Source organism: Anguilla anguilla, chromosome 14 (assembly GCF_013347855.1).
Source record: "Anguilla anguilla isolate fAngAng1 chromosome 14, fAngAng1.pri, whole genome shotgun sequence".
Lineage (NCBI taxonomy): Eukaryota > Metazoa > Chordata > Actinopteri > Anguilliformes > Anguillidae > Anguilla > Anguilla anguilla.
The window spans coordinates 8,820,825-8,887,307 of record NC_049214.1 but is presented as its reverse complement, the minus strand read 5'-3'; the positions used below and the strand labels follow the sequence as shown (position 1 = coordinate 8,887,307).

Genomic DNA, 66,483 nt, shown 5'->3' with positions numbered 1-66,483 from the left:
TGTGCTGATAGGGAGTCACCAGGTGTGATAAAGAAACAACTGGATTAGCATTATGTGAAACTTAGGCTCTCCATAATAGAATGTAATTGTGTTTTGTATTGTTGAAAGGCTATGTTGTTATGGGGAACAAGTTGGTGTCTTTGGTGGTGGGGTGCTGACTAAAGATCTTGATACGCATGGGTCAGCACCCAGCCAGATACAAAGGTTAACCCGGTGTGATATGCTTACAGAGATAGTGCAAGAAGGGTCAGTGATCTGAACTGTTTTTTCATGATTGTGTCTTTATTTGATGACTTGGTGTTTTGCTTTGATCTTTGAGTGTATAAGGGGAAACATGCAATGGTTCGAAGAGACTCAACAACATGGTCTCCTACGCATATGCGTATAAGCATTCAAATCCACACACACTTTTGCACCATTGTATATTGTCATTATTAACATACTGTACAATAAATTGCATTCACTCTTACCTGACATTTCTCTTTCACTCTTACCACTGCACACCTAGCAGTTTTAAGGTCCTAGCATACACATAGAACATCTGAACATCTGATAAGTTCTGGTTTCTTGCAGCTGGTGACCTTGTTGCTGTTTGGTACATCTGTGGGGTTTCGTACAGTAAAAGGACTGTATGCTAAAACATTTATGCCTAAAGGCATAGCTCATGTACTCCTTTATGCCTAAAGGCACAGACGCATATTCTTTAACAGGCTGGACAAAAAAGACATCCACACTGCCAATGATTGATGGTTGGTGATGTCACAAAGTGTGATGCACAGTCCTGTAGTTCTGGTTGTAGTTATCAGAATGTTCATTACCAAAGAATATTGGGACCAGCTCTACATGTGTGGGTGTGAGGTAAAAGGGATGTTGTTTCATAGCCACAGGAAATTATGAAAGCATCACATTTTCAAAGGAGTTTCAAAGGAGCTTGAACCATCCATGGCACTGAACTGTATTTTGTGCTGAGTCTATTATGCTAGGATAGGTATTGCCTGTGTATGTGTGTGTACATGAATGTGCGTGCGTGCGTGCGTGCGTGCGTGCGTGCGTGTGTGGGTGTGTGTGCATGTGTGTGTGTGTGTGCATGTGTGGCTGCATGCTATTATATGCTAATAGGTTTGTGTCTGGATACTGACTTGAGCAATTAATACACCTTCGGTGTTGTCCCACCAAGAATTTGAGCTTGTAGCCCCCTGGTTACATGCTTAATATCTAAGAACTACTTGGCATCGCTAAATTTCAGGCCATATCCCACTTCTTAATTTCCTTTTAATGCTGCTGCTTCTTTTAGTTACGACCATATAATATTCAGGTTTTCCTGAAGCCATTTTAAATTTCTACTGTATACCTGTTCTGAAAGCAGATATTTCTGTCTGGGTCAATGGGACGAGATTAATTGTGTGCTTTCAATCGGAGACAGAGGTGTTGAGTACCCTTTGCCTGTATGCACACAACATGAAAGGGATCTATAAATGCTCAATTATGGTGTGTTCCTGCTTGTGCTGCTGATCGCTCCATCAATTTGACAGAGCAAAGGGAAGTGCTCTCACTTCCTAAATACCTTTGTGAAGCTGCTGCTTCTTTTCATTCCACAGCCCACACATTTTGTTTACACAGAAACTGAGCTGGAGGAGGACACTTCATGTGTAGTCTATATGTAGACTGTGGGTGCCTCATTGAACAGAGGGAGTAGCTGGTTCATGGGCAGCCCATCTATTGAAGTCCCACCCCCCAGATGACACTGGACAATTATGGGCCACCCTGTTACATTTACTGGTACATTCTGGTGTCAATCAATACCAAACCCTTGCTATATCAATATGTGCAATATACCTCACACCACAAGAGAGCAGTATTGTTCAGGTTTAACTCAAGCTCTCAGTTATCTTTAACTATAACATATTCCTGTCGTCATTATGCATACGTTATATGTAATGATGACAAAAGCATAGCCATCAAAAGCCATCACCCATTTAATATATTTTCAACTAACCGGTATGCATATAAACTTTTTATGAGAATATTTAGAAGCCTAAAATATATGTTTATATTTATACCAGATCATTAATAGTGACAGAGACACCACATAATATTTGCTTTGAACCACCAAAACCATTTGCACAGACAGAAAAGCTTGCATAAATTAGACTATTAGAATCAACCTGGATAAACTAATTTTCTATTTGTACAATAGGGTTTATTGAAAATTATTTTGCCAAACACATTCATATAATGCAGATCTTATTGAGTTACTTAATAATGAATAACATCTCACCTCATTGCAGGACCTTAGTACAACTGAACAGAACAGAACATGCGACAATAGAAATGAAGGATGCACAATATAAAATTGAAATTGAATATGAACTTGTATAACAAACTCACAATAGGAAACAAGAAAGCCTCCAAGAAAGCATAAATAAAAGTAATTTTAAAAAAAATAAGCATCCATTTTTTGAGTAATCTATGACTATTATAATTTAATTCTATTTGTTACAGTAAAAAACAAAGAAACCAGTTTGGGGTTCATTTTATTGACACAAAGGAGAGGGTGATATCCCTCTACCAAAATGCACTGCAGGTCTCAGAGACCCCTTGGAGAAATCACCTTCGCCAAATGTAAATCCCCAAACACATCACAGCCGATCGATGTGTATCCCAAAACTGTGATTTATGAGCGATTAGCGGGGACCTGCTGCGAAAAAGAGGGCTGGTGCTGGAAATAATGATTATCCCCAATTCCCTTGTGTACGCGTCTAGCAGCCCCTTTATGTGTTGATGTCCAGGGATGACAGAGGTTCAGAAGAATACATCTGTTTAAAATAGGGTTGATTCATATGGTGAGGTGATTTTTCTTTTGTTTTATACTGCAAGAAAAATATTTTTACACAGTGTTTTTCTTTTTATTTTGACCCAAACCTCACCACCCTTTCCTGCACTGTTTAGAGGTTTTTTTTTTTCCTGCCCTTCATAATGATAACTAATTGATATTTCTGAGTTCCGTGAGAGAATGACACATTTGGGAGTGCTTTCATGGTTTTTATGCACCATGTGTTTTATGTTGTGATTTATAACCACAAAGCAAAACAAAATGCCCGCCAGGGAAAATACATTTGAATAGTGTAATGCATTCCTGCTTCCAGCTGTCATTTTACAAAATACAGCTTTAAAAATGATAATGAAAGATATTCATTAAGCACAAGCAGTCTTGACTAAATTCCACTCCAATTGTTTGTTTTCTTGTGTTACACCCCTCGTCCCTATTACATGACATACACACACCACATTTCTCATTTCTCATGTTTGCGAGAAAGCTGAGTGGTGAAGGGTGAGTAATTAACCTTCTGGAATGCTGTCACAATGGGATGAGGCCATGGGGAAGGCTGCTTGAGAGGTGCCATAGTTCTATTTGCATCTTTCCTGATCCAGCAGAACTGGCAATGCAAAAATAATTATGAAGATAGTGCATAGTGCTATCTGCTATTCCTAAAACCATACACACATGAATGCTGTATGGGCACCTCTTAATGCTTCATTAATTGTATTTTTTCACATTAGTGTGAGTGTAGAAAGGTGGACACAGTCCAGCTCTCCTCCCCTTATCACTGCATTCTGACTCATCACTTTTCATGGCTGCTCAGCTGGAAGGCCCATGTGACTGCAGTGGGCCAGTGTCTGACCATGGAGTCATCCCTTGGTTAGGTCATGCACCAAGAGTAGGAGAGGTCGGTTAGAGACAAAGAAAAAAACACTGGAATAAAAAAAGACAAATGGAGTTGTGCCAAAAGGACCATTACTTATAGAGCGAAAGGTCTTTCGTTTGCAAGCGATATTGATTTTCCCATGCCTTACAAGAAAAGTAGTGTAGAAACAAAGAGGTATTTGCTTCGCAGAATGAGTACACAACAACTGACAGGAACCTCTTCCAAAGGCCTATGGTTCATGACTGAACTAATGATTGAATATTGCACCATCATATACACTGCTCAAATAACGGTTCAAACAAAAATATAAATAATCCCCAATAATAGCTTGTCCAGGCAAAAGTAAGGTTGAGAAAGCTATGATCTCACAAAGAGATTGCATCATGCCAGGTGTCTGTCTCTTATGGCACAGATGGTATAACAATGCCCGAAAAAGGCAAGTAGCAACAACTGGGCAATTAATGAATCAACCGGAGCTGTGTGGGTATGTACATGAGGTTTCCACTGTCCATGGTCCTGAAGGCCTGCCGGTCTAGGAGTTACAGGAAATTCTTAAATAGAAGTATCCATTCATTCATTGAATTATTGAAATCATTGTTAAAATGTATTTTAATGAAAATGAGATTACCATGGACAATGGGAAGAGTTATGTTTGGCTAGAATTCATAGTGTGTTGGGCAAAGTAGATCATCTTTAAGCTAAATCAATAGCACACCCATTGTTTCCCATCTACGCTGCTGTGGCTTCCCTTTGTGAAAGGAGCGTGTGCATGCCCTGTCTAGTAGTGTGCTAATGTGACTGAAGCCCCACTGCCTCAGAATATCCCGAAGGGTGGGACTACCATGTATAAGGCCACTGAACCAATGGAAGAGCTAATGACAAAGGTTGATGTTTTTTTTTTATATGTGAAGCAAAAGGGATAGGAATTTTAAAAAAACTGAACATGCTTAACAAGTTAACATATTACAATGTAAAAGTGTAAATATTTTGCTTTTAATGAATTTGCACCATCTTTACTTGTTGTTGATCAAATTGCAATTCAATTTAGAAATGTCACTCATAAACACCGCGCATATACAAAAGCAGCACCGTCATGAAGTACTCACTCCTAGCATTGAATTATTTATGTTTTCCCTCATTTCCAGAAACAGCCTGTGCAAGAATGGCAACCCAGTTTTTCCTGTCACAGCCTGTCAGCTAGTGATGAATGTTTGATGTGCAGCATCAACGCAAGTCCCAAGTCGGCTTAAGAAAACAGAAGATGCAAGTTGAATAGTCTCTTAGTGATCTGACTTCCACAACTTTGCATGTTCAGTAATGTGGGGGGAATTTCCATTTTGCATTTGACAAGGACAGGTGAGTTTTGTTACTTTGAATTGCACATCTGAGAAAAACTGTAAGCACAGTAACGTTACAATGAGGAATGAGAGCTTACAAAATGATAACAAGAGGGCAACCTATGGGAGACAAAATAGGGCTAAAAAAAAACAGAAAGCACAATCTCAGTTTTAAAACATTCCTTCCAACACTGATAACTTGTCTACCGTTCTCTCCTGGTCCGTTTTCTCTTTTCTCTTCTGAGATCCACTTTTTGTGTTTATAAGGCATTTTATTACACTTAGTTGTAACTAGGACTCGCTAGCTAGCTGACCATACAATTTAACTAGCTAACAGTTATGACAAACAGACACTTGGCATTGGATAACAGCATACACATATTTCTTAATCTTTGCCTATCATAAATTATTTAATTGAAGTTTAAACAATATTATTTTCTGTAGAATGGGCATATAAGTCAAGTCTGACACAATCACACAGACTATTGTACAACAAAAGCGTATTAACCATGATCGAGATGAGTTTTATTTATTGAATGATATATAAAGCAGATGGTGCCGACAGATCTTATGTGTTCTCTGATGATTGGTGACTGGCTCATACATACAGGCTCATCTCTGTGGGCAGAGGAAAAATTTGGGGAGGGGCAATCCCATCACCCCCAGATCCGGCCCTGCTGTATTATGCTGCTGCAGTTAAATTGATTTGGTCAGTTAATAGAAATAGTAACCATGGTGATTCAGAAGACGCTTTGTGTGCTGCTCCAGAATGAGATTATTACAAATTACATAATGAAATTGCTTTTGAATAATACAGCTATGGGTTAAATTGAGACAAAAAATAATTGCTAGAATCTCAGGCTCTTCTGTCTGCTGTTTGAAGACAAAGACTTGCAATTATGTCAAATAATACAAGGAAAGTGTGTGCTATGTGTTTGCTAAACTACTCATCAAGGTCTGGATTTAAGACCATGTTAAGTTAATTAGTTGAATCAGGTGTCATAGTGCTGGACTAAAACAAAAAAACTGCACCCACAATGGCCCTTTGGATAAGACTGGACACCTTTGGTGAGCAGTATTGTTGATACTGGCACCCCTGGTATTCCAGTTTTTTTGCATGAAGTCATATAGGGTGCTGTTGTTATATGTAGCTGTTTATAGTGTGTTAATGAAATGATCAATGTATTCTGTTATCCTGTAAAATTCGCAGGTGCAGTCTGATGCTATGGGCCTCCCTGCAAGAACGGCATATGGAGTGCTCCAGGACTCTGGTGGTTTATGTATTTTAGTAGGTAATAGATCTTTGGTCTCAGAGTCTCCTTTCCTCCGATGATGTGCTGATCTTGCAGCAGTGTTTGTGTGATTCCTTGTCGTTCCTGGGCTGTGTCCAGAAACATTGGTGCATTGTGTTTTTTTAGCGGGCAACATTGTTTAGCTGTCTGTTTGTCTCCTCCATGTATCATGATCTGTCCATTATTACAACAGCGATTCTCTTGTCTGCTGATTTTATTATTACGTGTTTGTTTGCTGGCTCTCACAGTGATTTGCTTTGTTCGGCTGTCAAATTGTTTTTGACCCAGTGATGTTGTGGGTTTAGTGTTTAAATTGTTCTTCTGTCCCCTTGGTTAATATCTTACAACTGTATACAGATCCAATCCTGTCTGGGTTCCCAGTTTAACTGTAACATGAATGGTGTGTCCTCCTGTAATTATGTTTCATCACAAAAAAATGCTAGTTTCAGTATTAGTAGTAGTATAGTAGTATAGTAGTATTCTACTAAGTAGTATTCTGTAATTTCCCCTTTTAGTTTGTCCTTTTGTATGCTTTGGATGCCTCATGTTGGGATGAATGATGTGCCTTTGTCCAGAAGGTCTATTTGCTCCTGGGTGGGCTCAAAGTGATTTGCAAGAATAATGCTGTTTTTATTCCTCTCCCTGTTTGACATGCTTGGGTTTGTGGAAACTTGTAGTTTAAATGCTATATCCACTGGGTCAGGATTCTATTCACTGTCCTCCATGTCCAGTGAATGATGTCCCTTGCTGTTTGGAAATGTTCATGCAGATGGTTTGGGTGTTTTCAAATGTTTTCAAATGTTTTCAGATGGTTTGGGTTAGGGTTAGGGTTAGGGTTAGGGTTAGGAAAACGGTAAGTCTGAGGGTTGAGTCAAGTTTATGATTATGTTCAGCAGCATGAAAATGGGTTCGTTTGTTCTTTTGGATGAGCCAAAACGAACTAATTAAAGAGGGACAATAATCCCTGAAGAAGAATTTACACAGATATTTAAGTTCTAAATCTGATTAAATATGATTTCCAAATATGATTGGTCATTCAAATGTTGTTAGAAAGGACAAAAATGTGAACTACATTATTGAAAATAAATCCAAAGGTTCCGATACATATTTATATCTGTTGTCAGTAATAGTATTCCTGGTGTATGTGTGTGTGTGTGTGTGTGTCTGTGTGTGGGTGGGGGTCTATGAATCTGCTTCTAATTATTCAGTCAGTGGGGATAATATAAGAATTATTGAAGTTTGGCCATCATAATGCCTTACGTAAACAAAATATTATGTACATATTTTTAATAGACATAATTTTGTTATGTATGCAGCATTTTGTTTTTGGTGAATTGCATAATTTACAATCAAATCTGCTCTTGAGGTTCTGCTTTGTCTTTATTGGCTTTATCATAACATCAGAGGCATTTACACAAATTTATTATTACTGTTATACTTATTCTTTGTGGGATGTAGTCCTCCAGACACCTTTCCTTTTTAAAATAGACACAATATGCTTTCCAGGCTCTTGGTGATTTCTGAGCTCTCCGGTGCACTCTTTCTTCTTAATGATGTTCCAAACTGTTGATTTTGGTTAGCCTAAGGTCTCCTATGGTCGTTTATGTCTCTGACTGTTCTCTCTTATTTCTCAGCCTTTATAAGGGCTTTCTTGACTTGCATTGGTGCAACTCCGGTCCTCATGTTGACAAACCTCCCATAACAAAATCAAAAGGCCAGAATCAAAACTAGATACTAAAAGCTTTCTTATGCCTTCAGTAATGAAGCAAATGGAAACCTGACTAATCAGAAACACCTATGATACCATTTGTCCCAAACATTATGATGATATAGGGCATATAAAAAGTGCTGTAATTTCTGAGAATGTGTATAATAACCACATGTAAATTGTCTGGTTAGCAATCTAATATTGTGGAGTACAGAGCCAAATCCAGAAAATAAATGTGTCTTTGTCCCAAACATTATGGAGCTCACTATATCTTTTACATTTCTGTAAGAAGCAAGTCAGTTATAAAAACCTTTTGTGACAATAATGCTCTGAGGCATATTTAGTTTTTGTTACTGTTATTATGAAAGGTTTTCTGTGAAAGGTAATTTAAGCCTAATACATTTAAGAAGTTATTCTAAAAAGAAAACAAAGGTTTCCCTTAAGGATCCTGCTTTGTATCTATGACAAAGAACTGGTGTGGTGTGCCACTGAACATAGTTAATTGGGGAGTGATCCTCTGACTTGTGTTCTTTGCCAAAGCCCTCCTAATTCAGACAAATAATTCACACTGACAAAGACTGTTGCTTATGTAGGGATACAAAATTTTATTATTTAATTTCACAAAATGGGGTCCTGCCATTATGTCAGTCCCGGATGGCACCACTAGCATGAATACATGATGAGACATGAAGCCAGTTAATCATGTTATGGATCCTATTAAATCAATTACAGAAGTCTAAAAAGAAGATGGCTAGTGAAATCTGACCCCAGAGGAATCCAATCTGGAGGGTTTTCCAGAGGATAGCTGAATGGGTTAAGTGCCTCTGTGGAATGACCACCACTCCCGCCACCCCCCAGCCCCATACATACACACACACACGCATTAACATGCAAACATACACACACACACACACACACACACATTAACATACATGCATGCACACACACACAAACACACACACACACACAACAATGGCGGCTGTCTATTGTTGCTAAAGATGACATCACTTCCTCAGTGGGATTTGTGGAGAGTTGATGCTACTGCTGCCAATGGAAAAGCCCAATCCTTGACCCAAATGTCCTGCTGCAGCTGGGGCATGTGAGGGCTGAGTCGGGTGATGGCTGCTGTGGTGCAGGCTGGTGCCGGCGCTGTCACTATCTCTATCTCTTTGGGACGTGAGATTGAATCCAAAATGGTCGACCTTGGAGTTGAAGGTTTTACTCTATACTTGACGGTCCATGGCAGTTGCTTCAGAGTCCCGTAACTTGATTCCACATTTCTTAAGAGTCTTCTTCAGATGTTCCTTTTACCTCTGCTTTTGACCTCCAGATTAGCAGTAATCTAGCTAACCTGGGGGCTAGCTAGATTACTGCTAGCCCCTAGGATTTGACCATATAGAATCAGCCTTGGGAGATGGTGTTTGGGCATCCTTATAACGTTTCCAACCCAGCAGAGTTGCTGGCTTAGCAGGGTTTCTTCCACACTAGTTGTGTGCATGTGTTGGAGTATGACTGTGTGTGGTATTCGGTCCTTCCAGGTGTTCACAGAGTTCACACATCTTTTTTACGAGGCTTTAAAAAAAAAAAAAAAAAAAACACGGTAACATTATTCGCATTATCGACTCTCATATGTTTCAATTCTGAAATCTCTTGCATGGATTTGAATAAAAGAAAATGGTATTGTATGGCATAAAGTTGCTTATGAGATTCTGCTCAGGGAAATAACGTTTACCTCTCCATTCAACAAATTGTGGCTTTGCAGTGTCTGTTCTCTGTTGTTTGGGGTTAGGTCAGGGGTGGGCAATGAGGGCAGTATGTCTTACTGAATTTCATGCCAAACGTCTGCTTTAATTTATATAATTAGTCCAATCATATGTGTGATCTGGCCCAATTGTATCTTTGATCTGTGCACAAAAGGAATAACCTTGAACTGCTTGTACGAGTGAAGCTCTAGGCTGGCTGCTCTTATGTATAGGCTGATTCAGCAGAATCGGGTTTGGACTTCGGGGACCACTGAAAGCTCTCTTTCCTCTGTTAGAACATCCAATGCTACATGAGGTAGAATTGTAGGCCTACCTAATTATCAGTAATTCTACAATTCCTTTCTAAACTCAATAGCTTGCTTTAAACAAAACACTTGTGAACATAATATAGGTCTATAGAACACTATTTCAGGCATTTAAGTGGTGATTACTTGTTAAGAAAAAGGTAAAATTATTTCTAATATTATTCCTAATATATACATCCTAAAATGTGTGATAGACTGCACTACATACAGAAAACCGCATGCTATTTCATTATTCAAAAATCAAAACAAAAACTATTCACCACCTCCAAAACAGAATTTGCAGAATAGTGTTCAATTTCCAGCATTAGTACTATACATACAGGTTATATTTGGTTATAGGTTATATTTGAACTCCGTCATAATGTTACATTTTCCAGAGGTCAGAGAAATTAAGAAATTGCAAAGCTTCGAATTGTTTACATCTTTTAAACTGCTCTGCCTTATGCTTCTGGTAGGTGTGATTCGCTGCGGATGACATCAGCTGTGAGCACGAACACCGGCTTCTAATGGGTCCTCTCCTCCCTGTGTCCTAGTCATGACACAATGTCTGCGGGTATAAAAGCGAGAGCCACTCCTTCGAAGCCTACTGTACGCCTGGTGGCAACCGCTAGTTTCGTACAGTAGGAGGACAGGGGTCTGAGGATGGCGACGCTTGTGGAGTCGGCCGAAACCGAGCCTGCATTCAGTCGCAATGCAATGGCATCTCCTACATCTTCTAGCCTTTCACACCGATTTCTCGACAACAAATTTTATCTGCTCGTGGTTATTGGAGAAATTGTTACCGAAGATCACCTGAAGTGCGCCATTGCAGATATAGAAAAAGGTGAGTAACAGCATAAACGCCTTCTGTTTCAGACATATTTATTTCCCCGACAGTGTACGTAAAAAAGTCGATGAAAATCCTGCATATGTCTAACCCCTCATCATGTCCCCCAGAAAATATAATTTGATTGTGAAAGCGTTTGGGTGCTTGGTTGTAACCTTGAGCGTATGTCGCATCAGTCACAAATTATATTTTGCTGTTTTTATTTTGTCGTCATATTCAAGGTATATGGTTGCTAGAGTCAACTTTATATGGAACATTTGAGTGTGATTTTATTGTTGTGTCAGTGTGAGGATGGAAGACTGCTACATAGATAGCCACTCCCTTTTGATAAACTGCTAAATCTCCGCTCCGGGTAGGCTATCGCACGTCGAACAGCTGGCTTTGATCTTTACTATTTAATCTTTTCCCCGGTAAATATTAGCACTTGCTGAGCTTTAAATTCAGGGACGATGAACGTATCTGCACAATAAAACGTATTTATGATACAGGGTTATTGTTCCTATTTCTCCTAACAGAAGTTATCGCAAGCTACAATTCATGAATCAGCATCTTACAGCTTTTCCAATGCGTCAATAGAACACCAGTTGTTTTCACTGACACTTCAGAACAGCTCTAGGAATATTCGGCAGCTATGCGTTTAGTTTTGCTGCATTCGTCCTTTGTTCCTTAGTTATGGGTTTATGTTTATTATATGGAAAGTTGTTACTCTCATCATTAACATTACACAAACATATCAACATTAATGCATGGCCCAGTAGCCTACCAGAACAAACGAACGTCCAAGGGACTTTTTTCTCTTATTGTCCAAAATGAACTTTTATGTTTTAGTTTTATTTTTTTTTATTTTTTAGTATTTTTATGCGAAGTATCTGTCAAGCCTTATGACTAATATAGTTGAAATTATTCTTAAATTGCTAATATTCTCGAATTTCCGTGTTTCTGTTATTTCTGTATCATACCTAAGTTGCTTACGCTAGGCTATAAAATAAAAAAAAATAAAATAAAAACACTTAGGGTAGTTTAATATAGTTGACTTTTGGTACGTGATTGACAAGGCGCGTCTTAAATCGTTCCTTCTATCCATCCCCACAACTGAGGCTCTTCAGATCTGATCTCATACCGGCTTGTGGGCGTGGCTCAGTCCGCACTGCGGTCCCTACGGAAACTCGCAGTGGACCAGTCATTCTCAAGCAAAGGGCGTTTCTGCATGTTATAGGTCAGATTGCCCCTCACCGTCGTTGGCTGGGATAGGAAAACATTATATATAAATAATCGTCACATTTTTCTAAATTCTATTTTATATATACTTGGGATATAGAAAACATGCTTCGCACTGACCTGCTACAGTAACAGTTGAAATGCACCAATGGAAATGATGAAAGCTTTGCCACTGGCAATGCATTTGTATACATGAACTAATAGAAATGAAATGCATAATTCAGTTTTATATCGGACCATAAGACAATAATGCGATATGTAACACTTTTGAATTGATTTGACAGTGTATAGTCCATTTTTTTGGAAGCGCGAATATTTTAACACTTTATGCACAGAAGCTCAGTCATTTAAGCTTTCTATTACCTGCTGTTGATAATTACAGTGGGCAAGTGACTTGTTGTTAAGCAATTATGACACATTGCAAAAACACATTCTGTGAAGTATCATTTAAGAAAGGCTCAGTAGCGGTGCTTTTCTTTGTTCCACCCCTCTTCTGGTCCAGCCAATGATATTAAAGAAGAATATTATCTCCTTAGGGCTCTGTGTTTTGATGACCTTTGTGGCTGGCGCTAGAGATGGACGTGTAGTTCGTATGCCTTTTTTGAAGGGACTCTGTGCCTCCTTGTCCTTACAGGGAGGGCAAGCTATAGCTGCACACATCATTTAATTCCGCTCTGTTTTATTCTATATATAGGTCTATTGATTTCTCATATAGATCTGTGCTGTGCTTTGCAGTTCTGATTTGATTTTCATATAAAGCAATGGGGATTTTAAACAGAATGACAACTGCAAACAGAATGGCTGCTGCCATGACTCAGCTAATGCAGTGCAATAAGTGCTGTATCACTGAGGAACAAGTTCCGTCATTGCTTTAATTTCCATGAGGTGGAAACGAGGCCTAAATCTCTTCTAGGAAAACAGATTACTGAAATCATATGTCCAACCCTGACAAATCCAGATGACATTGAGCAGTTGGAAAAAAGGGACCTTGCAGTGAGGACTGTGATGAAAAATCTAAAAGAAATAAATAGCGTGTGCCAATTAGTGTCATTTTAGCACAACAATGGAAGGAGTGCCTGGGATTAGATCAGCAGTTTTGCAGTGATGATGTTCTTTTTTCATTTGTCCACGGTGCAGGGATCCGGTCGTGGGACACAAACCTCATTGAATGCAACTTGGACCAAGAACTCAAGCTTTTCGTTTCTCGGCACTCAGCAAGATTTTCACCGGATGTACGAGGTATGTTGAAGATATTTTAGTCACTCATTGTTTCATTATTGTCAGATACATGTTGCAGATTTTATTAACAAGCTGCTATTTTGCTTTAGGACTATTTAAATTCTGAGACAGCACAATCAATCCTAAGCAACAAAATAAATGACATCATGTAAAATATTTCAGCAGTGCCAAGAGCAGGGGTGGGCAACTGTGGTCCTTGATGGCGGATGTGTATGCAGGTTTTTGTTTCCATCAATTACCCAGGCTATGCGAGCTAATTGGCTATATAAACCAACACTGGTTCACTCGTAAATTAGATCACAATATAGGGGCAGTCTGCAGCTTTTATGGACATGCTTATCAAGAAATGTAGCCAAAATGTCAAATGGCATAAATGTTAGGGCTAATTACGTAATTAAATCCAGAATTTGGCATGAAAACCAGTAACAGATATGGCCCTCATTGCCTACATAACGCTCTGGCTCACATAACGCTCAGCACAGAACCAAGATGTCAGTCACAGGCCTTGTAACAAGTGCCATGTCAGGGCAAACATTTTTCATATGTAAATTGTGGGCATTTAAAAAATTAATTTATTTTATTAAATCAGGAACACAGAAGGACATGTAATGGCTTCGTGAAATATTGAGAGAATAAAAGAATAAGTACCAATCCCAGAAGGATAGGGTATTTTTAGTGTGTTGTAAGACCAGGTTAATTGTAACCTAATTCTGTATCATGAAGGAACTGCAGCAGATAACAAATAGGGTTGAGAATCATTTTAAAGTAATTATCTCCTCAGAAGAGATTTGATGCTTGCATTAGCAGTATAAGGTATGTAATGTACAGTACAGGCAAAAAGTGTAAGGCCACCTGTACTTAAAAAAAAAAAAACTTTTGATAGAGCAGAATTCAGTTAATTTATAAGCATTTATTGAATAACAAACCAAAGTGCAATCATTTTTTCTATTTCGGCCTCCAATAACACAAAAAGTCTTACTTAGATGTTGGTATGCATTTATTGTATGTTGCTTTGGATAAAAGCATTTGCCAGATATATATCTGAACTGTCCCATACCCTGGGTGATGCAATCGGCAGTTGCACGCTGCCCTGTGGAGCTGCTGGCCATATTTGGTTCTCACTCAGTCCAGATTCGATCTGAGACTGTGGGGATTATGGGGGCACTTCTGACTAGATCAACCCAGTCACCAGCTTGTACTTTAATGTATTACTGCATCAACTAAGTGACTTTAATATGGTCAGGACAAATCGGGAAATGGTAGTGAAGTGGTGCTTTTTTCTACATATTCAGGCTGCAATTGAAGGTGATATATTACTGCTTTGGCTCCATCACTTGACATAATTAATGTTTTCTGTCACTGAATGCCCCTGAATAACCCTTTCCTGTGTTGCGAACAAAAGAGGACTCTAACTACACGACACCAATGTAAACCTGCAAAAAAAAAAAAAGTATTAGTGGCTCACATAGCGATGGCTATTCCAGTCATTCAGTGATAGAATTACGGCCAAGTGGAATCACTGGCACAATAGATTATCTTAGGATATGTGCTGAGCATTTTATTAGTCCTACCGCAATTCTGCACAGTGTTATATATTCTGACGCCATTTGAATGTACATAATGCTTTTGTGGTTAGATATGTATGTATCTATGGGCCACACCTCGTTCAAGACAATGCAAATAATTTGTTGTTTCTAGGAAAGCTGGACAACATTACACAAAACACTGGCATAAATGATAATGGTGAATTTTACTAATGCTAGAGCTGGACCCAGAATTTCAAAACTTGGGTGTGGCGTAGCTGAATTCCCACTAATCAATGTTCTTGATTTATCAGTAAATATACAGCATAAGATATGTATTTTTGAATATTATACCATAATATATATTACATTAATACATAGTATATCGTAATAAGAATAGTGAATAATATCAAGAAAATGGGCATAATGAAAACATTAAAGCGTATCAGTCAATGGGCCTTAATTCTTGAAACTGCCATTAGAGTAATCATTTTTGAAGGACTGAGTCATCTGTTTTGCATCACATTATCTGTCAGTAACAAAGAGCCTATCTGTGTAAGTGTTTCCTGGAAAATGCTAAGCTGACTGTGCAGTTTGAGGAGGAGTGAAATGGGCCACTAGAACAGAAAATACCTAGCTGAAATACATTTTTGTCTGAGCTCTTGCCCCTTAGCGAATGAGATGAGGACACATTGAGCACAAAAGAGATTAAAATCAATGGTCACTGTGATTCTGCCTTAAGCGCATTTAGATCAACGAATGCCTATTCACTGATTTTTATGCCGACTAATGGCTGGCACCAACTGACTCATGTATTGAGTTTTGCGAATGTTACAGATTTTGAAATGCAAGTCATCAGCTGTGTGCAAAATGCACAGGATGTGTTCAGGTTTGTAGTGTGTAGATTTGATCACCAAAACGCATTTGCAAAATCACTGCAAATTTACTGCAATTTTTGGAGATGCACTCATTCTAGATAAATGGCTGCCCAGCTGGAGATCAAGTTATTGCTTGGCGGAGCCAGACATAAATGAAAGTTAATCTTCACTGAGCGATTACCCTCCTGGCTGCACATGACAATGGAGGGGGGCAGTGCCACCGTGTACATCTGAAACCTCTGCTGTAAACCTCTGACATCCTCTGCAGGATTATTTCTTACATTGGATGCTCGGCTGATTCTGCCCTTGAGTTCTTCTCGTTTGGACGTGGTTGCCTTGTGACGGCTCAGAGCAGAGACCTGGGCAATTAGCAGAGGCATCCCTGTTTGCGTCTCTGTCTTTCTGTCAGAGGATGCAGGGATGCAGGGGAAAATACAGTATCTGCTCTGAAGACACACACAGCACTGTACTGTCTGCTGTGTGAACACCATTGTCATAACATGTAATGTGGCTTTGCTTTGTCAGTGCCTCTTTATAGCAGTTTTCAGAAATGAAACATGAACAGTCTAATTTAAAACTCGGTAGCCAGTGAAGATTGAGTAGAACAAAAAAACAAGAGCCACAGTATTGTTTCATTGGGGCTTTTAGTAGATCTTCATATGCATGATGAGTCATCCTTATGTTGGCAGAAGCATACGTTCCTTCATATCCCATCTGATATCTGTGACTTGTGAGTTGACCTTTATATGTGAATATGTACATCAAAATATTATGTGAATATGTACATCAAAATATAGTGACATGGATTTTTTAAATTTTATTTGGGTTTTTATTTGTCATTGCAGGAGTGAGAGTCCATGTGTTTTTTGCAATGGTTCCTGGTAACCTAATGTTCATTAGCAGCAATGGGATTAAGGCACATAGCTGGTCTTATCCTCAGAGCACTCCACAGTGGTTCTGCAACCATAGATTTGAGCCTCCCAGGGGAAGGCTGTTCCAGCACTGCCAGTAATACAGTCCTTAGCGGGGACGTCAGGCATGCCTAATACACACTGGCAGTACCACAAATCTATCGGTCTCTTTCCATCTGCTCTGTCATCTCTGTGTTTTTACATAAGGAAATTTTTAGTTTAGGGTGCACCTATACCGATGCTTGCCAGTAGTACATTTTTATTTATTAAATGTTGACAAGAGTACCAACAGCTTGACTAAAATCCCATCGATACATTCTTAAATATAGCTTCTGAAATTTATGAAATTATGATTAAATCATGTTAATATTATTTATCTTATAACATGCAACAAGGCACACTGTGTATTGTGGTAATGTTAACTGAGACATACACCAGCATGATGTCCTATAACAAGCCTGAACTGATGATTTTTATTGGGCTATTTTTTATTTTTTATTGTTTTTGTAATAGTGCATCATATGCCAGAGATGACATGACATAGGAATCATTTTCTGAATCTGAATGCAGTTTTAAAAAAACAAAAAAAAAACACTGGAACAGTAGGTATTTTTTCATGTTTTCATTCAAATATAAATGAACAAATTTAGGTCAGACATATTGAGGAATTCAATTGCTGGAACTGTAATGTTTATTCATTTTTTATTATGTACCCCTGTTATGTAGCATATTTCCCAAAATCCTTATCAATTCATGACAGTTTTATTAAAATGGCTCTGATGTCTTCAGATCCAAAATCACATTGTGGAATTGTGTCATCGTTTTGGGGTGTTTACACCATTTATTTTCTAGCAGCGTCATTCTTTCATTCACTACGGCCATAGTTTTTTTTTTCGCCATTTCTTTAGTTATTACGGTCTTTTAGTTGTCTTAATTTCCTTGATTGTTATACGCGTGCAAATATCTTACGATTTGCACCTGGTGGCGTCTATTTAAACCCCTAGCAAAGCGAATAGCTTTGCTTTAGTGTCATGTGCGTTACACGAAAGCCGGTAACTCAGTCTGTTTGGTAAGTGGTATAGTGTGTCGTTCAGTACTAGATCAGTTCCTCTTCTGCGGCCTTTTTTTTTTTTTTTAAATAAATATACCCGGAGAGTTACTGAACTTAGAGGTTATTGGATTGTAGGCTACATAGTTAGCACTACTAACTACTATCATTTCTCTTTTCTACAACTCTCTAGTGGTTCTTTTGGCAGTCTGCTGTGCGAGGGCTGTTTACTTAGTTCTCATGTTCACCAATTTTTTCATACTTGTTTTGGTTGTTATTTCTCAATATTCCTTAAGCCTTTGTTTCTTCACCCTGTACTTGGGTTACTAAAGCTTTTTCTTTGGGATAGTCTCCCCTAGGAGTATTTTTTTTTTCGTTTATTTTCCCCCTATCCGTTTGTCTCACGAGACTTCGTGGTTATTCTGTCCAGGTGGATAGCTTAAAGAATCCCTGCTCTGTCGCATTTGGTCTCCTAAATTCCCCACTCCCTCACAGAATTGCATTAAGTTCACGGGGATTCAGAAACAGTAATTTGGTATTAGTCATGCCAAGGAGAAGATATCTCCAGCACACTCCCACCTGACATTTACTCAAGGGAACAGATGAAAAGAATTGAGGTAGAGCAAGTAGGAGCAGCTGGTATGAACACTGATGTGATTCAAAGATTGCACATGGAGAAGAGTCCCATTGTTTAGTCTGCTTTTTCACTACATGTGGAAATATTTACTATTAAAATTATATTGAGGGAAAAGTGTATATAGTCATAATAATGCCCAAAAGTATAGACTGTTATCTGATGCAATTATTTGTTTTACCAAAGTCTTGTTTTTGCTTCAAAACAATATATTTTACATTATTTGCAGTATGGTGTTTGGCTGTCTGGGCACATTTGTAATGTAAATTGATACCTTCTGTGAGCCATAGAGCTAGGTCAGCACAAAGTGACAGAGTGCTTGAGGTGGATCAGTTTCATTTGCACTTCCAATATAACCGAAGGAAGGAATCATATAATCATCAGTCATTGGAATTGGGAGGCATCAATCTTCAGTTGACAATGTTGTAGTCATGTGAGTATGAGGAGAGTCTTCAAAAGACAGGAAATTGATTCATATTGGAATGATTATATAAAATAATCCATTAAAAGTAATTAATGCCAATGATTGTATTTGATTTGTCCTAGCTGTGTGTGTTTCATGGTTGCATGTACATGTCCCTGTTCATTACAATGAGGGTAGGGATAACAAACAGGCACAGCAATGTTCTCTAATGTCAACTCTGGTAGAGTACTTAATTTTAATGGAGTACATTTGGTTTCTGTTGTACTTGTATAAACTCTTTAAATGCTTCCGTTTGAATGAGTTATTATAGGTCGTAATCTGAAATATGATCTAAATCCTTGATCTAAAATAGGCTTTGTACCTTAATGAAAATGAAAAGTTAAGTGTAAATTCTGACAAGACGTTTGGCATTGAATTGAGAGCCATGAATGTTGGGTACAGCATGGCTTAACAGTAGCTACATCTCAGTTAGCTTCATTATTTGTTCATTTTTACATGCTAAAATCCACTCTGAAGGCTAGCAGAACCTCACCTGAATGTGGTCATGCATCATTTGCAAGAGCTAGTGATAAACGGCCCTGGGTTCAGTCATCCTGCCTGACTAACTATATGCAGTTATGTGCTTTACTTAGACTGAAGCAGTGAGCTGATGGGCATCCATAAATCATAATGTTTACTCCTTTTCAAAAACTCCCTGGAGTTAAATCCATTATCACACCAAGGAATGCTTTTCCTATTTGTGATGTATGGCTTGAAAAGGTAAGTAAATGTCTGTTGGAATTAACTTGAGATGTAGTGAAACAACTGCATGATAATGCGTTGGTGCGCAAAGTCAATGTCATATATATATTTTTTACACAAAGTTACACAATTTCCTATGATCTATTTAACTACATTCAGAAAAGATCCACATGTTTTTAGTTAAATGGCCAAAAGACTCAACTTGTAGGACAATTCCTTCAACTGTAGGAGACCTGTGTGCTGCTATGACCAAGACAGCAGTCAGCAGAGTGTTTCCTGCCTCATGTTGCAATAGCAGTTTCTTTTCTTGATTCAGCACCTGTGACCTGCTGCACAGGAAGCCCAGCCCACTGGCTTTCATATTTTTTTGCATTTTTTAGATTTAAGTTGAAAGCGACCCTGTCCTAAGCTGTGTTTATTGTATTGTCATGGTGGAGCTTTCAGCTTTTTTTCCAGTTCTATTCATATGGTGTAATCACATTGATAATTGAAGGGAAAAATCTATACCACCTAATGAACAAAATGCTTTGTCAGCCATTTTTATCAGGAGACACTAATTAGTGTTGCCTCGTTCTCAGATGAGGCCATTTATTGATAGCCACCCAAAGGAAAGCCCAGTTAACAGCGAATGGATTCTTTTTGATGACACTAGTCATTTTAACAAGCACATTCAAAGATTAGACTGAGCCTGTTTTGCTGTATCGGTTCCCTCTAATCCTATTGAATTCAATGCAGTTCAGAAATCTTGTAGCGCTGCAATCAGGGCCCTACAGGTGTTAATTCTTTTTCAAAAGGCAACAAATACACAAGAAAATATTTAATCATTCACAGTTGATACATAGCTGGTGAAATTAATGTAATGTAAAATGCATCATTTGCCCCTGTTATAATGTCCATTTCTCTTGCCAAAAGACACACGTGTGTTAAAATATTCACTGAAGTGAATACAGTAGGTGAAAGTTGTTTACATATACACTGCTTAAAAATGTAACTGTGAACCTTGAACATATTTGCAATCCAATAAATTATTCATCATTAACAGCAACAAACCATTCATTTTATGATACAAGAACCATCCACTAAATGCATGAAGTGCATACATGCAGTATTTGGACTACGTTACAAGGCTGTCACCACATTTATCTGGAGGTACAGTGATTGCATTAATGCGGAGGTTACTGTAAGCCTGCTAATAGTCAATGTTGTCTGCTGCAGTAATGTAGCAGCAATTTGACAGTGACACCCTGTGATGGTGAAACTTTGTGTAACAGCAGCTGTGTGATTTTTATCAGCTGATGTCCAGCTGAATATGTAATGCACTCCAAGCCACAGCTGTGCACTGTTGGCTCTTATAGACCCAAAGGAATGAAGGTGATTTAAGGTGTCCTAGGAGTCCCTGACCTTGTCGCTCAATAGCTGTTCAGTGTCATTGCCTTTTATGTGCAAAGCGACCATCTTGATAAGAGTCATCAATGCACCACTTTGAGAGGGCAGCTTGATTCGCAGCATACATTGATTAAAGGAACAGTGGGTGCTGAATGGGCAGTGTTTCAACTGTGCTTTTTACACAACGAATCCAAATAATTCATGGGGGATTGAGAGAGTTGTGATATCCTTCCAATGTCTTTGGTGTAGGCGTGAATGTACGCAGAGAATTGTAAAGATATCGGTGTGTGCTAAGATCCTATGTAGATAAGGGGACATACACTGAAATATGTCAAATAGGGACACAGTATCTGTTGGTTTCTGCAGATGAGAGAGGGGTTGTCCTGGTATAAACTGGAAGAGGTGTATTGGTTTATTGTGACAGCACAGACATGATTGTATATTCCATCTGACAAATGAGAGGTCATCCATCACCACATGGCAGGGCTTTTCAATGAACTCAGGAAGTGCAGACCTCCACTGTGCCGTTGAGCAATCAATCACAGAGGGTGCCCCACAGTAAGTGAGGCCATTAGTGATGGCAATATAATATGTATAGATTTTTCTTTACAGACAGAGCGGGTGGAAGACAGAATAGAATATTCAAATACCAATTTAAGAGAGCTTACTGCATTTAACTCTTATATTAAAGAAGGAACACTGACATGCTAAAAGTAAAGAGGTACTATCCTATTCATTTTATGAACACACACACACATACACTAAATATGCACAGACACACAATGGATGGTGCATTTATGATTTACAATGACTTTACTGATGATGTTCTTAATTTTGTCAAGATTAATAATGAAACAGAAAAATTGTCCTTTGTATGTTAAGAGAATTATTTCACAAAGTCACAGGGCATTATTTTGGGTATTTATTTTTACAAGGAAAATATACAATGTTCTTTGAGAACCTGGACTCTCAATGTGTATTCAAAGGATCCCATTCATAATCATTCAGGGTACTGGTGAGTTCTTTCCTGTTTTGTATGAAAATAAACATTTTATTTCACTAACAGATTAAAAGTAAAACTAGCCTGAATGAAGCATTACCCATAGACAAGAAGACCAGTATTTTCCTCTATAAACAGCTGAGTTGCCTTCACTGTGAAATCCCAACATGGACATTGGCTGCCACAAACAAGAGGAGCTCACCCTGATATAAAATGAAATGAATTCTGGAACAGTGTGGCATGCTAGTAAACATAAAGATACCTCATTCAACATTTTTTTGGAAATGCATAAGTGAGCATGATCAGGCAAGAAAACATAGAAGAAAATCACAACAGATATGTGATCAAATAGTAGCTCCACAACCCATATATTATCAATTGTAGAGAACTGCATTGGTGCAGCAGTAACATGGTAGGGGACGGATTGTGCTGTGGAGCTCAGACTAACCTGTAGGGATTTAGACACAGGATATTTGTTTTAGTTGAGTTGAGAGGCATAACTGAGCTGTGCTATCTCTGCATGGTTACAAGAATTAACTACAGGTAAAAGCATATCTGTATTTCTTAATTTTTCTGAAAACATTTGATTGTACACAAAGCATTCTTATTTTTCACTGATAAAGAAGCGATTTTCAATGAATTTGAAAATAAACCGTAAATAGGCCAGGTGACTGTAATTAGCTTTACGAGGATTCCATTCAAAAACACTTGTGTCTGGTCATTCAAGTGATTAAGTGGCCATTCTTTGTTTTGTCATGTAATAAACAAGTAGATTGTACGTATTGGATATATTCATTCTCCAGTGAATGTCACCCACTGGTATGGCATTGTTGGTGGATTGTAATTGAATCGATACTATTGTTTATGGTAGATGCTCAGATCATGCTGACTGTCCATGTCCTCTTGTTTACAGGACTCCCCTTATCCCTTTATAGGAACTACAAAGGCGTGTTTCTATCTTGATCTCCTAAAACAACCCTATGGATATGCAGGTCAGACCAAAATGAATGTAGCAGCATAGTCCTGTCCTCTAAATGCACTTCATAGTGCACTCACAGGGATATGCAACCCCCTGTGGGCCTCAACCCAGACACAAGCTGACTGACACAAGCTGAAATCAGTAACCATCATGTCTGTGCTTGGAAAAGGGCCAGGTGATGGACAGCTTATTGACAGCTAAGCAAAAAATGAAGAGATATTCTGAACACCAGCAAGAACTTCAGTCATGCTTAAAAGTAGTTGTCCATTTCATACATTTGTAACCAGTATGGTATAGCTCTTCTGTTCTTGTGAGTTCCTCATATCTCAATTACCTGATTATCCAATTATCTGACTGGTGAGTACTTTATGTTTTTGTAAAAAAAAAAATATTATTTAGTAATTTATTTATTTATTTTTGGGAGGAGACCATTTTCCCAGTGGAATGTAAAATAAATTACAGCCGCTGTGTTTATTTTCAGGACAAAAAACCATAAAAGCCACAGAATTAAAGACAAATAGTGCCACATTTTATGAATAAAGTGAAAGTTTGCCTTGTCATGTGTTCAGGAGAATGGCAGGTGCTAAGCGCTGCCCTCATGGTGTGCGCCACGGGTGGTCGCACCGAATACTGCAGCGCCGTACCAGGGCAACCAAAAAGCAGTTGACCCAGACGCATGGAAGCGGGCAGATGGGGCCCGAGGCCTCTCGCCATGGTGTGAGGGAGTAAGACGTGTGCCATTTGGATCCCGCCTGCCACACAATGCGCAGTGCGGGTGCTGAGCTCATTTTCAGAGGCTTTGAAAGCTGGACCCCAACAATGTGCAGTGACTCACGGCTGGTCAGGTGACACTGAAAGGGCTTCTCCAGACTAGCCACAGTGAGCAGTGTCATCAGTTCATCTGGGGGAACAAAAGCAGAGGCGATGGGCGATGCAGGGCACTCAGATGATGCCTACAGAGGCAAGCTTAGCTTCCTTTCCCCTTTGGAGGGAAGAAGGGGATTTTCTGCCATCTCATTAAGAGTACAGTGTGTCAGGTGGTCTTTGGTGCTTACTGATGTAGAGTGAGATTGAGAGTCAGAGACCTCTTGGTAAGATAAAAATGAGTGTAATCAAACTATTAAATTTTCATTAGATAGAAAGACATAAATTGTCAAAAACTGTGAATAATTCAAATTAATCCTCAAAGGTTATCATAAGGGTTGTATTTTGGGAGAAACATCGGTGTAAATGCTAACAAGCAGGAAGTGAGCTTTTCCTCAGAGAAAAGATCACAATTCCTTTTTATATGGTAAAGAAACAACTGGGTCATCACATAAAGGGAGGGCAGAGATGGCTCAGATAAACTGGTCATAGGCCTTCAGCTGTGTACTACAGTGAATACATATACAGTACAACTAAACAGTGTAAATAATGTGTTATATAGCATATATATAAAATATAATAAGCTTAATCATTAATCATCTAGTCACTGATTTCACTAATAATGAATCTAATGTAATATTAAACTAGTGATTAATCAACATTATTTCTATAATTTCCACTTCACCATCTTGTTGACTGGGTCATTTTTGTGATGGATATCTTGCTCTTCCACATTGTTTTGAAATTTAAAAAAAATCAGTTGTTTAAACTGGGATCATTGTCAGAATTCCTAATTCTCCCATTGATCTCCCCAGAGAAGGATGCTTCTCATAATTAATGGCCACACTGTGGTCAGTTGTTTCTTACCACATTGTTTCTACCTTAGTTAGGTACCAGCAAATTTGTAGAAGTGAAGAACAAAAATGTTGGATTATAGTGATAAAAGGTATTCACTGTGTAATGCTAAACTGTTTACAGTATTATCAAATAATGTTTTCAGTATGCCAACGTTGTATCATAAAACACAGTCAGGCTTGAAATAACAGTACAGAAGGAACACTGGTTATGCGTTGTGGTTTCCTCTCCTGGTGTATTATGTGCAAAGACAATACAATATGATATTGCAGCTGTTTTAGTGTTAATACTAGATGAGCCCATTAATCATTTTGACAGTCTAATATTGAGATAGCCCCAAATGGGAAAGGAAATTAAGTTAACATACTGTTTTGAAAACACTTTATGAATCCAGTCATGGTATGTTAACAGGCAGCTCACCAATAATTGGATACAGCAGTCCTGAAATGTGTTCTTTAGATTCACAATGGCAATATTCAGCCATCTTAGGGAATGAAATACATTTGCAGTAATATTATTATATTATTATATATTTAAGTTTGCATATGCACATTTCTGTTGAAACTGATGCAAACACACAATGTGGGGCTTTATTAAGACAACAGTACACACTAATATGTGTAGTCCTGAAATAGATATGTGAATAATACTGAGCTTTGGCAATGTGCATTGTTGGAAGAGAGATTATTTTTAACATTAACATTTAGGACATTGATCATATTGACATATTATGTCCATTTGAGGTCAGGATTAGCAAGAGGTACTATGATTTACTGGCAAGACCATGTTCATTGAAAACCTTTTTTTGCCATCATACATACACTGCAACCAATAAATAGTCTGTACTATAATTTGATTTGCAGGTTTGCCTACTGTGACATGCATTTTTGTGTTTAGGCTTTGGTAAAGATGGCAACATTACAGTGCTATGTAACACAGGTGTGCACTGTGCACAAGCTGGAGAGATTATTGTAGGACTGTTATCAGGGCATGGGCCTTTATTGCAAAAATCATTTGCTCAGTTCCTTTTTAGTTATGGATGATGAAAATCAGAATGGATGCTCACTGTTCTTCATTACAGTATTAAACAGTTACTGAATGTATTGTCGTATTCTACTATCTTCGTATTGTAAGAAAACGTATCATTTTGATAGTGATTAGTATTATTCAGCATGCCAATAACAAATCCATGCTTCCATCCCCACAATGCACTGTTGGGGACTCTTCAGAATGCAGAAAAAAAAATTAACTAAAAATTAACGTTGGACTGAAGTTAATAAGCATTGTTGCAAATCATTGTTTACTTAAATTAGAGGTATAATTTGCAACAACAGATTCAAGCACATAAAATGGCCCTGACTGCTCCATATTGTAAAATCAAATCAGGCTGAACACAAATAAAATCATGACTTCGTAAAATACCAAATGTCAGATTTCTGTAATTGTATGAAGCATTTTCACCTCAGTCTAAAATAGACTAAATTAGAATTTGCCTAATGAGGCATTGCCATTTGGGTAGATGCACAGAGGAGTGAAATGACACCTTTTTAGCTGGGTTAGTCTTACAAAATGGAGAAACAGCAAGTGGATAATAATACTACAATTATCCTCTCAGTCAGTCCACTCTGCAGCAGAATAATACAATAGTGACTAATACCACGCAATACCAACAAATGACCCTATGCATGTTATAATAAAGAGAGACAAAATGTCTTTTTATAGAATGTCTATCTTGAATGCAGTGGAATTTAAATGTCATGGAAATTATAGAGACATAATAGGTATCAATTCAGTCCAAGAACCGAGGTTAGAATTCTGAGGAATGGTTAACCATTTATCATTTTCACTTCCAGTGTTTCCCCTCATTAGTTTTTTTGAATGTGCATTACAGAAGCAGTAAGCTGTAAAGCTGTGAATTGCGCAGGCTGTAGGAACTAGCCAAGCAGTGAGCATTGAGTATGAAATGATTTCTCATTTGGGAGTAACCAGCATTTTGCTGTGTCCACTAATGCATTTGGAGCTGAGTATTTATGGTAAATGCACAATTCCCTACGGTGCCTTTGCTGTATGTAAGCAGCCTTAAATGCATTTATGAAATTATATTCCAAATTAGGATCAAAAATATATCCTGCACTTATTATAGAAATATTAATTCAACAATCAAAATGATGTATTTCTAAGTACACAACTACTGCATACATTTACTTGCATAAATTTACTCTACACTGCAAATACTTAAGGTACCAATTATATAGATAAGCATAATGTAACTACAGGCAGGCAACATTCATGGAATTAAAGGAAGCAGAAGCTGTTTCCAAAGAGGCAAAAAAAATGCTGAATTTGAAATATTGCTGTCTAAGCAATAATTTGATGAATCAGATAAAACAGGAAGTATACACAATTTATTTCTTGACCAAATTAACCGTTTGTCAAATTTAGACCAGATATATGAAATTATTTGATTGACTGTCCAAATGAACACCACAGTTAAGTAAATAATATCTGAGGAAGAAATGAGACAACACGCAAATAGAATACCAGCACGTAAATATCTTAGGTAATATTAAAGTGAAAACCGCCTTGTTCAGGGTAATCTTTCCATGTGGAATATTTAATAACACAGCATTTAATTGGTTAAATAAAAAAAGGTGGTTAATATGGCAACGGTAATGTCAGTTTCTGCTCATGCTCTTCTACTCCGAGCCTCATTGTCCTGACTGATGGCTGACTGGTGGCAGGCTGGTAATTGGATGTGTGCATGAAGAATAATGTGCTTGGAGCGTTCTCCAGGCCTCAGACTGCTGACACGTCTGTTTGCATAGGTCAGCCAAGTGAGACACTGCTGGCAAAAAAAAAAGGTCTTTCACTTCATTCAGTTACAGTGCTGCTTCTCACACAAAATGCCACGGTAAAGCTTTGGAGAGAAATTATGGAGAGAAAGGGGTAAACTGTGCTTGGGAGGAAAATCCTAAGATGTTGTCTGTTGAAATGAGTATTTTGATTTATTTTAAGCCTTTATTAAATTCTTTGAGCATTTGAGCATTGTTACAACCATGGCCAGTGAGGTCTTGGAAGGTGTGCTTAAGTGAAAGGAATGTTGAGAGATTTTCTGTATAGTATTTGTTGTTATTCATTACATATTTGATGCAATCTATATAATCACATATAGAATTACAATACACATATGTTACATTTGTCCCTTTGACACAGAGCGATTGATTTACTTGTATTTATGTTATTGCTTGTTATTGGTTTTAAATAAATTCAATGTAGTACATTGTGGTTTGCTCAGTGGCAAGTGTCAAGTCCAGGTAGTCATGTAATGTTACCTATGCCAAAGTTATATGTTACCTACTGTATGCCATTACAGGATATTATAAACCTTGTGTATTATAAAGCACATGGTGAGTAAGTATTCAAATGAATATGTGACATATACTTAATATTTATTTAATCTTTAAGAAAAAAAAAGTTCTAACTCTTCACAAATGTAAAATATAAACATCTTTCCTAATATTTTACAAGCAAGAATTATATAATGCCGTTCTTTTTTCTCTCTCTTTATTTAAGGTCAGAAAATTCTGCACCACAAAAGCAATGTCCTGGAGACAGTGGTACTTATCAATCCCTCAGATGAGGCTGTCAGTACTGAGGTAAGTGTTTCTCTGAGAGCCCAGCCTTTCTGACTGCTGTACTGATAATTAAAATTCATTTCTCATCAGCAATGACACCCACCCACCCAACAAGAATAGTCACAGTATGCACATTTACTAGCCAATGGTCATATTCTGTTTTTTTTTAATTCATTGAATTAATTTCTAAGGAATGCTGTTACAAAAATACACTGCAGACTGCTAGTTCGTAAATCACTGCAGTATTGTTTTCTGTATGTAATAAAATGTAAATAAAAACAAGCAAATACACATACTCAGTCCAAATAATTTAATTGGGTTTTAAAGAGCCAATTGGGTACCGAAGATAGTCAAAACAACTTTTAAAAAGCAAAATTATTATTTTTGGTAAACAATATTCACTTGTGCCAAATAGGAGTGCATTTGTCAAAGTACTCTTGGGTTCCTTGTCCCAAAATTTGTAAATTTGTGAAAAGGGCTATATTAAAGTGTAACTAATGTATTTTCCCCTGAAAACATGATGGAATGCTAATTAATTCATGAGCAGCCACCACTTGTGCTCTGTATTCAAAATAATATCACACACCCATGTAGGTTTGCATGTTTCAGGCTGCCAAGGCTCAAGGTTATAGTTTGTTTAGATTTATTCTACACGTGGGAGTATTACATGCAACATATTAGTGCAAGCAGTACTAAGGTTATAATCATATGTTATACCTGAAGAATCCTGTGAAACATTTAAATGCAGAGCTATTCCACTTGTCTTGATTTTCCAATGATTCATTATAAACATAAAACTGGAAATATTTCCCTATTCTAACAAGCGGTATGGGCTTATTTATTTATTTATTTATTTATTTATTTCTTTCTTTCTTTCTTTCTTTATTAAGTATGAAGCAGAAATTTAGGATTATATTTTTTTATTATGCATTTTTACTGATTGATACTTTCAAATTGTACAAGGTGTTTCATCGTCTGAGAAAACAATTTGAGAATGATCTACTCTGTTACCTCTTCCTTTATTTACAGGTTCGGCTGATGATCTCAGACACTGCAAGGCACAAACTACTCGTACTATCAGGACAATGTTTCGAAAACACAGGGGAGCTCATTCTTCAGTCTGGGTCCTTCTCATTCCCAAAATTCATTGACATCTTCACTGATCAAGAGGTGGGTGGCTGAAAAAAATGTATTGTCAGAACACTCTGAAATTCTATGGTGCATATTACAATGGCATCCATAGAATTACATGGACTGGTGCATTCCTAAGATATAATTTCTTCAACAGATTGGGGAACTGCTCAGCACTACACATCCAGCGAACAAAGCAAACCTCACTTTATTCTGCCCCGAGGAAGGTGACTGGAAAAACTCAAATCTGGACAAACACAACCTACAGGACTTCATCCATATGAACTTGAGCTCTGCCTTAATACTGCCAGAAATGGAAGGCCTCTCAGAGTTTACTGAATATCTGTCAGAGTCTGTGGAAATCCCATCGCCTTTTGACATGTTAGAGCCTCCAACCTCTGGTGGATTTCTAAAGCTTTCGAAGCCATGCTGCTACATCTTCCCGGGTGGTCGAGGAGACTCTGCCTTATTTGCGGTCAATGGATTCAACATGCTAATCAATGGGGGTTCTGACCGTAAGTCCTGCTTTTGGAAACTGGTCAGGCATCTTGACAGAGTAGACTCCGTTCTGCTGACACACATTGGAGATGACAACTTGCCTGGGATCAACAGCTTGCTACAACGGAAAATAGCCGAACAAGAGGAGGAGCTGTCCCAGGGTTCCACAGCCAACAGTGACTGGATGAAAAATCTCATCTCCCCAGATCTTGGAGTTGTGTTTCTTAATATTCCTGAAAACCTTGAAAACCCAGAGCCCAACTACAGAGTGAGAAGGAACATTGAGGAGGCTGCCTTCACCCTGCAATACTTGAACAAGTTGTCTATAAAACCTGTAACTCTTCAGAGGCCTGTTGGAAATGCCATAGACCCTATTATTTTATTTCAGAAAATGGGTGTTGGGAAATTGGAGATGTATGTTCTGAACCCAGCAAAAAACAGCAAAGAGTTGCAGTACTTTATGAAACAGTGGACTGGTAGTGAGAAAGACAAGGCTTCAGTGTTGCTTCCAAATGGAAAAGAGTCAGAGATGCCGGTGTCTTATTTAACCTCCATTTCATCATTGATGGTGTGGCATCCAGCTAACCCCTCTGAAAAGATTGTTCGTGTCCTGTTTCCTGGCAATGCGACACAATATAATATTCTTGAAGGCTTGGAGAAGCTAAAAAATTTAGATTTCTTGAAACAGCCTATTGTGACCCAGAAAGAGTTATCTTCAGATTTGGCACCAACACTGAAGCAAGCAAAACTAAAGCACAAAACCGATAGCAAGGAAAGTCTAAAATCAACCTCAAAGCCATCATCTAGTCGAGGAGTCAGAAAGGAATCCAAGGAAGAAGCACCAGAGAAAGCAAAAACAGACTCAGAGGTAGCCCAAGAAAAGACTCAAAAACTTGAGAAAAAAGAGAAACCTCCCATGAAGAAGGAAAAGGCAAAGACTACTGAGACAGACGCTAAGGCAAAGCCAGAGGAAATACAAAAAACCGAAACCTCTGAGAAAAAGAAAGAGATCAAAACAAAAGCAGCTAAGGAAAAGGTAGTTAAAAAAGAAGTCAAGAAAACCACTGAAAAGAAAAATGAAGAAAAAGAAGCAAAGAAGGAAGTGGCAAAGAAAGAAGAGAAGCTGATCATGAAGAAAGATGAAAAGATTAAAAAAGAAGAAAAGGTAAAGAAGGAAGAGCCCAAGAAAGATGCAAAAAAAGAAACTAAAAAGGATGTAGGAAAAGATTCTCCAGCAAAAGAAGGTAAGAAAGAACTAAAGAAAGATGACAAAGATGTAAAGAAGCCCTCTAAGGAATTAAAGAAAACTACTACCCAGGCAGATTCCAAAAAGCCTGTGCTAAAACCGAAAGTGCTGAAGAAGGAAGACTCATCAAAGAAAGATATTAGTAGTCCAGGAAAATCCAAAGATAAGGGAAAGATAAAAAGCTCTAAAAAAGAATCGAAGCCCAGTGAAGCCACACTTAGTGCTGGTGCTGCTGGTGCCGCTGTTGCTGTTAGTGCAGCTGCAGCAGCTTGCATTGCAGAGGCAATTGAAGCTGAAAGATCATTAATGTCATCTCCTGAAGATCTCACAAAAGACTTTGAAGAACTTAAAGCAGATGGGATTGTAGAAGATGATGGGACTATGCCTCAGACTAAGCAGGAAGATACAGCGCCTACTCATATGATACAGCATGAGGAAGTGGTCCTATGTAAAGAGCCCTCTAAGGTCGAGGAACAAGTGGCATCTCTGGATGAAGGAATAACAACTACTGAAGCTGAAGGGGACAGTGGAGTAACCCCAGATGAACTGGAGCCTAAAGGAAAAACCAGTGCTGATGCTAATGAGAAATTTGAAGATGAAGGCACTGGATTGGAGGAATCATCAGAAACTGGAGACTATGAAGAAAAAGGAGAGACTGAAGATGTGGATGAACAGCAAGATCAGGATGAAAGGAAAGAAACACAGGATGACTTGTTAGGCAGCAAAGAAGAGGACCTGCAAGAAGGCAAACAATCAAAAGATAGTCTGGGTTCCAAAGAAAGAGATGACTTGGAAACTTCTGGGAAAGATAAAGATGAAGTAACAGACGATGAAATTGAAGAAGGCACAACAGCTTTGAAAGAAAGTGACTTCCTGCCAAAGATGTCTGAACCTCATTTTCTTTCAGCTGAACATGCCTTGATTCAAAATGAAGCCCTTCCAGATGCCTCTGAGAGTGAAGCAGCATCAGATGAAGAGAATCGAGATGAGCCACTTGAGGAATATACTGCCACATCCGGCCACACCCAATCTACTCTTGAGATTTCAAGTGTTCCAACACCAATGGATGAAATGTCAACACCAAGAGATATTATGAGTGATGAAACCACCAATGACGAAACTGAGTCACCCTCTCAGGACTATGCTAGGCTTGGAGGGGCTGTGCCATCAAGTATTTTTGACAGATCAAAGCTTTCTCCACTTCAAGACACCCCAGAATCTGATCATTCGAAAAGCGATGCCACGGAAGGCATGGATTATCATGTGTCAGCCTCTACACTGTCTCCACCATCATCATTAGAAGAGGACAAATCCTGCAGACAGCTTCCTTCTGAAGATGCCATGTCAAAAGAGAAAGAGGGAGGATACAGATTAACGCTGGACACACCAGAAAAATTCAGCCTTGATACAACAAGTCTTAGTCCAAGTCCACCTTCACCACTTGTTAGGACACCTACCAGTGATCACAGTGTAAATTTGGACTTAACACCAACTGCTATAGCTGCACCAATTGAATTAGGAACAACTCTTTCTGGAACACAGGAAGTGGAGACTACAAACAGTCCAGATGATAAGACATTGGAGGGTGCCTCTTCTACTCAGTCCGCTCCTGGAAGTCCTGGCCATACACCATATTATCAGTCACCTGTTGATGAAAAGGCAAGTACACTACCACCTGAGACTTCTGTCAAAGTCCATGGACCAATCATTGTGGAAGTTACCAGTGACAAAGAGGAATCTCCCTCTAGAGTCAGTCCAATGGATGAGCCTGTCCCAGATTATGCATCACCCATTGAGAAGGTTCTTTCTCCTCTTCGTAGTCCACCACCACTGGGAGAGTCATCTCCAACAGAGGGTTTTCCAAATGCAGATGGAAAGCAACACTTCGAGCTGCCTCAGTCCCCTTCAGAGGTGAGCGATGACAAGAAGACATCAGAACAGTCTCAAAGTCCCTTAGCTGACAGCACCTCAACCTCACCCACAACTCCACAGCCTGAGCAGGAGTCCTCAGATTTAAGACAAGGAATGGATAAAGATGACAGTTGTGTCCAAAGTCCCTTAGCTGACAGCACCTCAGCCTCACCCACAACTCCACAGCCTGAGCAGGAGTCCTCAGATTTAAGACAAGGAATGGATAAAGATGACAGTTGTGTCCAGAGCGGCACACAAGAAAAAGGAGAGGAATCAGGGAAAGTAACAAGTGATCTGTCACCTGTATTAGTAGACTCCAGCTCCACTGGAGCATTTAAAGAGGATAGTAAAATGTCCATATCAGAAGGAACCTCTGAAAAATCAGGCACTCCAGTGGATGAAGTTGTAGCAGAGGATACATTTTCTCATATTGCATCTGCTTCAACTGCTTCACTTGCTACTAGTTCATTCCCTGAGCCAACAACAGATGATGTCTCCCCATCATTACACGCTGAGGTAGGCTCCCCACACTCAACAGAGGTAGATGACTCCCTTTCTGTGTCTGTGGGTCAGACTAAAATAACATTCCAGGAAACAGAAGTCTCACCATCTAAAGAAGAGAGCCCCAGGCCAATGTCAATTTCTCCAGATTTCTCACCCAAAATAGCAAAATCAAGAATGAGCTCCATGCAGGAGCCTAGGTCTCCTGAACAGTCCACAATGTCAATGGAGTTAGATCAAGAGTCCCCTGCTCACTCTTTAGCGCTTGACTTCAGCAAACAGTCTCCAGAACATCCAGTAGCTAGGGAAAGCCAACATATTACTGAGAATGGTCCAACAGAGGTTGATTACAGTCCTTCTGAAAGACTTGATAAGAAATCTGTGTCTTCAGTGGAGACCATTCTTTTCATAGAGAATGACTCTTCTCAGGCTGCTTTGGCTTCTCCTTCAGATGGCTCCCAGTCCACCCCATCTGTTAATACACCATCCCAGATTTCCACGCCATTTAAAGAGGAGGACCAATTCAATGTCACAGACCCCAGTAAAACGTCTCCATGTTCCATTAAAAGCTCAGCTTCCCCAGAAAGTTTAATGTTGAAAGCTGAGGAAACTATACAGCAACTGGATAAGTCCCCTGCCACTCCCAAAATTTCATCCGTCACTCATTCTCCTCTCTCTTCTGACTCATCAGGGGTAGGTCCTGATAATGTGTCAATTAAATGCATGGAGTCCACTCAAAATCTGGAAAAGACTCCAAGTCCAAAAGCAAGCCCCTTTAGCGGCTCACCACCATCAACAGATATGTTATTTAGCAGTGAAAGTTCTGTTGACCACAATGGGCAATCATTGAAAGACAATGAAGCTAAAGAAATACATGACAAGTCACCATCCCTTCCAGAAGCAGGATCTCCTCCTTTTTCAATGTCTTCCTATTCTTGCTTTTCACAGAAAACAGAATTTGTGTCTCAGGTATCAGGGACTAATCCATTTCTGTGTGAGGAGTCCACTGGTCAGTCTAAATCCCCGGTGAGTCCTAAGATTCCATCTCCTTCATATTTACCACTTTCATCCAAATTGTCTGACTTTCAGGACAAGTTTAGTGCACCTTCACAATCATCATCGGCATCTTTCTCACAAGCGTTTGAATCCAGTTTTTCTCAAAGTGAAGAACTAAAGAGGGACGAACAAGAAGACCAGAAGTGCGCAGGTGGCTCCAGAGACCCAGATTATTCTAAAAAGAGTCCCTCTCCACAATCTAGAACGGATGTTGATTTATGCTTGGTTACCTCTTGTGAATACCGGCACCCTAAAACAGAGCTGTCACCTTCCTTCATAAACCCAAGCCCTCTTGAATTCTACATCAATCAGGAGAATACTCTGGAAGAAGAAAAACCATTAGCTAAGTCTGGGGGAGGGCCTCCACCACCTGGTGGGAAACACCATGCTAGGCAGTGTGATGAAACCCCACCCACTTCAATCAGTGACTCTGCTCCTTCTCAGACAGATTCAGATGTACCCCCTGGGACAGAGGAATGCCCCTCCATCACTGCTGATGCAAACATTGACTCTGAAGATGACTCTGAAACTCTTCCAACGGACAGGACCTTGACATACAGGCATGCAGACCCTTCTCCAGTCACCCTCCGTGATTCTGCACCCTCTCCACCCCATCCTGACGTATGCATGGTTGATCCAGAAGCCATGATAGCTGATCAAAACTTGTCAAAACCTTCAAAGAAAGAGGGCAGTGAAAAAACTAAGAAGAAAAAACTAGGAATGAAGTCTAAGACTTCCTCGCCAGCAAAAAAGAGTGGCATTACAAAAACAAGTGCTGGTAAGGACTCGTCAGACAAATTTTCAAAGGTTTCATCTCCAAAGAAGAAAGAACCCTCAGCATCTAAGTTGAATGTGAATGTTGGCGGAGAGGGAAAAGATGCCAAAAATGCATCAAATACCTCTGCCTCAAAGGGTGCAAAAACTGCTACATCAGGTAATCCCAACACTTTATGGAGTGATTTATATAAAGCAAGATTATTATTTAGCAGAGGTTTTATGTACATGTCTGTAGGCCTGATAGAGGTAAAACACATTTGTTTTTATGGCCTGTATTTGTTCCTCTTTTTACACAGTTTGGCTGTAATTTTATCTGAGTTACTGCTCTTATTTTCTATGTTCCTTAGTAGAAAAGTAAAATAGCTAGTGCCAGAGCTCCCCATCTCTACATGACTGTAAACCTACCATAAGCGTTATGGTAAACTGCTAATCATTTTTTGATACTGGGGCTATATGAGTCCTGTGATTGCTGTCCTTGCTTTTACATTCTGCATAAATCATGATTTTTTTCATGAAACTTTTTTTTGACTGTTTTTCTGGATTGAAGGCTCTGGCAGTGGTAAGACCACTGGAGGGATGTCCATCCCTGACTGCCCCCCAATGTACCTGGACATGGTATACATACCAAACCACTGCAGCGCTAAGAATGTTGATGCTGAGTTCTTCAAGCGGGTGAGGTCGTCTTACTACGTTGTGAGTGGTAATGACCTGGCTGCACAGGAGCCCAGCAAGGCTGTCCTGGACTCTCTTCTGGAGGGAAAATCTCAGTGGGGCAATAACATGCAGGTATGACACCGAGCTATGTGATCTAGTGATCTTACAGCAAACAGAACTATTCTTGAAGTCAAGGGGTATGTCTGTGATATGCATTTGCAAAAAAGTAAGCATAAAGCTGACAGGGGTGAGAAATATCAACCCATTCTGAGATTGTGAGCTAAACAATATAGCAAATCATGCATCTAATAGACCTGGCTACATAACAAGGTTACCCTGAAGGTTGTGAGGGGGCATTCAACGAGGGGGCATTCAATTGACTTGTTTGGTGAAATGGTAGGTGTTTACTCTTTATCTCTGAATTGTGACTCTTTCCACTGACAGGTCACTCTGATCCCAACCCACGACTCAGAGGTAATGAGGGACTGGTACCAGGAGACCCACGAGAAGCAGCAGGATCTCAACATCATGGTGCTGGCCAGTAGTAGCACAGTGGTCATGCAAGATGAGTCCTTCCCTGCGTGTAAGATTGAGTTGTAATTCATAATCTCCATAACCACATTGCACAGACGCAGTGCTTTAACTTGCAAAATCCTCAGTGTAAAACATGGAAATACAAAAAAAAAAACTGTGAATCAAGGGTAAAAATATTTAAAATGAAATCTATAAACATGCTGATACAATGTACTCAGCTAAGGCAAACATACTTTATAACTAAGGCACATTCCCCAAACCACCAGTAATTATTTGAAGTTACATTGTTTAAAAAAAAAATATATATAATGAAAATTTGAAACCCTTTCTATAGACTGTTAGTATAATACTACAAACCCCAATCATGAAGCATGTCCATAGGCCTAGAATGGTGTGTGCAAACGTTTTTGTTTTCCAGAAAAGGGAATGTCAGAATAGATGAAATAGTGATCATTACACAATGCTAATTAGCACTGATAACAGTGGTAGAAACAGAGAAATATAATTGCTAGAAGGGTTCTATGCCACCCCCGCCCCCTCTTTCAAACCTCTCTATAATAAAGTGCTTAAGTATAATCTATAATACTGTAATCCTGCATCTACAGAAGAGGCTGCTGGAATACCAAAGTACCAGCAACTATTCCTACTGTGTACATCCATTTAGGATGTCAAACTGGAGTTGACAGCATCCTACATATCAAAGAGCACTAAAACCTATGTAGACAAAAGTATTCATTAATATTGGCTTTTGCCCTAAAGCATAAACCAAAAGATAATGGTGTACACATTTTCTGCCTTAGAATGTTACCTGAATGTATAAGATACTTTATGCACGTAATGGATATAGAGAAACAGCAGGCGCATGAGTTGAAATAATTGGAATGATAGTCAACGTCAATTGCCCACCATCAAGGAATTATCTTCAAGATACTGGAACAGCTCTGTGTATGTGTATTGTGTGTGTACTACAACCATGACATTTGAGCGAGGTAAAATATTCTTAGCTGATTGAGGGACCCTATGGAATATAATTTAACAGCTTGGAGATGAGACCATTTACCATATTTGATCACTATAACCTTGCTGGGTTTTAATTACTTTGTGAACTTAATGGCACTTAGAGCAGAACAAATGATTTTCTATTGCTTGCTAAGCAGGAGTTCTGCTTTTCATTAGTGCACTAAAATGTGGCCATTCAAAATGAATTAAGATTAGAAAACATAATTAAGAACATCTCACTATACAGTAAGACTTCACCTATCTCTTCTGCCCAGTGCATAAGAATAACTCTACCATAGTCTTATTCTTATACACTGTATGAGTACACTGGTGGGTATACTTTTTCAGCGGAAAGAAAGTCCACCCAAGGCATACATTAGCATTGCAATAAATATTAGCAGTATTGAAGCCTACAGCTATATTTCAGTTCCCAGATAACTGTCTTACCACAGTGAAGCCTCATTTCATTTTTAAATGATTTATGATTTCATTTATGTTTTTCACTACTTTTGGACTGCATTCAATTCTGTTTTTATTTAATTTGTTGGAGAAAAAAATCATATTCAAAAAAGTATTTTGATCCATCAATGCCTTGAACAGAGAGGGATTTTTAAGCTGCTTTTTATGTGCAGTTCTGCTCTATAGGCAACACATAATGAAATAGGTTTTTAAATGTAATTTCCCCAATTCATCTGATAGTTAAATCTTAATCTAGTGGGTATCATTAAATTTTCTTTTCTCATAATGTCAGAGGGAAAAAACTTGAATGTGGTGCATTTGGCTTTGTTTATGAAGTGATATGATTTCCAAACCTTTGGACTTTTTCTTTTCAAACTGTACTATAATTATAAATAACTTTGTGGCAGGGTGAATGGTTTGGATGGATTTGCATGTGCAATGTAAAATACTGAACATTTCTTTTTTTAATGCGGGGAAGACTGGAACTGCCAGCCAAAAGTAAATAAAAAACAGGGCCATTGTAAAGCTATAATACAAGGAACTCATTCACTGGCTATTATCAGAACTACAGCTATCATAAGTCTTGTACACGGCAAGTGGTGATCATTATTACAACATAAAACATGATCCACCGTGTCCAAAATAGTGCCTGCATCTTTGGACGCTGTTCTTCAGTTAACTGCAAACCCTTTTTGCCAGAACTCTCAGTTGCTCTATGTAACCGCCGAACTGTATCCTTCATAAACATTGAACATCATTGTCATTATAAAGCCTTGTCAGATATAGCAGAGCTTAATTTAAACTTGCTGATGGCGTGGGGAGATGCATCAGTGTGTGTATGCTATGGGATTATAACTGAACTCTTCATTTTATATATATATATATAAAAAAATATATATATATATTTACACAAGGATTTGCAGATCCATGATCTCAACAAACATAATTGCAGACCGTAACAAACAACTGAAATGACATTGTTAAATACTGAACATTTCACTACAGGAAAAACTCTGAATATTAGTTGCAGCATAATATTCCATCGACAAAACAACTTGGACTTTCAATACTGGTATCATCGCCTCTTCAGTACACTGGACCTGACACAAGAGTGACACAACAGCTTGCAACAGTACCTCTAACCACATGCATGAGCATCCAGTCACATCACTGCTAACAGACAAACTGCAGAAGTCTTGACCTTTCCTCTTATTCTTTCTCCTCCTGGGTGATTGTTAATGTCTGTCTGCAGCTGTGTATGGTATACGTCTTGTAATCCTTCCTATCCTTTTCCAAGTCATAATGTAGAGGCTAGTTTCCAGTAAAAGTATTACTTAGTGCTTTTATGATATTTGTGTGCAATATCTCCTCCCACTGAGGCATTTGATGTAAAGGGAAGTACTATTAAAAAAGAGGGGAAAAGAATTTGTGTGGAATTCATTTATCCATGTTGGTCGTTTCCACTACTAAATATGTGTGTCTGTCATGTGTTTGCTGCATACTGACTCAGTTTTAGACTGATCCAGTGAAACAGGTCTACAGACAGGCTACCATGAACATGTCATATGAATGATGACACAATTGATTTTGAATAAATCACTGGGTAGCCAGGACAACATAAATACATCTTTAACCAATGGATGGTACTGAAACACTGTCTTAAGAATGAAAATTCTATAACATATTTTCAATTTTTCATTATGGATTTCAAATGTGCCTCTTTTTTCTCTTTAAAAAAAAAAAACTCACCACTCACTGAATAGCTGGCCAAATTAGAAATCACAGATCACTTCTCACTGCATCGTAAACAAATAACTGCAACATGACCAGATGCGGCTCACATGGGACTTTATATTATGTCATGGCAAATGGAAATCTGTCTAGAGTATTACATTAATTAAGCCATGTTGTAAATGTACATAAAATACATATATAAAAGATATGTAAAAGATATATAATTAAGTAAATTCATATTACTTTATTTAAATGTAAAGTCATGCCATAAAAACAGACCTTTGGTAAGCAATGATTTATTACATAACAGCAATGTTATGATTGCGGACTATTCATAGTATTTTAAAAAAAGAACTTTGTCCCCAACAGTAAATGATGTACAACTCCAGATGTCAAATGTGACATTTTGAGAGAAATTTATTTCAAACAATAAGCTTCGGGCACATGATATATACAATAAATGTAACTAAAAGGAAATTACCCAAAATATACAACATAAGTGACTTGCATATAAAATATGCTAACTGCATATCAAATCTGGATGAAAACGGTCTGTTCAAAAGGTCATATCTGGTATACCGCTACGATCATCATCAGCAATGATGAGGTCACACACAACAAACTCCACTAAAAAGGTGAGCATAATCAGCCATGATGAACATTCCCAATTAACATTCATTTCATAATTTGATCAAAATGAATTTGGACCTCACTTGCATGGCAGAATACATTTCCTTATTGAACAGCCCAATGGAATTTCGAGAGCTGTAATGTCAGCACTTCCTGCCTCTGACATGGCAGAACTGGCTGTGGAGCTGAAGGAGGTGCCCCTGGGCGCTCACACGCAAGGGCGCAGGACTAGGCCGAGGCTTTGGCGGCCTGTCTGGCCTGATACTCCTGCTGCGCCCTCTCTCTCAGTTCCCTCTCCCTCTGGATCAGACTCTGGCGCTCCTGTTCCCACTCCTCCACCTTCCGTGCGTACAGCTCGCCGTCCGCTGCTTCGGCCGCGGCCAGCTCCGCCTGGGCCAGGGCGGAGACCAGCGCCAGGAGACCTCCGGGGTCGACCCTGCCCAGAGACTGCAGCTTGCTGCTGAGGTCCTGCTTACGCGAGAGGGACGAGAGACAGACAGACAGACAGACACAGACACAGACACACGCAATTAAAAAAAATTTAAAAAATAATAATAATAATGTTTTGCCGTGTTTGCCCAGGTAAATATCAGCTACTTTTGAAATCTCACATTATGCACACGCATACTGCACGTATTGGGCCTTAATCACAAAATTCTCTTAAATCCTTCTTGTTCTTAACAAGTTCCTTTGAAAATCCAACGTGGGATTCATGAAATGTTCAGGCCTTTTATTCTGCGCGTACCCCAGGTGTATCAGAGAATGTCAATTGTTTGCAAATTCTGTTTTGCGTGCCTGTTCATGTTATTTCCATAAGGGCAGACCCTAGCAATCCCATAAAAGGCATGCCACCTTCAGGGTCGTGTGCACACATCAGCCATTCGTTGCTCACCGCTAACGTATCTACGGCTCATATGCACCGTCCCTAAGGACATGCTCTCTCCCCAAGGCACCATTAGCCTAGCCATCCAAAAGCAACAAATACAGCACTGCTAAGGGTTGGGTTTGGCTGTGCATTTGTGAGCCTTTATATATCATTATCAACCATCATAAATAACTTTTTATCAATAAACAAAATTAATTACATGCATTCCCAAAAAGGTTATTATCGTAAAATAAAACATAGATGAACAGCGCTGAGGAAAAAAAACATTGTCGTAAACCGAAATTAAAATAAACAAGCACGTAACCGTCCAGACCCACGGTGCAACTCTCTTCCGCAGACACATTTTAGCTGGCACCACCAGCGCATGCGTCCCACAAAACGTCCCTCAAAGGTCGTCCGTGAGTGAGTGAGTGACCACAATTTGCCATGCATAGCCCATGGCGGCAGTTCCTGCACGCTGTGGGAAAAACTAATTCTAAACTGAAATTTAAATCAAAAGCTAGTGAAAAATTTGAGGTTATTCAGGTTGGTCAGTTCATGCACTTAAAATCAATAGCATATTTACTATTAATACATTATTATATAAATAATAATTGTATTGATAAAAATGTTTTTTAACTGTAATTGCATGAATAGTAAAGCATTCTAAATAGAAACATCAGTGTATGCCTTTACAGGTGTTTCCAAACACACATAGATTTTGATCTTTTTTTTATTTTTGCTTCCGGGGCTTAAAAACAGGCACACAGTCGCATACGGGTCACGACAGGCTTACAGTGTCTCCCTGAGTTTAATTAGCCATACAAGGCAACGAGGCTGTGGGGCCCATTCATCTGCAGTGGCCTTCAGTGTGCCGGACGTCGCTGGCAGCTGAGGCCCGGAGCCTGCTGGGCTGATGGAGGACCAGGCTAATTTATGTGCTGGTGTCAGAGACCCAGGCTAGGGGTGAATGGAGGCTCTGTGTCATGCACACACAGTGCTGCAGTTTAAAGACATGGGCCAGCACACGCACGGTGGACACACACTGGACGGCTGGCTTTTACTTCCGTTAGGCCACAGCACAGAACTGTCTACAGCACGGAAAAAAATAATAAACAGAGGTGTGCAATATGGAAAAAATCAAGAATTAATTCAATTTTAAGTCATATGTAATTGCAATTGCACCTGGGATATGCACAGAAACAAAGGTCTGCACATGTGTCATGAGTCTCATATTGTTTTTAAAAAATTGAAGCATTTTTAAGAACAAAAGTAAGAATAATTTAAGAAAGGTTTTGTGAATGAGGCCCATTGACTGTAGGTGGGGAAAATTTTCCCTAAATGCTATTCTTCTAAAAATCCATTAATATTATTTTTAATTCTGAAGCCAAAGCAAATGGCACAATCCTGTTAGTTCCACTAATGCTTTCACTATGTAAGGCTATAGTCATTATGAAGTTACATTTGACATAATTGCTCATAATAATTGAGCCTAATTTCTGTTGCTCTTATCCATTATGCACAAACGAAACGGAGCCCACCCTCTGTGAGAGAATTCCGATCCATTTATAAGGGTCAAGAGGATAACAAATCCACTAGAATAGGAATTCACAGGGGAAACGCAATGTACCGACTATATGATGAACGCATTACTTAATGGGCTCTTCCTGAAGGATAAGTGTAGGAAAAAAATTACATTCTATTGTTTTCCGAGCTGATGAGGCATGTGACCTTCACAGCGACCCGGCGAACAGCCCAAAATCAATAGCACCATCCCCATTACACACGCATGCTGGCAGCACCTCAGAGGAAGCTCTGCGGAAAGAGCAGGCAGGAGGGAAATGGGGATCGTTCTCCCCGAAAAAGAGACGCCAATTTGTGCGGTATTATCAAAGCGCCCAGTGATGCGACATGAGTCCCCAAACGACTGGCTCGTCACAGCTGCTACATACACACACAATGCAGTTTAAATGAGCATGTGCAGCCTGCAATGAGCTCTATCTGTCTTCCTAGTCTACTAATCATATATCTTTTTAAGCAAGACGTCTTAGGAGGTGGAAATGTATGGTAATGTATGCTATATATCACACTAAAACTGTTTTTTAATTGCTCTCAATGTATTTAAAGATGCCGCCATTATAGCTTGTATAAAACACACCATTCAGTGGTAGACCTTAGAGCTCAGTGCCCACATTATCAATGGAGGTTTTCCTCATAGCTGAAAATAATAGCTGAAATAATGTGTGTCTTTGTTCATAGAAACTGAATCTTATTTGAGTAAGCCCTTTCCTGGACTCAGCAGGATATTAATATTTCATTAATAATTATACTTGGCGTCAGCTCAAAAATGTCATGTTTTTGTCACTGGTATCGAATTACACATTAAGATATAGTTGTTCGTAGCGTATTGTGTTTTATTCCATATTTACGGTTTTATTATCCGTTCTTGTGAACTGAAGACAGCATTTTGCAATGTCATTTTAAACCTCTACCTGCATGCTTCAGGGAAGTGTTAATGTGCATGTGGAAATGATTTTTTTCCTTCCACATCACTGATGGTTCCAACAGCTGCAGATTAACACTGCAGCTCACTAATACAGCTTCGTATATAATACAGTTGGATAATTACATGTAAAAGACTAATCGATAATAAAATCAACGAAGATTAAAAAAATATAAATAAATAAATATTTTGAAAATATCTTCTCACAATTTATGCACCGTGTAAGTAGGGAGAATTAAAATATTACTGTCATGATAAATATTATGGAAAATATTTTTTAAAGCATGTTTCACAGCATTAAAGAAATGGCTCTTTGAAGAATGAATAAAAGAAAACGTGGCCTGCAGTTTGTATGGCCTTATGTTTATGCCATGGTAAACACTGGGATTAAGCTCCACACAGCCTGTCCCAGGGCACAAAGCAGAGTGCCATCCCACCGTATCCTACAGACACACTTACTGTAAGATGTGCAATAGCCATCCTAAAGCCAAACAATCACTTCCCCATGTTATGCACATTTCAGCGCCGTCTGCCCAAAACCTATTTTAAGTTATCCTGTCCACAGACAGTCAGACCCCCAAGAGCTGACAACTTTCATGAACCTGCTTCCAAAGTTAAAGAAGACAGACAGCGAAACGGGCCTCTGGCGGGAGAACTCCGCCCTTCAGTCTAGTCTCTGTCCTCCAATTCAGGTCACTGTCGATCATAGAGTTCATCCGGGTACAGGCAACAGTGAAATGCCTGTGCCCTTTGCAGAAGATGATCTTATTTGTGGACTCTAAATTTGTGTATTAAGTGGAAGAGGACTTAATAGAAGCAGTGCAAAACACATCTGATTTAGCATTCAACACAACAGCAAAAAATGCTATTTAAATCATCTAAAAGATCTAATTCATTCACGCTACAGAATTATCAAAAAAGCTTATAAGCGCCTCCTGTAATGTAATCCTGTCTCAAGTTCTCAGTCTGGAAGTTAATAAAAACTTCCAACCTTCCGCTGTGTTACCACAGGTATGACATCAGTGATACATTGAGAAGAAACTCATGATTGAAGGCCGAGGCTGTGAAATATGACTCATATTGGGAAATGTAACTTGGATTCTGCCATTTACAGTACAAGCTGTCCATTTACCAGACAAGCTGCCATCAATGGCTTCAGCTCTTTATGTCATAGCTGGGGTACCATTCCATATCACTTGTGTCCAACTGTACTGAAATCTTTGAGACAGGTTGCATCTGAATACGGTAAATGTCATAATACAGCACAGCATCCCCAGAGTCACCACTGCATTATAGACAGGACTATTCGTGACCCCTCACCCACCTGGAACCTCGTGGCGTACTCCGGGAGTTTCTCCCTCTCCAGCTGGTCTTCCTCATCCGTCGCGGTGCCCTGCGCGTCCTCGTCGCCCTTGGCAGCGTCGACCTCAGACACGGGGCCAGGGTCCCGTAACACGCCCTCCAGACAGTCCAGCTGGAATGCACAGGAGAGAAAGCTCACGCGACCGACCGGCAACACGCTCCTTTCGACAGATGGCAAAGCGCGTTGCCTAGACACAGCAGGGCTCGCAGGAGGAAAAAGAAAAGAACATGCGGTATGAATGGATACCACAAATTCAGCAGACCCTTTAGAAAATCAGTCGTCCAAGAAATGAACGCTGGCACCACATGCAATCCACGAAAATGGACTTGATTTAAATAGCGTCAGAATACAGATGAGAAAATAAAGAAGACAAGCATGCCAACCCTACCCAGGTCGAGTTTCGGGCAGGAAAAATACTACACATAAACCAATCTCCCAGTCACTGATCAGCAGGTCTTTGACCTTGAGCAGAATTTTTCTGCATGCAGATGATCCCATTCAGCCAAAAGGGAGAAGAGTACGAGACTGAGAGGCAAATGTTCCAAGCCAAGGGATGACGCAGTGCCCGCCTGTTCCACTACGATGTCAGCCACACGGAAACCAAGGGATTAGGGTGAAATATCTGCTGCCTCTACCACAGCGGACCAATGGGACACTCGCTTTCAGATCTGCCGAAAAGCAGAGGAGATGCCCATCGTCACAGGACACCTTGAGAGAGGCGAAGATTGATATAGTCTGACCTCACTAATTTTGGACGTTCCCTCTGAGTGAATCAGAAAGAAAGACTGCATGCAATGGATGGACCAGTTCATTTTAGTCAAGATGATTGATGGGAAAAGCACAGGCTTTTACCAACTGTAAATAGGCTAAATGTGCAATGTGTGAAAGATAGCACCGGATATTTAATAATTCAGTTGTGCGAAAACAGTCAAAAGTGTTGAAGTTTTGGAATAAAAATAATTCCCCTGCCTGAAAAATACAAGGTGTCAACACGAATGATTTTCATTTCAGGGAGCTTACATTCCTCTTCATAGACTGCAGAATGAGCTGCAGTTTAAATATAGAATCCAGGGAAAAGGGATTTATTTGAATATGGATTTGGAGGAGTATCTCTTTCACAAGCATAAATAAAAGGGAAACTCGAGAGAGACACCCGATAATATGTTGCATAGCAAAACCAAAGTTTTTACAATTTAGAGGCCAAATGCTTCATCTTAAAAAAAAAAAAACCCATCTGGAAGAATGCTGCTCTGAGCAGTTATTAATGGAGGATTCATGCTCTCCCTTACAAGGACATTTAACTGAAATAATGGCACACTGCAGGCAGTTTCCAGCCTCAGATAGATCAGGACAAATTTAACTGGAAACCTTGTGGCAAGTGTCAGCAGTAATGCGTGGCAGCGCTTCAATAAAATAGTCTGGAATAACAATGCAGAGCTTTTTATTCGATCGATGCAGGCCCGAGCGACCACACTGTTCCCCCTGCAAGCAGGCGGGTCATAAAAAGCCCAACGCTCATTGTTAAATATGCCCACAGAAACGACAGTTATTCAAGTATGGACCTCTGACCCAGACACTCCAGGAAACCCGCCACGCTGTGTCAATCACAGCTGCAGCGATTTTAATATTTCCACAATCCTTCCCTTTTTTCACATTCTCAGTCCTGCTGGCTCAGACAAGGTTGTGCCCAAACAGTTCCCATTTAAATCGTGCTACAGGGCCACTGACCCCTCAAGCCTGGCTCGGGCAAATTCCACCCAGGGCCTTTTTTTAGCAGCCATTTGAGGACAGTTCAGCGAGTACCAAAAAAAAGACAGAGCCACTTGTGCTGACCGAAAAAAACAACAGAGCCCAGGTTAATTGTCCCTCTCACTGACCGCTTGACACAGAACCTGGCTCTTTGTGTTGGAGGATGTACAGTTAACATGCGTTACTATTTCTTAAGTTCATTACTGAGCATCTCCACCTAAAATATCACATCTTTTACGTTACAAACTACCCTGAAAGTAATCCTTTCGGTGGCTTATATTACAGAACAAGGCATGAAGCATGTAAATATGTAAGTATTTAGGGGAGCTAAAAAGGTTAGCACTGAAGAATGTTCTAGAGTCGGTAAGCATTAGAAGAATAGCCGTCTCTGTTTCCCACAAAGCAGTGCTCCATTTGGCAGCAGCAGAGTAATGGCAGCCTCTTTCCATTTATCACAAACATAATGTCAGGGCAGTAAAAGCGAAAACACAGCACATCAATAACACGGCCCTTTATGAGCGCCTTCTGCTACTTTGGCAAATTATATTATGCATTAGAAATAAAATCCCCCATTTACCCACTACCAGACACACAACTACACAATCTCAAATAAGCAGAAAAGAAACCACTTCCTATTATCAATTCTTTGGTGCCAAGAACAGAAAAGAAATAGAAAAGGAAACCTAACATGAAATATAACAGGTTCAGAATGAAACACGAAAGAAAAGAAAAGAATACTAATTTTCTGGTAACACAACATCTGAGCACACACCGCTTCTTTGGAGAGCTGGACTCCCTCTGGCCCAGAGCACACGCTCTCCATGACATCTAGGGCTCTGCGGAGATAGCCAGGGGTCCAGATGAGGGGCATCTGGTGGTAGACGGCGTGAATGCCTCGGGACATCTCCACTTTACCTGCACACAGAGCGAAGCACACAGACACAGGCATTCAGACATTCAGATCAAACTCACTGAGCCCATCGGCAGCGCTTCGGGTCAATTCTTCAAATGATTTTCTGTTGTGATCTTTAACAGTAGCTTTTCAGAGCTGGCTGGAACCGGTAAGACCACTAATTATTCAATGAACACATCAATGGACTAATGAAATTATGCAGCTGCATTCGCAAGCAAGCAGCAATTCCGTGTGTTCCAGAACCAGCTTTATACACGACTGCACTACGGCGGATGCATTCACTCTGAAATGGTAACAGTAATGGAGTCTTAAGGAGCACAATCAAAATAAAAATCTGAGCCAAACAAAAGTGAATCAGCAGTTTGTGTGTGACTAGTATGCAAGCAGTGTGCAAGACACGCAGACTAGGGGATTACAGACACTATCTGTATCTGTTCAACCAACAATTGTGTAAACAGAAAATGGCAGTTTTCTACCCTAGCTGCTCCAAAATAGACTGTAAACTGGTATTTTCACACTTCCAGGGTGTCCACTTCCAGGTGTCTATCCGAATATAGACACCGATCGTTTTATTGGCTGAACAGATATTATGGGAGTGCTGAGCCGCTGTAGCGGATTAAAACGCACAACCACAGGAGCCTCATGTCTGCAGAGGCAAACAGAGAGCAGACAGCAGTACAGACCCAGCAGAGCGCAGCCCAGGAGCTGGGCGCTCCTCCCCGCTGAGTTCTCCTGTTTCAGCCCCGCGACGAAAAGGGCCGCTCCCACGCTCCTCTCCTCCTGCCACTGGAAGAACAGATGACATCACACAGCGATGACGTCAGCCTCCCGCCTTCTGAGAAAGCCCTGCCACTGCACCGCTACTCCGAAACGATCACAGTCTCCTCCTCGGGGGGTGTCACCGGCCGGAAAACTCACATAATGTGAAAGAAGGTGACAAAACAGCCAACGTAAGGCCAAACGTATCCTGAGGTTAAACAGGGACGGTCTCGGCTAATATTTGGATACAGGACGACCTGGGAAAAATTACTTGCTAACAGTATATACAGATGTGCTGATAGGCCAGTAAGGGCTCTATTGACCAAGCACAGAAGCAGTGCTCCAATGGAGTATTGAGACATTACATTACATTAGATTACATTTATTTGGCAGATGCTTTTATCCAAAGTGATGCACCATTACTGCATACCAAATTGGAACATTGGAACAACTACAAAACACGGGTCATATAAGGTACAATACTCATTATACCACAGTTATCCATAGCCATGATCACACCAAGTCCAGTTCACACGGTAAGCATAGGCTAGATCAGTGTCCAGGTCAGTTTCTAACCTGGCTTTTTAAGATCACTTATCATGCCCCAATTTAGCACGCCACTGCTCTGAGAATGAGTGCTTTATTGTGAAATGTGACGGTCCCACATACAACTATTATCTTCCATTCATTTCAATACAGTGCACTGAAAGCACATACAACCAACAGTAAAAGCACTCATACTTACACTGAGTTCAGGTTTGGTTGCCAAGTACTTGGCCAGAGCGTAGAGCGATACGATCTGTGTGGAGGGCAGATCAAACGCTTCCTGCAGCATTACCTCTTCCACAACCGCGCAGGCACCTGTAACAGATGTGCCGTTCCCTCAGACACAATGGCTGAACTTCCCGACGGAATTTCATTGTTCAAACAGAACTGCTAAAACCGAGCTGCGGAGTTCAAATGCTTTATCGAACATGACTGGGACACAGAATCAAACGGACCCTCCCTGCACACCACACTGAATTAATCAGAACATGCAATGCTATTTATTCCAAAGCAAACATTTGGTTTTGTTTTTTTCCTGCAAGCCTCACCCTTATAATCTTCATCCTTTACGAAGGAATCTATTAGTAGATTAAAGGTTAAGTCATCTGGGAACACTCCATACTGCACCTACAGCAGATAATGACAAAAAAAATTGTTACATTATCAATAAATCAGCATACATTTATAATAGTGCATTTTTTAAATCACACATATAGGTAGACAGAGTGTTTTCCAAGTGTATTTAAATGATGAAGATAAAGAATTCCACTCAAGCACTGGGGATATGGGGATATATGATATCGGGGGACATAAATACTATCAAGAGGAATGTTCCTGAATATATCAGTTCAGTGATATAGTGTCCAATATACACTCAACATACCAGACTGCAAGGTGGATATCTGTCCAGTAGCTAACACGGGCAGTTGGCCTGCACTGGTCAAACTATCAGGGGACTATCAATGGCATGTACCCCATGTGTCCTCAAACATGGGGAAACTGCACCCAACACGCAGCACATTCCGCAGACTCCTACCTTGTTTTTCAGGGTGTGCAGGGCCCTGTCCCGCGTCCCGTGCTTCAGACACTTCCGGAACCAGCTGTGGACGGTCCAGTCTCGCAGGTACCAGCAGTTAGGGCTGTGGCGGAATCTAAATAAACATGCCAAAGAGGGGGAGGGGGGGGGGGGAGTCACGAGGACGTTCGTCTGCGCAGAGACGAAACCAAGGCAGGCTGCCACGGAAAAAATCCCCCGGAATGTCGAATCGCTCTCCCGTCTGTGAGAAGCATCTGAACGAGCTCTCGGTTCTGAGGTCTATCAGTTACACACCATGACTCTGCAGGCAGCGGGCAGTCATGATTCGCCTGCAGAGCACCAGAGGCGTGATGTATAGCATGCTAAGGAAATGCCACAGTGCAGTGAAAAGTGACTTTTGAAAGGAAACCCTCATAAACCAGATTTTAATACTTCACACAGTACATGGAGAATGGTATTTCACAATGATGACCTACAACACACTCTAAAGCTTGTGAATATTAATGCCGGTTCATGCCTTGCTTACGTATCTATATGCCTCACCATGCTTATTTGATAAGTCCTATGCATATGCCATTTCCTATAAAGCCTTCCAAAAATAAATCACAGATGCTAAACATCTTGGAGGAAAAAAATTGTTTTGTGTAAGGAGGATTGAACACAAACACAGGATGTAGGAATAAAAACAACATTTTGTGTGATGAGCAGGTCTATAAATTTACATCATGTTCCAGATTCTGACTGAACACAACTCAGAACTCATCAATAATCCAGTGATTTAAACTCCAGTCTCTGATTGGCCAAGGAAAGAGAGCAGACTGATGGTGTGAGCTACTGTTGCTAAGGCAACACTGGGGCAAGACTTCCTCGTGCATCTGGTGATGGTGCTTCTGGGATGATACTGCTTTGATTTTATCATCACCACACTGATATGCCGACTGGAAAATCACATTGTATACCAGTCTGGCCCTTCTTGGCACTCTCAGTGTTGTCCCCTAGTATTACCAGTGCATATTTATAGAAACTAATAGCAAGCTATTGTCCTTTTTTTCTCACTCAACGATTAAATTAATATGTCATCAGGAAATAATGAAAGCCTGCCAACTGATCCCGTAGATTCCGGGAAGGGTCTGGCATTACATCAAACTTGAAAACAGAAAAATCAATGAATCATTTTCAGATCATTTCTTTTTGTTTAGTCAGGTTTCTACCATTACAACTAATATGCTTTTGAAAATGTACTTTCACACACATATATTGGTGACCCACACACACACACACACACAGAATAGTACCACATACTTGATCAGAGAATGATCCTTTCTTAATAGTTTCCTCCAAACTATTTGAGAAAATGGAGTTACTGAATGACAGCCAGGTCCTATTTGGCTATTAGAGCAGGATAGAGCAGTCACACTTAACCTGCAGGGGTAATCCTTTGTTCCTCCAGCAGTCCCTTTAAATCGTCCCATAAGCCACCTTGGCTGGGCTCATCAATTTACCACTAGAGTGAGCAAGCATGTCATTATGTGTAGGGGCCCGCTGGCTCTCGGGCCCTGCAGACATCAATCTTATTAATAAAAGAGGAGCCCCAAGCAGAGAGCGGGGAAATCCCTCACCGGTCACCTGTGCAGACACTCACACACGAGCTACTCAAGACCTCGCTACTGCACTGTAATGCACCGTTTACCTTTTTACATGAATCGGCCCTCTGAGTGGTTCAGAGCAGCACAGATTATTGCACCATTCAAGCAGCCTGGTCTCTTAAATTACGGCAGCGGATGCTGCACACTTGATGACCTCATTTAGAGATCATTATATGCGGGCTGGCTTCCGAGACTGGCAGACAGCACCGGGGGGTCCGGACACACTAAACGAGCCAATCTGCACCTCAGACAGCTGCGCTTCAGAAACACGCCGCGCTGAATGAAGTGCCATTTCGGCTCCGTTTCAGTCCTGTCTATCAGAAGCCGACAGACACTGAGAAAAGCTGCCCGAGTGAGGAAATTCATGCTCCATGCTAATGAAGTTCTCTTCATCCATATTTATGAGGCGCTGCCCCTGTTTGGGCGGCTGCTCTCTGCGGAGGCAGCCAAAGCTGAGGCTGCTGGGAGGGGAAGCTGGCGTACAAAGAACAAAGGCAGCTGCTAGCCCAGGTAGCGCGCTGCCTTTGTCGCTGAACGACCCGACCTACACAGGCTGCTTAAATAAAAAGCCAGCTTTTACTACAAGCCACTGCTACAGCTGCAACACACAGCAGCTCGGATCAGAACTCTGCTTCTCTTATCCTCTCATTTGCATCTCTTTTCTCTGAATTTTGGTATATAAAGAGCTCAACTGATTTTTTTGACATTACACTGTGGATATGATTCGCTCAGTTGTAGTAAAAGAGATTAAAGCCTTTGAGGTCTTAACAGAAGATGAAATATGCAAAGGCATCTCAACTGTCGTTTTCTTTTGCTGAGGTGCTGTGGGTAACTAAGAATTACAGTTCTAAGAACTCTAAATCCCTGAGAACAAACAGGGCATGTTGTTGTTCTCTCAAGAAACCCCACTGAAGTGCTATTCACAATTACTATAACAAGCTAAATATTACCTTCCATTTCCTATGGGTGCAGTAATGCCATGCTTCTTTAACACCGAAAGGAGGAGGCATAAACTTACTTGTAAAGATAATATTCTGCCTGGCCCACTTCTTCCTTTGATGATACATTGTCGATGAACTGCACAAAAGAAACACAGAAAAAAACTGAATGAGTGTCTTGTTTAAAAAAAATGTTTTCAGGGAAATGCTGTGAATCAGGTATAAGTTAACTGCACAATGGACTGTCACTCAGAGGTTAAACCAACGTGTGGCATTCTCACAGGATAGTAATGATTAAAGATGATGGGCCTGCATTTCTATAAAAGGAAGACTACTTTTTTGCCTGGGTCCATTTATACATGATTACCAATGTAAACATGGTGCAGATATTCTGTGCATTTTCCTGAAAATGTTTTTTATCCATATGGACATTTCACCCTTTTTTAATTGCACAGAAACTCAAAACTTCCTTCCTCTCGCTGTACTCCCTAAGACTGGGAGAGATAACAAGGCAATGGCATTGTTAATCACATTTGCAAGCGATCCAATTACTGACAATTTATTAAGCCCCCATCTTGGAAACACCACTCGCAGCCTAATCACAATGTGCGCCTAGCAACAATATCCCAGTATGGTTAGGGATTCTTCTCAGCGGCATAACGAGCTCTTTGCTTCTCAGTGGCATAACAAGCTCTTTGCTTCTCAGTGGCGTAGCGAGGGCGGTTTGTCGTGCCACAGGTGGGCCACACCCCCAGGGTGCAGTAACCCAGCAGACGCGGCAGGCTGGCCGACACGCTGTCTGGGGCCGTCTGGCTGAGTCACCGCCCCCCCCCCCCCCCCCCACCCACACAGCCCCACACAGCCCCACACAGCCCCTGCTGTGGACTGAGCTGCGCTCGCCAGGCACAGTGACACAGCTAATTCAGAGAGGAGGCTGTTCGCATGAGGACAGCTCCCCCTCCGCCTCGCCTCCAATTACCACACGCTCTGCGTGGTCTCACGCCGATCTTTTCAAACGGCCCAGTTACAGAGGAGCAGGGAACTGCCATATTTTCATCTTCCCTTTCCCTTCATCGCCATCGATTCTCCTTTTTCGCTGCGCTTTGTTCTCGAATGTGTGGCCTGTACAGCCTTCCCCCCGCCCCTTTAACTTTATTTACCTTGCATTTGAATACACAGACCCACATTATGCAAATGAGGAAACGTTTGAAGTGGCGTTGGCTGTCACTCACTGGTCAGAGACTCACTCTCACAGTTTGCGTAAATCCTTATTCCGCCCTATGATTTTGCTCTTTGAAGCTGCTCGTGTAAACGGCAGGGCTCCACCTTGCAGCCAGAGCCTGCAGTGCTAGCGCTATTGTAATGCAGGCTTTGTGTGTGCTGGACCGTGCTCGCCCAAGCTGCCGCGATCCCTCATCTTATTGACCGCTGCTGTCACGCTCCCCCTGTGGCCACATTACATCGCCCGACTAGCTTGTCCTGAATATTTATTCCGCTGCAAAGAGGCCTGGGGACGCAGAAAACATCTCACGTTACACCAGTCCTTCAAGAAACGTTTATCCGTTTAAGAACTCGTTATTAGCGTCCCGGACACAAGAAGACAGCAAAACATATCTGCAACTCTGTTCTGAATGCAATTCCTGACATTAACCAAACAATAAATTCATAAATCCTTAGGGCATGCATTACAGGCCTTGACTTTGGCCTTTCCTTAGACAGAAGACAGCTTAAGTTAGTTTAATGAACAGCAAGGAAAGGAAATAAGTTATTAAAGCTGCTTTCTGGCTAAAGTTTGCTTGTCTAAATCATACCATTGACTTTTTAGGACCAAAACTTATTTTCCATCTTTTATCCTGAATTCAGTCTTACAGAAAACAGTGAATTGTTTGAATTGTTATTAAGATATTTTGGACGTCCTATAACATGTCCCTGCAAAACATAAACATTTTTCCTTTGATACTTTATGATCATGGATTCCTAAAACTATACCAGTTCACATAAAGAAGAAGAGGAAGTATGTACAGGTCACTGAGACATTGCTGCAAAGGAGACATAAAATGTTTTTGAAGGACCCAAATGATAACATGGCCACGTGGAAGGATCTTCACAGTGTGAAGAGGGTCGAGGTTTATGAAGGTCAGGTCAAGGAACAATGACAGAAAGGTCATGTCAAGTAAGACTAATGGGCAAGGAATAAAGATGGGTTTGGTTCTGTAGGTCAGAGGTGAAATCAGGGGCTCAGGAGAAACAGCACACTGCTCTCTGCTGTTGTCTGAAGCACAAACTGCAAGTCATTGTTGTGGATAGGGATACCACTTTGATTGCTGGAAGAGGCCCTACACGAGGTAAATATAGAGATTCATACTGAGTCTAACAGAGGTGGTGACAGAAAAGCTGCTCTATGAAAAATGGAAATGTTATGTTGTTCTCTATTAAAATGACCTGGCAGTCACAGCAAAGTAACTTCAGAGTAAAATATTAGATTTCAATAACATGTATCTATTTATTATGTGTAAACAATACCTTTTATGAACACATTCGACAATCTATCAATACCTAACAGTGCAAATTTCATCCTGTAACCAATTTAATCCAGTGAAAAATGACAATATTTTTACAGTTGTTTGACGTGAGACATAAAGGACAGCATACATTGCTAATCTAGCTCATGCTGTAATTTTGACACAAGAATTATAAAAAAATGCTTTAAAAATAAATAAAACCTGCTCACGAAGAAAAATATGAACACAATACTTCAATGACGTATTTACAGAATGCTTAAGTAACAGAGAAAAACTGTCTTATGTTCATCATTTTAAATATTGCCCACATTAGTGCTGTAGATCATATGAATAGTAAAAGAGGGAATCCTGCACTGCCTGGTACATACAGCCATCCTCAGTGATGCATTTATTGATTCTCATTACAGCGAAACACACAACACGTTTAGTTCATCTGAAGAGCCCTACAGTGCCCAGGAGACCAACCAATCAGTGTTTGTTGTTTTCCCTCCCCCCACTCTGCACATAAGCCACAATCAATGTTCCCAAATATCCATACAGAATAGGCTGACTGCACTAGTCTGCTCTAAAACGCTTTTGTATTTTCTAAGTATTTACCAAGAACTCCCCAAGTCACTGTTCACATGTTCAGCAGTACATGCCAATTCTGAGCACTTGAAAGGAAAGTGTGTGCATGCTCACCCCCTAGTTAAAAGCTTTTTACAGATTTTCATATTCTCCTTGCATTATTTCATAAATAATAAAGTCCAGGGGCTCCCAAATCCTCTTACCCGAGAAACTGTCAGAGAGCTGACAGGAAGCTTTCTTTCGTAGGTCCTGTCCATTAGGGAAGCCAATTGAGCTTTGGGAAGGAAGACAGACAAAAGACAAATTAGGAAGAATTAGCCAGTAACCAATTGATCACACCACTGCTTTTTGGAAACTGCAGCATGTAGTTACTAATTACACAGAAAAGACTATACATTTTCCATCTGAAACACTGACAATGACAGCCTTGCATTCATTTTAATTCTGGGAGGGGAGAAAAATAAACAAGGGAAGGTACTGAGGGAACATTGTAGCACACAAACAACCCTACAAAATTCACATCTTGCATCCCTGCTGCATCAAAACCGATGGAACAATAACAATCAGGATTTTCTTATATATAGTTTTACCATACAGTAGAGAAAGCACAAGTATAGTTACAGACACTTGCAGATGCCTAACTGTCAATGACTGACCTGAAAAGGTGAAATCAATGTCTCAAATCATGCAAGGGATTCATTTTGAAAGGATGCAGTATTGGGATTAGTAATTACCACAATACCCTACAATGACAGTATGACTTTCCTCTCAATACATTCAGAGGGAAGAAATGAAGAGCTCTGGCAAGCTCCAGAGTGGTGCAAATGGCTTGTGCAAATGGAACTGACACATTCAGAGGAAGGGACAGAGACTCCAGATCCCCCACCCAATCAATGAGATGCCTCCAGTGTCTAAAGGCACCTGAACCCCTGCCTCTATTTTGAAGGGGAAAATCTAAGCACAAGTCACACAGATGCCATCAAATCCATACAACAGAGGGCTTACCCTGCCAGACAGTCCGGCAGCCAGTCTGGGTGAAGACACAGCCCATAGGACCCATGTCACATTACAGGAAAGAGTAAAGCCAAAAAGGCCCCAGACTGCAAACATCAATCACGAAGACTCCAAAGAAGAGTCCAACAGGCACCACAGGCTTCAGCCCTGTAACCTGACCTTCCATGAACCTGGCATTGACCAGGTAATGGCTAATGACTGACTGAAATTCCTTTTACTCATTGCCTCTAGGCTAAAATGTGCCAAAGGGGGAAAGCCTAATTGTCCAGACACTGAAAGCCAACGAATCAATTCAGGTCTGGGTTCCTGAATCCTGAACAAATGTCAGCGTATTACAAGATTACATTTAAATTTCCATTTCCAATTCTGTATCACTGAATTTCCTTGGGCAAATACAGATGTGACAGCTGGAATCCATCTGTATCTTTGCAATTTCCCAAATTCCTTGGCAAAAAACCCACTCCTGTGTAATAAAGCGCATGTTTACTGTTATACAACACACTTAACCTGCTAATAATAAAACAAAACAAAAGCCTCCATTACACAGTATACCTCCAGATGAAATGTATCCAAATCATTTGATATGCAACAAAAAAGGAACATATATATGCTTTATTTATTAAAAAAATAAAAATACATTTATGATCGCAGACTGACTGGTATAAATCCAGACAGACTGCAGAAAGAAAAATTTACATGTGATCGTAGGGCAATAATGTGCATACTAAGGTAAAGTTCCAAACACAAATAAACAGCAGTCATTTTCAATAGGCCCAGAGGTCATTCAAACATACAAATGCTGAAACATTCTTTATCACAAAATGTAGAGCAGAGGCGTCCCTATCTAATAAATATTTTCCTTATATAAACGCCATCGGCAATGATGCTCGTGGACAGAGGATACTATCACTTTATCTTTGCAAAGAGGTTTTACCAGTGTACAGCAGTGTCTCGATTGATGCCAAAAGCATAACTTTTACACAAGATTATTTTGCAAATTATTATTATTAATGTAACGAGAAAGTGAGATCTTTGACGCAATACAATAGATACAAAACAAGCTTGTGTTTTAAACGAAGCATGTAAAAATCTTTCCTGTTATTATGCGTTTAAACACAGGTATTCAGCATCACGGTGAAACAAGACGAGGTTGATTGATTATGTTATCTTGACGTCAACTGTCAATGTAACACTGCCATCTGCAGTGCAGTTTGAAATGCAGGGAATTTAAAAGCTCTCGGGTTGAATTTCGGGACACAGAAGTCTTTGCTATTTACGCATTAACGACCTTTACACGGTTCCGCCTGAGCTGAGCGCTGTTGTATTAGTATGTATTGTATTATTAGACTTAATTGCAACATTTTCACATACATGAACTTACCCAGATTGTGTGGGTCTTCCTTTCTCTGTTCCCATATCTTCGCATCCAAATACGATGCAGAGAGAAGGCATCGTCGTACTAAAAGAAGGGCATCCGGAAGAGCATCACGTGTCATTCTGGGTTAAATCTCCCTTGCGTTTTGACAAAAGTCTTAATTTTATAGTTTGTAACTTCGTCAAGCCAAATATAACGTGCTAACGATGCTATAGCTAGCCATAGGAGTACAGTAGCTAGTAAATAAGTAAAAGCAACTATATCGGCTAGATTGCTATATAGCACTTTAATATTCTCAGAAATAGATATACATATATATTGGCTCCCTTGCTACGGGGATATTTTTTTCTAACGACAATAAGTTAATGCGCTAGTTTTTTCCAAACATGGTTGATTGCCAAATACTGACATACGTCTATGACAGCCTCAACTTGGGAGTCAAAGGCTGAGAGAGAATTGTGCTGTCTTAACATGAAACACCCTGTACAATTAAGCAAACATTTAGATTAAATTAAACATTTAGACAAACAAAAAACAAAAAACGTATTAACTACCTGTAAAAGCCAGAGTTTTACATTTTGCAGAAGCTCGTCCAAAGAGAACACACCGCTGCAACATGGACGCAGCCATCTTGGAATAATACATCTTTACATGACGCAGGGGGGCAAAGAAAATGTAAAAACCAGAGTTAATCTTCAGCCTGGTTCATTCCCGTATTTCCCCATGGATAATTTATAATAATTAATATTTATTCACAAAATATGAGCAAAAAGTTATTACATTTTGTCAATTAAGAACGCAATACTAAGTGTTTTTAAATTGTAATTATATGTTTCCTCCTTTGCATATTGGTGCAGTCAGGGGACAATATGGCGCTTAAAGGACTGACAGGCTGTATCAGAATTTTACTGCATAACGTGAAAACAAAAGGAGTAATATGCGCTAACATAACCAAACGGTCTGATTGCTGGACGTGCAGAGTAGGAGGTAATATGCTTTTGTCAATACGAATGTATTTGTTTCAATCATTCAAGCCACAAAACCTGAAAGTTAGCTGACGTTAGCTAGTTCAAGATCATAGCTACCATAACTTAGCCCAGCGCTAGCAGTTTCTACTAGTGCATACTGAGCTAAGGACCAAGGTAAATTTACCGCGGCTGTATGAAATGGTAGTCTAAAAAGTGTCTTCACTTGGTTTCAGCTGAGTATTTTTTTGTAAGATAGCTACCAAGTTAGACTTGTCTTTGTGTGATTAAGATATATAACATGCTAGCTGTTTACGGAGCGTTTGTTATGCAGAGTGGGCCTCACTTGACTTCAACGTTGGCTAACGCGATGATGTTTTTGACAGTTTGTATGGGGGGGGGGGGGGGTATTATTATGTATTATCATGTATCATGTATGTATATATCAGTATTATAATGTTGCTTTGGATGGCGCTGATGGTGTCCACCCCCCCACCCCCCCCAAAAAAAAACCTACAGAAAATTGGCTGTTTGTTGTTCCCCCCACCCTCCCCCCTCAGACTTGAAATGAGATATACATCATTGTGCAGTTTTCGTCATACTAGCTGACTGTGATAGCCAAATGTGTTTTGAATTTCAGCAAAAAGGCATATTCTGTCAGAAAATGTCATTAAACTACAAGAGTTCCAAGAAAAAAAACTTGCAGTTGCTCATCAAATCTATGGAGGAAAAGGTAACCTCATTTTATATTCTGCACAAGAGTCTGTGAATGTTAATTTCTTTTTATACATGCAGGTAGTGAACAAAAATGTAACCAGAGCATTGTAACAGAAGGGTTCTGGAATGGTGGGGCCTGCATTTTCCGGCCACTTAATGGTACTAAGTGACCATCTTCATCCTGTTTAAACCATTAGTTTCCTGCAAAAATGCAAAAGTGTTTTTCAAGATTGTAATGCTCCCGTCCACAACATGGATAGTCGACCAATGTTTTGAGGACCATGATGCTGACATTATTTAAACATAATTACTTAGGCTAATCAGTCACCAGATAAAAATCTTATTCACCATTTACGGGATATTTTGGAATGACACCCGAGACAGCTTTCTCAGCTTTCATGAGGTGATTGATTTTTCTCATGGAAGAATAGTGTCCTCTTCCTGTTGCAGAATTACAGATTCTGGTAGACTGTGTCATTGGACTGACCTTGTGTGTTACATTGGGGATTGCAGGCATGTTGTGGAGACTCTTCACTAGCTGTTGCCTATATTACATTGGCTAATATTATATAAACGTTGCCAAGAAAATGGATGTGATATTAAATAACTTGCATTAATTTCGGACACTTGTGTGGTTTTATTTCTTTCTATTTTTGCTTGTATTCTTTCCACATGAAGTTTGCTTGTACTTAGCCTGAGAAAAGCCTTTTTAGGACATGTATTTACATGTTGCACTTCTCTGTATTTTTGGTTTTCAGAAGAATATTTTCAAAAGCTTAACCAAAAACTTCAAAAAAAAGAGCTCATCCTAAAAGATGAATTAAAATTACTGCTGCACCTGTGTGAAACCCCGGATGATGTGGACACTGCTAGGAGCGCCATTTACAGGTAGAGGACTGGAAACATTTGTAGGAAGAGGAGAAACTGGCAATATGCAAGCCCATCATTTTCCACACGGTCCATGCATAATTGTGCCAGATGCATTAGGAAATAGTCTTGCCTGTGGTATTTATGCATCTCTGATATTAACATGGAATCAGCATAGTGCAATTGTGTATTTCCATTACATAATGCTAATAGTTTCATTGTTTTATTAATTGTTTCTCTTTGATCTAACGAATGATACAGTATTGAATTTACATTATTTAAAAATCCAGCTCAAGTCCAGTGTACACCTTCTGTACAGACTAGATGCCACGCCTCTTGCTGAATGAACATAACATGAATAAAGTCATTAACGTAACTTAACTAATCAGTTGGATCTGGCTACATTTGTATTTGTGCTGTGGATGTTCAGGCAAAAGTTAATATTGAAAACAAAGCAAGGAATTAATGCATAGATTTTTAAAGTACATTTTAAGTGTCGTTGCTGCATGCGATATGGATTGAAAGCCTGATGTGTAGAATGTTTTTTGGGGGTTGTCAGGTACCATGAAGAGAATTTCAATGTGGCATTTGGAGAGTTTAAGTTCGGTCCCCTCTTTATGAGGCTCTGCTATGAACTGGGAATGGAAGAGATTGCCGCAAACACTATCAAAGACAAGGTAATGCAATCAAGCCATTTGTGGAATATTTCCTTTAAAATTAAAATTAAAAAAGTGTTTTTGTCCATTGAACAACATGTGTAACACTTTGTTGTGAAATGCACTTCAAGTAATTGCAATTTGTCAGAATTAATTGGATTTTATCTACAGTAGCATATACAGTAGCTTACAATATATGCAGTGTTTAGAGTGTAATGTAGTGCGGATATGATATTGTTTCGTAAAATTGAATGTGTATATAATACCTGGGATATGACAAAGTGAAGCATGAATATGATTTTAGTGTATTTGCAATAGGCATGCACCTGCCCATTGTTCCTTTGAAGATATTTGACTTTATATGAGCTGGCTATGTAAAACATGGTCAACAGAGGGAGCTGTTGTTTAGAATCATGAATTGTTATCCAAAATCAACAAGTGAATTTGAATTCCACTAAGTATACTGAGTGGATAGATTACATTTACGTAAGATAGACATTATTAGATTACATTATTTTAAAATTGGTTTTATTATTATTTGAATACTGAAGTACAAGAAAAAATTTTTTTGCTTGAAGCTCCATTGCTTATTTCCCTCTGTATTTGTCCAATTTCTTATTTTTGTCCCATAATGTTTTTTTTTCTGCATTGTACAGTATTGGGTGGACATTGCTGTGACGAACGCTGTCCTCCTCTCTCTGTTTCAGACCCTGAGAGGCTTCTTCTCAGACTCTACTTCCTTCAACCTTGCCATGGACATGCTGTTTATGAAAGGATATTACGACAGTAAGGCATCCCTGTTTTAATAACTCCAGCCTTATAGAACAGCGTTTCACCTTCAAGAAGTCTTGCGAGTGGGCCCAAGACTCCGTTATGTAATGCAGTTTGTGGTCCACAGCTCTTAGGTTCTCTTACTCTTGCAATAAAGAAGAGAAGGCTGTACACTATCTGATCTGGTAGCTTATTGTTTAAAATCAAATTTTGTTGTCGACATTAGATTTTTGTGCAGGTCCACCCCCCTGCTCAGGAGGTAGGACCGATTGTCTGGCAGTCGGAGGGTTGCCGGTTCAAACCCCGCCCTGGGCATGTCGAAGTGTCCTTGAGCAAGACACCTAACCCCTAACCTCTAACGAATGAGAGGCATCAATTGCAAAGTGCTTTGGATAAAAGCGCTATATAAATGCAGACCATATCTATTTTAATATTAATTAGAATGTTGCCATATTTCCTGAATAGACAATTTTAAGGAAGAAGTCCTTGTTTATGTCTGCCTGATTTATTTATTTTTGTAAACCTTCTTTGGACCTGGCTTGCATTTAGAAATGCTGTATATGTATAAATATGGCATTTGTAAATGCAGTTCTGGGTGAGCTGGTGTTAATATACTCATATGCAAAAGTACACTACAATTCCAAAGGTATGTGGACACCTGAACATCGCACCCATACGTAGTTCTTGAACCGCCCATTCCAAAACTGTGGGCATTAATATGGAGTTGGACCTCCCTTTGCTGCTGTAACAGTCTCCACTCTTCTGGGAAGGCTTTCTGGAGGTTTTTTGGAACGTGGCTGCGTTGGTTTGCTTCCATTCAGCCTCAAGAGCATTCGCAAGGGTGGGCACTGATGTTGGGCGTAAGGCCTGGCTTGCATTCGACATTCCAATTCATCCCAAATTGTTTGACGGGGTAGAGGTCAGGGCTCTGTGCAGGCCAGTCAAGTTCTTCACCAGCAAACCATTTCTTTATGGACCTTGCTTTGTGCACGGGGGCATTGTTATGCTGAAACAGGAAAGGGCCTTCCCCAAACTGTTGCCACAAAGTTGGAAGAGCACAATTCTCTAGAATGTCATTTTTTGCTGTCGCTTTGAGATTTCCCTTCACTGAAACAGTCCAAAACTTTGCAGTTGGCACTATTCGGGCCAGTACAGTTGGCATTATGCATTCCGCCAAACTCAGATTGGTCCAGATAGTGAAACGTGATTCATCACTCCAGAGAACGTGCTTTACACCACCCCAGCTGATACATGGCATTGCGCGTGGTGATCTTAGGCTTGTGTACGGCTGCTCTGCTGTATGTTGTATTTTAACGTGTGCGGTAAATTGTTTCGAATGTGACTGGGGGGGGGGGGGGGGGGGGGATGGCTGATGTGTGCAGATCCAGTCAGTCAGTGCGTAAAGGTGTCTGCTGTCTATAAGGGTGACCTCGACAGATGTCCCCTTTGTTTTGGGGAGGCTCTTTTGTTCGTTTTTGTTAAACATCTGCTGTGCGTCTGAAATTGCAAAATGGCCCATATTTCTGTACCCCACACCTATAATTACAGGTGCACTGGAAGTGCTGATAACCATGAGGGACCTGGGAGTGCCATTTAATACAGAAACCGTGACTGTGGCTTTTGCCATCTGCTACAAACTGGTGAGGGCCTTCAAATGCTGGTCCTGGCGGACCTTAGGCAAACACAGTATTTTCATGTTAGATAAATGGTTTGAATTTCTTGTCTTAGGTATCGGGGGCACTAATAGTTTACTGGACATAGCTGTATTTAGCTAGTTAGTGCTTCTCGCAGCGTTTGTAAACTTTGTGATCCTTTGATTCCAAATTACTGAACGTTACTTGACTGTGTTGAACCTGACAGTTGAACAGTGATGGCTGGGATGCCATGTAAATCACCCGTTGTTCCCATCCACAGAACACACCGCGGTCATATAAGATCTGCACCGCCCTATTGGAGGAGGCTCAGATTAAAGGCCAGCGTGTTCACAGACAGGCATACTGTTTTTTGGTGGCGCTGGCTCTCAAACAGGTGCGTGCTCTCTCTTTCCTTCTTAATCATTTTTGTGAAATTTAATGTTTGTTGTTCTCAATTCAAAATGGCATTTTGATTTCTGAAACTCTTGTCGTTTTCAGAATGATCTCGCGAGAGCCGAATCTGTTTACACGCAGATAATGAACCCTGAGAATCAGATATGCCAGAATCTTAAAGTAGGTCTGCTTAAAATATACTTACTTCAAACATACTATTTCCAACTGCATATATTGTTATTAATGCTATGTTTTATTATTTGCACTTCCTCATCAGATAATTCTGCATGCTTTTGCATGTTGCTTCTGGAGCTATATACGTCAATTTATCTTTGACTGTAGCGTCAGATTAGCTATAAACTAAGAAGACACCTGATTGGAGTGGGAAGAGTTTGAATGCATTAATAATTATAGAATGTGACCTCATGCGTTTTTTATCCATTTGCTGGAATGGCCGTAGCTTATCAGGTGCACTTTGTTGAATGGTTGGCAGGTGCTCATACTGGCCCAGTCTGGAGCAATGAACGATGTTCTCTCCATCCTGGCATCAGCACTGATGCCCAACAGCTCCCCATTTGTGAAGAAGCCTGAATTTTCTCATGAAGTGGTAAGAGCTAGAAGACAGGAGAATCCATCCAATAAGTATGTTGTATCCAAGTAGCACGGTTAACCCTTTAAGCTCTAAAGTCCCAAATTTGTGATTTGAATGTTTTAAACTGAATTCTAATGCTGATGAAACAGTCAATACTCGTAATGGAAATCAATGGAGTTCTAGAACACTGGTGTTTTCAAAACATTCCAAAAAACCTACTCTTCAAAGGGTTAAACACTCCAAATGAACGGGTGTGAACATGTTTGGGAACACGTGGCAGGTACACGGTATATAAGCAGAAGCCTGGTCTTTTCCCGCCAGGTGGACGCGCTGCGGGCTCAGGCCGCAGAGAAGGCCCCGCTGCGTGAGCGGGTGGAGCGGGCGCTGGCCAGGCTGCAGCAGAACGGCCAGGTGACGGCCCTGGGCCTGGACGCCATGCTGTGCCACACGCCCAACCGGAGGAGGAGGCCGGCGGGCCTGCTGCAGGAGCGCGGGAGGAGCAGCAGCCGCAGAACCTTCCGGCCTCTGCAGTCAACCCTGCTGTTAGAGTGACTGTCCCCGGCCCCGCCCTCCCGGCCTGCGATTGGCTGGCCTCTCCCAGCCGGCGGAGCTGCTGTTGGTGTCCTAGCTGTGCCGCAGCAGTCGGGCAGAGACACCTAGACCTTCTGACCGTCACTCGGTCCACACTGCTGACGCTGATTAGAGGCCCAGGCCCTGCCACTTTTGTGCTCTTCAACAGGAAGTACGTGGACACAAGACAGTAGCAGGCTGCTGAACAGAAAGACAAGGCTGAAGAGGAAATAGATTAATAGACTGAGGATGACTAGGCTGAGGATGACTAGGCTATCTCCAGAGACTGTTCCTCATCATTCTCATTCTGTTTCAAAAGGGTTGATGTCCTTAAGCAGTGATATCGACCTTTCCTTGTCCTCCACTTAAAATCCAACAACAATGTTTGATTGCAGTTAATTTAAATATTTTTATATGCAGGAGCCAGTCACATATGGGTTTTTGAATCTCTTCTACTTTACTTATAACCCCTGACATTTCACAATGTTACAAGTGAGAGGCACCCTTGAAATAATTGTATGTCTCATTCAGGAGTCCAGGGTTTTTACACTTACTGGGAGTGCAATCATAGATTGCTCGAAATTAAACATTGCAATAGAACACCAGTATGAGAGACTGTCAGTCTGGGATGCACTTGAAATGTAGGGAATTGCATCCTAGTGGAAATAATTCCTTATAGAATTGCTGTTTAACATAGCATCCATTTTCACTCACGCCTGTTGTATGGCTCAGCCCTCTTTCCTAGAACCTGACATGTAAGCTGCTGTACAAAAGGAGAGAAGAGATTAAAGCACATTAAACCCCACTTGGTTGCTTTTAAAAAAAATTCTTTGTACTATAGAGGTCACTTACTCTGCTATACAAATCTACAAAAAAAAACGTTTTAACGTGAAAGATCAATGTTTTTTTGGGAATAGCTCAACCCCATTCTTAAAAATTCACATTCAGTTTTTTTGGCTCCATGGACAATTGAAGCTAGGTTCAATGTGCAGAGACGGGGCCTAAATTCCATAGGTTAAGTAGAAACTTTGAAAGAACTAATTGATCCGAGTGCACTTTTATACCTTTGACAAAGGTACAGCGTTGCCGCTAAGGAATGTTCCAGAATCTCATGGACAC

At 40.1% G+C, this 66,483-nt stretch overlaps 3 protein-coding genes across 4 annotated transcripts; 2 read left to right on the top strand and 1 right to left on the bottom strand.

The window, feature by feature from the left end:
* The first annotated feature begins 10,594 nt into the window (after window positions 1-10,594).
* Window positions 10,595-39,464, top strand: map1b (microtubule-associated protein 1B). 2 transcript variants are annotated; one of them, XM_035391523.1, is made up of 8 exons: window positions 10,595-10,935; window positions 13,294-13,395; window positions 28,212-28,294; window positions 29,303-29,443; window positions 29,562-33,096; window positions 33,202-35,550; window positions 35,941-36,179; window positions 36,492-39,464. In XM_035391523.1, the coding sequence occupies exons 1-8, from the start codon at window positions 10,755-10,757 to the stop codon at window positions 36,645-36,647; spliced, it is 6,786 nt and encodes a 2,261-aa protein (XP_035247414.1). In that variant the 5' UTR covers window positions 10,595-10,754; the 3' UTR covers window positions 36,648-39,464. The 2 variants fall into 2 exon arrangements, with proteins under 2 accessions (XP_035247414.1, XP_035247412.1); XM_035391521.1 differs by having other exon boundaries at window positions 10,596-10,935; window positions 29,562-35,550.
* A 589-nt stretch (window positions 39,465-40,053) lies between these two features.
* mrps27 (mitochondrial ribosomal protein S27) lies at window positions 40,054-58,860 on the bottom strand. Its single transcript, XM_035391205.1, has 11 exons — window positions 58,754-58,860; window positions 58,206-58,283; window positions 56,014-56,084; window positions 52,802-52,860; window positions 50,138-50,252; window positions 49,650-49,728; window positions 49,301-49,416; window positions 48,480-48,582; window positions 47,656-47,798; window positions 45,096-45,245; window positions 40,054-40,871 (listed from the first exon to the last, which is right to left on the bottom strand). Exons 1-11 carry the CDS (start codon window positions 58,842-58,844, stop codon window positions 40,632-40,634), a joined length of 1,245 nt encoding a protein of 414 aa, XP_035247096.1. The 5' UTR covers window positions 58,845-58,860; the 3' UTR covers window positions 40,054-40,631.
* ptcd2 (pentatricopeptide repeat domain 2) lies at window positions 58,836-66,169 on the top strand. The gene is made up of 11 exons (XM_035391206.1): window positions 58,836-58,874; window positions 59,057-59,186; window positions 59,805-59,897; window positions 60,640-60,769; window positions 61,308-61,425; window positions 62,112-62,190; window positions 63,724-63,815; window positions 64,090-64,203; window positions 64,308-64,382; window positions 64,696-64,809; window positions 65,116-66,169. Exons 1-11 carry the CDS (start codon window positions 58,851-58,853, stop codon window positions 65,344-65,346), a joined length of 1,200 nt encoding a protein of 399 aa, XP_035247097.1. The 5' UTR covers window positions 58,836-58,850; the 3' UTR covers window positions 65,347-66,169.
* The last annotated feature ends 314 nt before the right edge of the window (window positions 66,170-66,483 follow it).

What these genes read in the sequence shown, in the direction of transcription:
- ptcd2 (XM_035391206.1), top strand. Translation starts at nt 58,851, where the DNA reads ATGACGCAGGGGGGCAAAGAAAAT. An exon ending in TCAAATCTATGGAGGAAAAG is followed by an intron (nt 59,898 to 60,639) that starts GTAACCTCATTT and finishes TTTGGTTTTCAG; the next exon opens with AAGAATATTTTCAAAAGCTT. An exon ending in GCTAGGAGCGCCATTTACAG is followed by an intron (nt 60,770 to 61,307) that starts GTAGAGGACTGG and finishes GGGGGTTGTCAG; the next exon opens with GTACCATGAAGAGAATTTCA.
- map1b (XM_035391521.1), top strand. Translation starts at nt 10,755, where the DNA reads ATGGCGACGCTTGTGGAGTCGGCCGAAACCGAGCCTGCATTCAGTCGC. An exon ending in ATGAGGCTGTCAGTACTGAG is followed by an intron (nt 28,295 to 29,302) that starts GTAAGTGTTTCT and finishes CTTTATTTACAG; the next exon opens with GTTCGGCTGATGATCTCAGA. An exon ending in AGTGGGGCAATAACATGCAG is followed by an intron (nt 36,180 to 36,491) that starts GTATGACACCGA and finishes TTCCACTGACAG; the next exon opens with GTCACTCTGATCCCAACCCA.
- mrps27 (XM_035391205.1), bottom strand. Translation starts at nt 58,844, where the DNA reads ATGTATTATTCCAAGATGGCTGCGTCCATGTTGCAGCGGTGTGTTCTC. An exon ending in TAAAACTCTGGCTTTTACAG is followed by an intron (nt 58,284 to 58,753) that starts GTAGTTAATACG and finishes CCCTTCTTTTAG; the next exon opens with TACGACGATGCCTTCTCTCT. An exon ending in AAAGGATGAAGATTATAAGG is followed by an intron (nt 49,417 to 49,649) that starts GTGAGGCTTGCA and finishes CATCTGTTACAG; the next exon opens with GTGCCTGCGCGGTTGTGGAA.